Source organism: Hyperoodon ampullatus (genome assembly GCF_949752795.1).
Source record: "Hyperoodon ampullatus genome assembly, chromosome: 17".
NCBI lineage: Eukaryota > Metazoa > Chordata > Mammalia > Artiodactyla > Ziphiidae > Hyperoodon > Hyperoodon ampullatus.
Window position 1 is genome coordinate 43,253,699 of NC_136930.1, and position 72,089 is coordinate 43,325,787.

The 72,089-nt window shown below is 37.9% G+C and overlaps 1 protein-coding gene across 2 annotated transcripts; it reads right to left on the minus strand.

The window, feature by feature from the left end:
* Positions 1-330: 330 nt before the first annotated feature.
* Positions 331-28,356, minus strand: RNF19A (ring finger protein 19A, RBR E3 ubiquitin protein ligase; the record flags this gene model as incomplete). 2 transcript variants are annotated; one of them, XM_079722848.1, is made up of 9 exons in its annotated part: positions 331-1,021; positions 1,681-1,824; positions 3,326-3,539; positions 5,395-5,556; positions 6,066-6,180; positions 9,212-9,374; positions 10,211-10,355; positions 15,224-15,432; positions 27,683-28,356. In XM_079722848.1, the coding sequence occupies 9 exons, from the start codon at positions 28,354-28,356 to the stop codon at positions 331-333; spliced, it is 2,517 nt and encodes an 838-aa protein (XP_079578974.1). The 2 variants fall into 2 exon arrangements, with proteins under 2 accessions (XP_079578974.1, XP_079578975.1); XM_079722849.1 differs by lacking the exons at positions 1,681-1,824; positions 3,326-3,539 and having other exon boundaries at positions 813-986; positions 5,357-5,556.
* Between the last annotated feature and the right edge of the window lie 43,733 nt (positions 28,357-72,089).

Below are 72,089 nucleotides of genomic sequence, written 5' to 3' on the forward strand. Positions count from 1 at the left end.
GTATTTTATATTGATTATAAATTAAGCCAAATTTCTATCTAAATACACAAGTATGTGCTTCAAGCAATGTTTTGTGGCAAACACACAAAACGTAATTCTCTTAAGAATTATTGTCCTTACAATAATGCACTTTTAAAGCCTTCCTTTCATAGTTTGGTAATTAAGATCCACATGAAACACAATGCTTTGCTGAACACAGAAAATGTATCTGCATTATGATGATGCAACCCAGCGTTTGCTGGCAACTTGAAACTTAAAATAGTCACGTGCAGTTCAACCAGCTCCAAACAAGGTTTTTCAAGTGGTAATTATTTTGCAGCATTTATAGGTCTATATATCAGTCTGAATTGCAACTTTTAATTCCATGGTCTGATGTGAGTGGTTGTTATTTGCTTCCTTTAGTGCACTGCCAAAATATAAATCAATATTGGTTTTTATTCCACTGTTGCCATGTTCTTCAGCAATATGATTCAACTGTGGAACTTCTGAACATGAAGCAGTTTTAGTAAGCACAGAAATGCTACACTGATGGGGGGAATTTTCCAGACGGTCGTTTTCTACCTCAGGAAGAATGTTAACAGTAGCAAAGCGGGTGTGATAATCAGTGGAACCATGACTACAAGAAGTTTTCATGCTTTCTAGGTCAGAACAACTAAATTCAGAAAAATGACTAGAGTGGGAATCTGCTACAGAAGGCATACTGTCACTGAGGGATGGCGCCTCGAATTCACTTGAGTTCGTACTCTGTTGTTCTAACAACTGTGCATCCATGTCCTCTCTGGTCTCATTTATCTTCATGTTGCTCTTTTTCCTCAATTTACCACTTTTTGATTTCTTTCCTGCTGCTGCTTCTTTGGACCACTTGGTGGCACTGGATTTACCTTCAGGCAAGCCACTGGACGAACCCCCAGGATGACTTCGGGTGGCACTGCCATCCTCCACACTGCTGCTTCCACTGTTGTGCCTGAATTTGGATGGCTTTGACTCTATATCTACCTGAACCTCCATACTGTTGCCTTCTCTGGAACATAAGAGTAACACATATAAATTTTTGACTTCCTCTTTTTAAAAAGAAAAATGCAAATGACAGCAAAGGGGGAGAGGCTTCTGTGTGAAAACTTCAAAGACTATATAAAAGCTATTAGAACAAATTAATGCAGGATACATTCTACTAATAGAAAAAAGTTGCTTGAAATAAGAGGACTATCTTTAAAATAATACTTCAATTTAAAATATATAAAACAGAAGCAACTACACTCATTGCTTATGCTATTCCAGGTACTACGCTACCTTCTCCATTTTTTTTCCAGAACAGTTGTATTGAGATATAATTTGCATATCATAAAATTCACCTGTTTCAAGTGCACAATTCAGTGGTTTATAGTATATACACAGAGTTTGCAACCATCACCACTATTGAACTCCAGAACATTTTCATCATCCCCAAAAGAAACCCATTAGCAGCCAGTTCCCACTCTTCCCTCCCCCAACCCCTAGCAACCACTAACCTACTTTCTGTCTCTACGGATCTGCCTATTCTGGACATCTCACCACTTTCTTTTTGCAGAGAACCTAATAGTAGATAACCATTATTCACAATAATTTTGCCTAATGACAGGGATAATTCTTTACAAATTAATTTAAAAAATACTTCTGACTTTACAACAATTTTTTCCTTACTTGTCCAATGGGATGTAGGAATTCAGAATGGATCCTGCCATTGCCTTGGTGCTGGCATTATCACTAACTGTTCCCAAACTGACTGTGCCAGATTCTCCACTTAGGCTGTACCGTTCTTTCTGTACATCTGCTTGTACTTCCAACCTTAAAGAGAGGGGTATTAGAAAAAAAAAACTACATATAATATCAACACTACTATAATATGAGAATGTATTTTTAAATAAGTTAGTAACAAGAAGCTATTTTAGAAACAACTATAAACATTATTTTTTTAAGTTTCCTTTTATTTGATTATTCAAATTCTACTGCAGTGCAGCACATTGAACAGTACCAGCCATCCAGATAAAATGGTAAAATTAGCTGTCTGCCAAGTAAGGTAATAACAGAGTAATACAAAAAGAACATAAAGGATTTTAACTTAAACATGCTCCAATATTCTTACTTATCACGTGGTGCTTTGCTTGCCACATTTCAATGCAAAACACCAAATCGGAATACATTAAAAACCATTCTACATGACAAATCAGTGACTCAAAAAATCCTGGGCATCTATATATTAAAAATGATTCCAAATTTAACACCTGACTCTTTAAAAAAGACATAATAGGGATGTCCCTGGTGGCACAGTGGTTAAGAATCTGCCTGCCAACGCAGGGGATACGGGTTCGAGCCCTGGTCCGGGAAGATCCCACATGCTGCAGAACAACTAAGCTCGTGTGCCGCAACTACTGAGCCTGCTGCGCTCTAGAGCCTGCGAGCCACAACTATTGAAGCCCGTGCACCTAGAGCCTGTGCTCTGCAATAAGAGAAGCCACCGCGGTGAGAAGACCGTGCACTACAACAGAGTAGCTCCCGCTCGCCGCCAACTAGAGAAAGCCCTTGTGCAGCAACGAAGACCCAATGCAGCCAAAAATAAATAAATAAATTTATCCAAAAAAAGAGACATAATATACACCACTATAACTTAAGAGTTTGTGTTTAAAAGCACACTACCTAAAAATAAGATAAATATAACTGATTTATCTTTTAATTCATGTGCTCTCCCCTACGTTTAAAAAAAACCCCAAAGGTAATAAACAGAAGTAAAGAAGAGTGAATTAAAGAGGAAACAGAAGAAGATAAAAATGCTTTAACTTATCCTACTTATCTACATGGCTTTGGGTAAAAGACTTCGTGAGAATTAAATAACCATTAATACATAAAAGGACCCAGGCAGACTCTCTCGGCCTCAGTTCGTGCATTTCCGGATATCCTGACTCCACCTGCTCCCTCCAGGCTTCAGCCAGCGTCTCATTTCCTAACAGCTGTGGCCACCTCCAGAGGTAAGATCCAAGCTTAATCACTGCCTTTACAGTATTCACCGAAGCAGCTCCAGCACTGACTCATAACATAAAATCTGACAAGTGCAGTAAAAAAAATGGCATAATGTTATCCCTTAGACTTGGTTTTTACCTCATCAAATCTCCTTACTCACTGTTTACCACTAAATTTCAGTTTTTGAAACCTTACTGTTTTCAACCCTGACACAGTAAGATTATATGTCATCATCATGCTTTGTGTTCAAAACCCTCCGCATCTATAATAATGAATAATTTGTAGTTCAGACAAAAACAAAACAAAACAAAACAAAGCATAGTTTTCTTACCTGTGAAAACAGTTTACCATGGCACTTCCTGACAGACTCCCTGTGATACTGGCTCCAGCAAGCGCCATGGTGCTGGCCGTTTCACTCAGGTTGTCCCGGATGGCTCCTATTCGATCCATGTGGCTTCCACTTGCACTCAAACTGCCGGTCAAACCACCAACACTTCCTTCCCCTATGCTAGGGTTGTGTCTTGCTTCTGCTACTGAAGTTGTGTCTAAATGCAAATATTTCAAAGAAATTAAATAAGTGTGATTATTGATTTCCCTCTCCATAAAGTCTGTCATGATTTCAGATAGGACATATTTTCATATAAAGTATAAAACATACACAGGAATAGAAAAGGTGTCTGGAGTCAGGGACACATAACATAACTGTGGGATAAGAGTAAAGGGTAATATCTCACAGGGTAAAGTTGGATTAAGGATGCCTTCAGTTTTAAATGGTCACTACAGGCATACCTTGGAGATATGTATTGTGGGTTTGGTTCCAGACCATGGCAATAAAGCAAATATCACAATAAAGTGAGTCATGAATTTTTGGGTTTCCCAGTGCATATAAAAGTTATGTTTACACTATACTAAAGTGTGCAAGAGCATTATGTCTAAAAAAATGTATATACAGTGATTAAAAAATACTTTATTACTAAAAAAAAATACTAACCATCATCTGACAACTCAGGGTTGCCACAAGCCTTCAATCTGCAAAAAATGCAATTAGCTGCAAAGTGCAATAAAATGAAGTATGCCTGTACTTTATAAGAAAATCGAGAAGATTTAGGAATTCTATAAAGAACCTGATGGTTGAAGAATTTAGCTGACTTTGAGAAAAATTATGTGACAGTTTTCAATAAAGGTGCCATTTAAAGAGCTTAGTATTCTCTAGGTCAATAAGAATGGGCCAAAAGTTGACTTCTTGATATATTCCACAGTTCTGACTGTCTACAAGCTATTTCAAGATCTGATACCACTATATTCCAATCTTACAGTACTTTTCACAGGCTTTATATTGGAGGATTTATTTATTTGCTCCAATATTTGAGTTCCTATTATATAACCCAACTCTGTTTCTAAGTACTAGGGACACAGTGGATCAAAGAGACGACCAACCTGCCCTCAGAAAGCTTACATTCTAGTTGGGGAGAGCAATAAATAAAATTATATGGTGATAAATGCTATGAGAAAAAATAAAGCAGAGTAAAGGGGAGTGAGTAAAAGGCAGTGAGAGTGATGAGGAGCGCATGTGCGCACTCTTTTAAGAAATTCCCACAGCCACCCCAGCCTTCAGTAACCACCACCATGATCAGTCAGCAGCCACCAACATCCAGGCAAGACCCTCCACTGGCAGAAAGATTATGACTTGCTGAAGGCTCACATGATGATTAAAATTTTTTAGCAATAAAGTATTTTTAAATTAAGGTAGATACTTAATATACAGTACAGTGTAAACATAAATTTTATATGCAGTGGGAAACCCCAAAATTCATGTCTTGCTTTATTGTGATATTTGCTTTATTGTGGTGGTCTGGAACCAAACCTACAACATCTCCAAGGTATGCCTGTACTTCCCTAAGACAATTTCTTTAACGAGAACTGTGGGAATTTCTTTAAAAAGAACATGCACATTTTAAAAAGCTTATTAACTTGTACTCCTAATGGTAGTCTATGAGGGCCTTTATATGTTCCAGTTTTTGTTATAATTCCTATTTCTTTGAATAACATTAGGTTAAAGATATTTTCTACTCATTGGGCATCTGCATTTCTTCTTTTATGAACTGCAGTTCTCTTCTGTCCTTTTATTACTGATTTGTAACATTTTACACAAAATTAAAGATTAAAAGTCTAGAATTTCTAAGACATTACATTTCCATCGGAGGTTATAGGTACCCAGAACCATTCCACCCTCTTTCATCCATTCACCTTTCCTCAGCAGCTCATTTCTCCGATGTACTTCTGGGTGAATACTATTAGGGCTAGTAAGAGAGCAATGGGAATTCTGACTTGCACGTTACCTACAGCCTTACGCTATTACTACTAGTAAGTACATTTTCTTCCTTTGCTGAAAGGACTTACCTACAGCTGTGTTTGTCCCACCAACATTTATATCATTTTCATCATCAAATTCAATCCTGACTCCTTTTCCATTGCCTGCTGAGACCCCACAACCTCCGCTTCGACAGAGAGAAATCGGAACAACACCATAGACATAAGCTAACATAATAGGAACACCAATACCTAAAGAGGAATTAAATTGGTCATTACAAACCAAAAAATAAATTACAGAAACACACATTTCAGAAAGTCTTTTCAAGAGAAGGTGTACAGGAGAAAAGTGTTAGGGTTCTGCAACTCTTGCCAAAAGCGGATTTACCCAACTATTAAAGGATGCAAGCAGATTCAAAGCTTCTAGCCTCAGGTGACACATATGAGGTTAAAAAAAAGATGTAAATCTTTTTTCTTTTTCAGTGCCAGGGCTCTAAACGGTATTTTGGTGGGGAGGAAGGGATATTAACCACTAATAATTTACCAACTCTCCCTAAGGCTAGGCTCTTGAGTTTATATTACTTTTAACCAATATAGTTACAGAATGAGAGGCTTTCTGTAGGCTCAAACTGCCCCTAAATAAATAAATAAATAAAGTAACTCTCTTATCTTCAACAATATAATGCTGTTTTTCAAAATTCTTCCACAAAACTTTAATTCTATAAAATTTGAGGTAATTAGAATTTTTAAGCATTTCTTACCTACAGTCACTGCAGCTACAACTGGAGATACGATTACAGACAATGTTACACCACCTGCTATGGCCAAATTCCGTTTGTGCTTTGAAACATCCTTGCCTTCATATCGATTGTGAATCTTGAATTAGAAAGAAAAATGGGGGTGATGGGTTAAAGAAAAAACACATTACATACTTAATTTAAATGAAATAGACCTACATCTGTTAGAAGTTTAAAGTGATTTACCTTATAAATTTCATAGTTAAGATGCCAAATTCAAGGTAAACATATTATTGTTCTTAAACCATATTCTTATACATAATTTGCTCCTTAATAATAATTTGGTTACATAAGACAGTGATTTAATAGATTTTACTCTGTGTTTAAACAATCTTGAGTAAAAGTAGTCCTTATAATCTTATTCAAGAACAGTATAAATCATGTTTTGAGCAAAGAAGAAGGAATTAAGAACATTATTTTCAACATAGTTATGAGTTGGATGTCTGATCAACAGGATTACTTCTAAGAAATGTATCATTCCACAGAATTCTAAATAAGGATCCCTAATTAGTAAATATTGGCTCCTAGGAGAGGTTTACACAGTCTTTAAAAAAAAAAAAAAAAAAACCTGACCTTAAAAAGCAGTACTAATAAGCAAACATCACTAAGTAGAATCAATTTTTTTCTCAGATCCAGTTTTATGAAGAAAAATGTTATCAAATGACTCAGGATCCTGGGCTCTCATTTATAGCTCAAAGTAAGGGGTACAGAGAGAAAAAAAGAACAAATAATGTTGCCAGAGGACAGGAGTTAGATCTACTTGGCATCTTTGTAGAGTACAGATGTTGTTAATAAACAGAACTTAATATCACCTTGAAAGTTACTTGTGAGATATTATATGAACTTCAGGAAATAGCTCAGTACCTTTGTTCTTGTGATTTTCAAGGGCTAAAGCTAATAAAGTACATTTCCCCCTGTTTCAAGACAGATTCAAAACAGCCTCAAAAGTGTACAGGTAGTCTCTAAAGTAAAATACTTGACTTAAAAACAATATTACAGATGAGGCATAATAAAGTAACCTATCATTATTATGTGGTTATTTTGAAGGCTGTAAAGTACAATGAATCTTATGGGATGTATTAAACAGTGAAAAAGCTGGGATGGGGAGGTGGGCAAAACATGCATGGGACAAGGAACATTTCTATTTCCTAGTCAGAATTCTGTTTGCCAGAACTGACTGTATGTTCCAGGGAATGGGTCTCTACACTTCCTAAATAGTCCATACAGGCAGAGATGGCACACCTTCCCAAAGTACCTTTCATTATCCTTCAGTACTCTAGCTAATACCTGTTCCTCGCCACCCCCATTCCTACAAAACTCAGCACTGAAGCAGAAAAAAAGACAAAGCTACAAACTGATGGAGCAGACTTGCAAAGGCAGGCTGCCAGGAGAAAGAGTCTTCCAGGTAATTCTGCATCCTCAAGCACCAATGTTCAATTACAGTGATCATATCGTCCCACTACTTCTGGTTCAACTTAATTTTTTCTGTTTTACTATTTTGTGCCACATTTTCTATTTGTTATTGTAAAGAAAGGCTCAGCTTTTAGGTACTTTATCAATTTAATAGGTTTTCCTGGGCTGGTTTATAACCCTACACACCCCAGAGAACACTGTTTCAATGGAAAACTAATTCATCAACCTGCAACCATTTGAGTACAGGTTTGAGAAAAGGAGACTTGTTACTGCACCTAAGACTGAACAATGAGGTAAATAATCTCTCCTCTATAAATTATTTGTAGGTGTATGCAGTACAACAGTCTTTTTTTCCCTTCTACTTCTAAGTATCTGAATAGTTTTGTTTTCGGCAAAACCTTGCTTTGGACAACTTATGAAAAATTATTATAATCAGTATTATGTTTGGGACTTTAAACAATTACCTTCTGAAATAAACATTTGGCCCATAAATATCTGTTTGTCCTCAGTCTCAAGCTAATTTAAAAAATAGTATGTACTGTTATTTCTGATTATAAAAGTAATATGTGTTGAACATAAAATAACCTGGCTGTTGTATGAAAGAGGATCAGCCTTGTCTTGAGTCCTGAAAGTCAGAACTAGAATTAAATGAAACAATTAAAAGGGAAATGGATTCTGACTCAACATAAGAATTTTCTAACACTTACAGCTCCCTGGCAACAGAATGGGCTGCCTCATGAGTTGGTGGTTTCCCCATCACTGAAGTGCCCAAATGGATAGCTTGAAATTTATCAGGGATCTTATATAAAGAATTTGTGCATCTGGGTTTAAATCCCAGCTCTGCTTCTTCCTGTGTAACTAAAGATAAATTACATAAATTTTCCTAAACTTCAATATTCTAACATATAAATTGCTGTGAGGTTAAAATGAGTCAAAGTATATAAAACATCTACCACACAGTTAGAACTCAACAAATGTTAGTTCCCCTTTTTAAAATTCCTATACTTTGTTCTGCTTGGGTACACGGTTGGGATTAGATAATTTCTGAGGTTACTTCTCAATTCTGATATTCTACTAATTTAGGCAGCAGCAGACTTTTTAGCCACTTTGTAAATTATCCCTTTAATCTTTCAAAAAAGAATTATTTGCTTAGCCAATGAAGTATCACTCAGGCCAGTGGCAAGTATCGGGTGTTCGGACTTTCACAAAATTGTTGTAATCTACAAAGTAGTGTATTTACTAATAGCAGTAATCTGAAGGAAAAAAGCTTTGAATTGAAGTTGGAAATAATTCAGGAATTGGCTAATTATTCTTTGCCTGAGGGCATATGTTATTTCTCTATTAACCTTATAGATCTGACTTTACAAGGACATAACCATGAGAAAAAATGTCAGGTGTGGATTCTTTAATATTTTATATGTAAAGTTTATAATGCAAATGTACTGAAGTTTTCAGATTCAGATAATTTTAAAGCAAGTCTACTTTTTATGCATACATATAAGCTTGCCAAACACTGAAAATTTATTACCTTATGAAAAAATTGTAACTGTTTTACACTTAAGATACTAAAAATGACCTTTGTCTTTCAAAACAAATAAACAAATTAAAAAACAAAACAAACACAAAGCAAAACCATCAATCCTAAATCTAAAGATTTAAAATAAGATAATAAATTAACAAGGAATCAAGCATTTTACCTTACGGCCCACATATACAGGAATGCCAATAATCATGGCAGGAATAGCAATGCCAGCTATTAAAGCAATTCCTACAGGAGCACCAACAAGTGTTCCCAGCTGCCATAATATTTTCTTCTTTCGGCTCCAGGGTTTCTTCCCCCAAAAAGTACATCCTGATGGACTAAAGGAAAAAATTACAATGTAAAGTAACTGTTGCAAAACTTCACAGTAACAATTTACTACAATACATTCAGCGATAACTATAAAAGAATCCTCAAATTTAGGAATGACGGTTTTTTTCCCCTTTCTTTGAATTCTGAGTTTACTAAAAGCTAAAAAATCAAGGCAAGAACCACCATAAATTACATTAAAAGGATACTGATAACTGGGATTCAGGTTAAACATTTATCCCTAGTCCTCCATTAGCCTCAAAACCTTAGGTTAGTTTTTGAAGAGTAAATTAATGCAAAATATGCTTATTTTATCCCTGTTTTAGGCACATAATTATCTGATTATATCATAAACTCACTTTGTGGCCTAAATGAGGAAATTTATGAGAAAATTAAATGGAAATACTTATGACCTACCATAATTACATGGGGTATTAAATGCTAACTTTCTAGTTTAACAAAAAACAAAGCCGGAAATTCCCTGTCAGTCCAGTGGTTAGGACTTGGCCCTTTCACTGTCAGGCCCACGTTCAATTCCTGGTCGGGGAACTAAGACTCCACAAGCTGCGTGGTGCAGCCAAAAAACAAACAAACAAAACAAAGCCAAACAAAAAAAAAAAAGAAGAAATTTCCGTTTCCTATTTTTGACTAGTTATTAATCTCAAATGACTGGCACAATAATTGGGTTCCTGTTAAATTTATGTAGCTAGAATAAAATAGATCTCTTCAAGTATCATATAAATTCCAAGCTTAAAAATACTAAGGATAATGCTGTTTCCAAAAAAAGTCCTTTTGTCTTACAATATAAAATTATATTTAGATATAAATAGCCCTTCTATAAGCTTACCTTAGATAATGTAAATCCGAGATTTCTTTCATACACAACCAACAAAACTCACAACCACAGACAGCACATGTCATGTGATTACAGCTCCCATCATTCATCTTTATTATATAAGCAGCACACCGTGGACATGGTTTTATATCATCAGCTATTAGGAAAATAGACATGTTTAGTATACAAGACTGGTCTAAAAATAACAATTTCTAGTAGATAATCAATTATAGCACTGCCAAAATATCTTAGCATGTATAGTTTGTTAACCGATAGCTTTAGCCTGCTAATTTTAGTATATAAAGCACTTTTTTTTCCCTTCCAAGGAAAGGAACATATTTTACATTAAATTTTCAAACTGTAAACATTTTTCCAACAGTAGCAGAAAAATGAGAAGAAAGAATAACAAAATAATAAAAAGAGAAATGAGAACCAAGGGCAGCTCTAGGCAAACCAGGAACTATATAAAGTTTGTCTTTGTCCCTACCCCATAGCTGTCTTCAATGAGCAGCACTTCAAGTTCTAGGACTTTTCTAACCATCTCCACTTAAATTAAATGTAGATATTCTGTATACTATTCCTTTAGTGAATGAATACTAACAGGAAGTGACAATTCGATAGTAACCTGAAGCACTACATTAAAAAAGCACTATGAGTTTACTTCTCTCTTCTAGGTAACATCAACTATAGGCACTGTAAAAATAATACAGGTATCTGTAGAAAAGCAGCCTTTTTCTCATATTTTAATTCATACAACAGATAGATGGGCCTTGCAAAGAATCAGAACTCAGATAAAAGGGAGGCGGTAAGAGGTTAAGTAAGGGTTGTATGGTTATAAACACTTAATGGAAAATAGTTTCAGAATTAAAGCAACCATTTGTTGGTTATGCTCATGACCATTTTTAATTAGTTAACTTCGTCCATTTTATTCATTTATTCAAATGCTGTGGTATGCTTCATGTATAGTAATATGGTTACAATGCACAAAGATGCCAAGTTACAATCAAGTGGTACATAACTTTAGGAATGAGAATAAGAGCTATCTCAAATTATGCAACTATTTTGAACTTTGGCATCTATTTAAATAGCAACCAGTAATTATTTACTGTTACTAGTAATCACCTGTATTTTCGAACTACACATAAGACAGTTAAGAAAAGATATGTATAGTGCAAGCCACTGAATTCAAGTATTTCTTTCAATTTCTTACACGATAAGCATTAAGCTATATTCTATTTTCCTTTCTACAAGTTTTATGGTCAAATTTTACCTGTGCTTTATCAGTGAATTCAGGTTTCCTTAGTGCTTCATTTAGGGCCAAAGCTGTTTTTTAACTTAAGAACTGGTCGATGCTCACAATTACTGTTTTAACGATTCAAACAATTTTGAGCAAACTGACAACTCTATGCAGCCAGACCAAAACACATAATTACTAGAATATAAAAATTTAAAAATCCATAAGTCATGATTTAAATGATCCAAAGAACACAAAGTCTGCATGAAAATGTTTTTAACACTAGGCATGAATGAAAAAAAGGTGGCTTTTATAGCTAATATAATAGCTAGTACATTAAAGTAAAGAAATGCTAATACTCTGCTTAAGTGGCATATTAATTGATAAACTTCCTCATTTCAGAGTATTCTCAAATAGTAAATATCCTAATTAGAGGTGAGAGTAAAAAGACTCAGGCTTTGGCTCTGACATATGCAATCTTCAGAACAAACTGACAGGTGATATTCCCATTCATTTTCATGGTTCTAAAAACATAAAAAAGCCTTTTAATATGCTAATATTACATGTTAGAGAATTAACACCATAAGCAATCTAATGATATGTGTCTCTTTATATATTTGTACTTGCATGCTTTCACTCTCTGTATACCTGTTTGTCTACAAAAAGCTGTTTTGTCTGCTTTGTCTCGTTTCTGGAACAACAAACCAGAAAAAAATTTTTTACTATGCACGTTATATAATGTATTTCTCTCAAAATAGTCTCTAAATGCAAAAATCCTAAATAAAATTGTTTTAATGATTAGATGGTCAAATGATGCCCCACTCCCCAAGCATCAATTAATCCACAGCTCCTTTATACAAAAAAAAAAAAAAAGTTTTCCATTTCTATTTAAAGTGTTTGGCAAAGCTTTTGTCTTTTTAAATTACTATATTTCTATTTGTTGTTAAAATATGTGCCATTGTCATATTAAGAAAAAAACACTGGGTTATCAAATATTATGTTCTCAAAACTTGTTTTAAAACTCCCCTGCCCCTGCCACATTGCCTATAAAGACTTACAACAAAATGTTAACGGTGATTATCTTCAGGGGTGGTAGTAAAGGGGATAGGGGTAGGTGGGGAGCTGAGCCAATTAAATATATTTTTATAAAGGGGGAGAAGCATGGTAACAAAAATGAAAAATATGTGTTTCGTTTAAAATGCAGTAACTCAAAGTGTGTTAACTCCCTGGTAGCTATAAGAGTCTCATGTAGATGCAATACTGTCAGAGTTTAAAGACAAATATAATCATAATAGAAATTATTTAATGTACCATATAATTAAGCATACTTATTTAACTTCAGGTAACTGATTAGAAAGAAATAACCAACCAATTATTATTATTATACCAAGCAATTATTATTAAAAGTGCAGACTATCTTTTAATGTATCATGATAATGAGAGACCAAAAACTACCACAATACCTAGGAACAACAGGAATTAATAAAACTATTTCAGATGGTAGTTTCCTTTCCTCTTGGTCTTTCACAAGTCAGTGAAAAGCCAAGTTCAAGGTTTTAATTTTTTTAATAGATTACATCAAGGAAACTACCACTAAACTTTTGTTCTGAGAGCTTTTATTTTTGGAACACTGTAGGTGGAAATGCATGTACCTTATATTTTCAGAAAAATGAGATAAGGTTTTTAAATCAACATGGAAAAATTCCAAATGAAGTTTATTTTTTAAAATAATCACCTTGGGAGGGAGGCTATTCCAGCAATGCTACTATTTAACTCAAATCATTTGGAAGTTTTTCTTTCATAATTACTTTCAAAGCTACTTTATATATATAAAAAGTCACACTCATGATCATATCAGCACATCTTACTTTGGATCCATACCAAACCAGTGATTCAACTTGGTATGTTACACTAGGTGTTAAACTTTGCTGCAAAGGAATTTTTGGTTATCCCCAGAAATCAAACTCACATTAAAGGGATAATTTTAAGTGAATGTATAAGGGTTATGACCAGTAAGGCATTCCAGGACAGCACTGCTAAATAAACATAAAATCCCCCACGAGGACTATAAGGAAGACCAACATTCATTGGGATGTGACTAAATCATGATGTTTACTTTAAAATTAATAACAAAAGTCATCTCTTAGTCATTTCTTTTCTTTTTTTTTTTTCTTTAATGATGGTTCAGATATATGCAAATCTCTAGCAGGGGACTGTGGTTTCTCTAAGTTTCCCTATCTCATATAGCCAGAGCACTTACTATGAGCCAGGAAATGTTTCAACCTATGGACTTAAGTATTATTAGTATCTTTATCTTATAGATGAGGCAAATAACTTGCTCAGAGTCACACAGAGAATAAGTGAAGAAGCTGGAATTCGAATCTAGACGATGATTCCAGAGTCCACTCTCCTACTCTATATGTCTGTGTGTCCTGTAAGCGATAAATATCCATCCCCACTTAGAGAAGAGGGATATCATTTCCAAGGGGACCACTTAATAGCTATAGCTGACTCTACAGAGGACAGTTTAGGTATACGCAGGTCCTCTCTGAATTGCTTCTGAACCAATACCTACAGATTATTATTAATACCTTTGGAGTTCTACCCCAAATCTTTAGGAAAGGAAATAAAACAAGTCAATCAGTGAACAAGCAAGAAAATCCATGTCCATTGTATAAAATATTAAGTGTTGAATTTAAAGTTTATTTAATTTTAAATTCAACTTTAAATATTAAGACTTTTTTTTCTAGTAGCATAAAGTACATGACTATTTTAATACACTGCTGGTAGGAATGTAAATTATTTTCTTGATAAATTTCTGTATTTTCCAAGTTTTTTCCTCTTATAATCAATGAAAAAAGTTAATATTTTTCTAAAAATGACTGAAGTTCCAATAAACAGTGAAAATTCTATGAATGTGAAATATTAGTTTTTTTGAATTTCTATTCAAAGAACATTAAGATGGTCAGACTTTTTAAAAATTTTTTAAGATTTATGAGATGTATATGTTTGCTCATGTATAGATCTCCAAGTAATTTTTTTTTTTTTGCGGTACATGGGCCTCTCACTGTTGTGGCCTCTCCCGTTGCGGAGCACAGGCTCCGGACGCGCAGGCTCAGCGGCCATGGCTCACGGGCCCAGCTGCTCCGTGGCACGTGGGATCCTCCCGGACCGGGGCACGAACCCGTGTCCCCTGCATCGGCAGGCGGACTCTCTACCACTGCGCCACCAGGGAAGCCCCTCCAAGTAATTTTTAAATTCCTAGCCAAAGACACAAAGTTCTTAGTGTACTCCTCACTAAGGTATGATTCTGAATCCCTGATCCTGGAATTGGTAATATCTGTAAATAAAAATTGTATTTCACAAAACATGTAAATGAAAAGGATTCCAAAAATAAATACTGTTTTAAATCTGTAACTGGGTGATATTTATACAATGAGAAATAATCTCTAAGGGTAATATATTCAAAATTAATATATTTTTTTAAAATAGTTGCTAAGCTTTGCATAAAACACCTTTATAAACATCAGTTTCAGACCATCTTCAGCTATCAGTTATATAAATCATCACTGCCACTTCCTTTCTTCCTTTTTTTTGGACAATAAAATCTTTCCAACTCAATACCACTTTCTTCTACAGAAAGAATGAGTGCTTCTGGGACAGAAATGTTAACACGTAAAACACTTTTGAAAATTGAAAGGATACAGGGACTGAATATTGCATTTTTAAATTAAAATAACTGGTGTTCTATATGTGTGAAATATTTACTAAAAGAAGTTAGATGTAAATACCTGCTGCTCCAGACTCTTGACTATAACTAATGGACGAAGAACGTATAGTTCTCAGACGTAAACTCTGGGCTCTCTCCTGTCGAGCAGCATCACAGGTCTGATTGGGGTGCCAAATCTGTTTACAGTGGTAGCAAAACTCTGTTCCACAGCCTTCTCGCCCACAAGTTAATTTTGGACAGCTAGCACATCCAAATGCTATCACAGCATACCTTTAAAGAACAAGAAAAAAGATTTAAAATGTGATGTAAAATAAGAGATACTCATTAAGTAAAAATACTATCCAATTTATATGCTATTCCTGAAAAAGTTTTCTATTTATGCATGAGCTAACAGTCATAAACCCTAAAACTATCTATCTCATCAATATAAAAATGGGGAAAAAATAAATAGTTCACAAATGAAGACATATAAATGCCTAAAAAAATTATTAAAGTTTAATTTTCAACTTAACTTTCAACTTTTAACTAGGACACCAAACTGTATATATAGCCTAGTCCTAATTTTATAAAAATCCTATTAAGTTATATGCACATAGAAAAGACTAAAAAGAAATATACCAAAAGTCTTAACAGTAGTTTCCCTGGTATTAGGTTTTTTTCTTCTTTATATACTTACATATTTCTAATTTTTACAACTGCTTGTTAACGCTAAAATCAGAAAGATAAAAAAATTACCTATTTAAAATTATAATGACTATGGATCAGCTCTACCTATCAGTTAATGGCAAATGAGGCCAATTCATACAGTTTGTGAATATCTTGTGTTTATGCATAAATTCTCATATTTTTGTTTTTAAGATGCATGGCAGAAGTTGTCTTTGATGCCAATCTCCTAATAAAAGGTATACAAACTTTAGTTTTCCATCAGGAAATTTGTTATTTTGCCTCAGAAAAAAAAACTGAGAACAGCAGATTTGTGACTAATATCTGTTTTCTGAGTTAATATTTTTGGCACTTTAAGAATTTCTGACTTAAAATAAATTCTGGGCACTCATTTATCCCAGAGAAATGAAAACTTATGTTTACACAAAAGCCTGTATACAAATGTTTACAGCAGCTTTATTTGTAATAGCCCCAAAACTGGAAACAGCCCAGATGTTCTTCTTCAACAGGTGAATGGTTAAACAAATTATGATGCATATATACCATGCGTACTACTCAACAACAAAAAGAAACTACTGACAAACTTAACAACTTGGATGAATCTCTGGGGTATTATGCTGAGTGAAAAAAGTCAGTCTCATACTTTATGATTCTTTTTTTTTTTTTTTGCGGTACGTGGGCCTCTCACTGTTGTGGCCTCTCCCGTTGCGGAGCACAGGCTCCGGACACACAGGCTCAGCGGCCATGGCTCACGGGCTCAGCCGCTCCACGGCATGTGGGATCCTCCCGGACCGTGGCACGAACCCGTGTCCCCTGAATTGGCAGGCGGACTCTCAACCACTGCACCACCAGGGAAGCCCTATAATTCTATTTATATAACATTTTTGAAATGACAAAATTTTAGAAATGGAAAACAGATCAGTGGTGGCCAGCAGTTAGGAATGGGGTGGGGTCAAGGTGCAGGCAGGAGCGAGGGATGTATTTAAAAAGAGCAATATGAGGGATATTTGTTGTGATGGAATTGCTCAGTACCTTGACTATGGTGGTGGATATGGATACACAAACCTACAGGTGATAAAATGGTATATAAATACACACACAAAAATAAATACAGGTAAAACTGGGGAAGTCTGAATAAGATAGGTAGATTGTATCAATATCGATATCCTAGTTGTGATATTGCTTTATAGCCTTGCAAAATGGTACCACGGAGGAAAACTGTTTGAAGGATATATACAGAATATCTCTGTATTATTTCTTACAACTACACATAAATCTACAATCATCTCAATAAAACTTTCAATTAAAAAAGCCTAGTGTTTGAAAGAGACACAAACAAGTCATCTATGCATAAGAGGCTTTTGTAAATATCAAACATTTTGCCTAGAAATTTAGGGGAGTTTTTCAGGGCTCCTCTTCTTACTGGAATAAAATTTAAATAATAGTTGTAAGAGATTTTTATTGAATTTCAAGATAATCCATTAAATTGTGCAAAATGTTAAGAGTAAGGAAGTTTCTCCAATTTTTGGACCTCTTGCTTCCTTAGTATCTCACCCTTTAAACTTAAATTTTACATATGAAATTCCAATTTATTTTTGATAGGCCATTTTCCAATTACCATTGTCTATCATAAATGTGTTCAAACATGACTGAATTAAAGGCAATTTAAACCAACACAGGGTAATCTAGAAAAGTTCCATTTCCCTGACAGCTTATTCATTGCAGTCTCAATAAAAAGAAAACAATTCTTGAAAGACTCTTTATTTTCTCCCAAGTTATAATCTAAAGCAGTCTTTATAACAGTAGTAATTTCAGTGAAAAGGAAATGGCATTCTCTTCTAAACCTCTTCTCTATCCTACTTTTTCTTGAAAAAAGGAGGGAAGGCGAGAGACAGAATGGGGAAACCCGTGTGTGTGTAGGGGACTATATTAAGACCAACTATTTTTTTAAGTCAGTCACAATTTATAAAAGCAGAAGAAAAGTTCAGACTACCAAACTCCACTTCTACCACTTATTACCTGTATAATTTTATGTAAGTTACACAATCTCCCTACAACTAAGTTTTCCCAAACATAAAATAGGGATTCACTAAAGTTTGGCTTAGCCTCAGTATTCAGCCAAAAAGAGCTTCAGCTTTGGCTTTGACCTTTAGAAGGCCAAATAAGCAAATGACTGCTTCAATGACATTTCTAGTACCTCTGCATTTATGCTTGATTAATGACCATTACCATTTCTACATCTATATAAATAATGTATGTCATTTAGACTGAATATTAATATCTGAATATTCATTTTAAAATAAACACCGAGAGACGGCGGCCTGTGGCCCGGGCAGGAGCCTCTCCGCGTGTGTCCCAGGGACCCATCTGCCTGCGAACTTCGGTCACCTGGCAGGAAGCTACGATGCCCAGACCTATGGTTGCCTGTGCAGCGAGGTGTACTACGTGGACACGTTCCACACACACTTCAAGTAGGAGGGCGGCTTGAGTGGAAAGGTGAGAGGTTGGGCAGCTGTGCGGACGAAGAGGGTGCCCTTTGGACTGGGCCTGGATGCTTGTGACACCCCCCTGGGCCTGCTGGGCTCTGAGGGCCCTGCCCTGGGTCCCCTGCTCCCCTGCCCTTTGTTCAGTCACAGCAGAGATGGCCGCGCCCACACCCTCAGTGAGGGTAGTGTTCCGGCCTCCTGCAGCCCCGCCCCCTCTCCGCTGGTTGCCATGGACTGCAGATGCTGCGTTCTGGGGCCAGGGTGTTCCGAGAGTGCCAAGGGCAGACATGATGACCTCGGATGATTTCCTCTTGTGTCGGTTTTGGTGAACTTTGGGAGCTGGGAAATTGTCCACTTTGCAGAAATGTTCGGATTTGCTGGCATTTCGTGTATTCTCTGCTGTAGCATTGTCCTGGTTCTTTCTGTGTATTCTTTGCTTATGTTTTTGTTTTCCTTGATCGGGGTGTGTCTTTTGAATCTTTTCAAGGGGTATTCTTTGGACTTGCTGGATCACCTCAGTTTTGTGCGTTTTCTGTTGTGTTGAGTTCTGCTCATATCTTTGTTTATATTTTTTCTGTGTTCTCAGGGTTTGTTGTTTTGATCTTCTGATGTCGGTTGAAACACTTGGTTATTAATTTTAATAAATCTTTTTAATTATAAAAAAATAAAATAAAATAAACACCGATAGCCTTTCTAGACATAAAGTAAAAATCTTACTGCTTTATATGGTGAAATCTTACTTGACAACTGAAGTATAAATGTACACCGTGCTGCAAGAATAAAATGCAGTAATTCTTAGTGATGATTGTGAAAGCCAAATTTAGACACAAGCTTAAGAACTTTCAAATAATTAAATAGGGAAACAGATTTACAGTAAATATGAACATCGAGATTGCTTTAACTAGATAAATCTAGGAAGAAACTATCCTTTCTGAGAAAACATATTTATAAAAATATATGAGGTAGATTAGCAGAAATTTGGCTATATTGTAATTCTAACTTTTGTAGAGGCTGTTCAGTGTACTAGTATATCACTAAGCAAAACTTTTAAGAACTGACTTAATTTCTAGTTAGTGATTTAGGTTATCTAGAGATAGCCTTTCAAGAAAAAGCCCTTTTAGGGAATTCTTCACATCTTGACAAGAAGAATTAAAAGCAGAATGTCAATTTTGCCATTTCAAAATTTCACAAGTTCCAAAATTTGGCAAAATATTCATAAAAACATGAAGGGTTATGGTGAAAAAACTGAGGACTCATATTTTCTTCTCAATAATCAGATTTCCAAAGAGCTTTATAAACTGCTTTAAGATGAAAATTACTTAAAGTTTTGAGTCTAGAGACTTAAGCTTGTTGAAAATGACTGCTTATAGATATCTATTTAGAATTTTTAAAATATGCAGTGTAATTACCGGGAGCAAACTAACAGCTGACATGTTAGCTAATTAGTTAATTACCATTCCCGCATCATGATGTCAAACATTTAATATGATGGCTAATTTTAAAAAATTAATTCTTAAAATAAAATTTTATATTTATTCCTGTATCTCAAAAGTTCATCACTGGTGATATTTGACTTTGACCTTGAATACTGATTAAACATCTGGCCACTTGGCTTTTGTGAAAATGTAGGTTTTGATGTATCTCAAAAGTTAGGACGTAATAGGGCTTCCCTGGTGGCACAGTGGTTAAGAATCCGCCTGCCAATGTAGGGGACACAGGTTCGAGCCCTGGTCCAGGAAGATCCCACATGACGCGGAGCAACTAAGCCCGTGCGCCACAACTACTGAGCCTGCGCTCTAGAGCCCGCGAGCCACAACTACTGAAGCCCACGCGCCTAGAGACCGTGCTCCTCAACAAGAAAAGCCACCACAATGAGAAGCCCGCACACCACAACGAAGAGTAGCCCCTGCTCACCGCAACTAGAGGAAGCCCGCGTGCAGCAACGAAGACCCAACGCAGCCAAAAATAATAAATTAAATTTTTAAAAAATTAGTAATAACAAAAAGTTATGTTGTTTAAATAAAACAATGTGTGTGTGTGTGTGTGTGTGTGTGTGTGTAGGGAGGGAGGGAGAGAAAGAGAGGAGAGAGAGAGAGGAGAGAGAAAGAGAGAGGAGAGAGGGAAGGAAAAGAGAGAATTAGTTTACAGCACATCATATGTACTCAAATGTTAGAGATAAAGTACATCAAACTTGTTTTATGCTACTCTGCAGTATTTTTTTAAATAGAAAAGCTAAGATGTCCTACTCCAGAGCTAAACATTTAAGTCCCATTCAATCTAAGCAAATTCCAAAGAAAAACAGGATTATCTTTAACAATACTAACCAAATATTTTCATGACTGTGAATTTTGATAACTATAGAAGTTAAGGTATTTTGTCTAGAACTTTTTTCTTATGCTAACAATTATTGAGAGTTTACTATGTAAGTGTTCCGTTTTCATACACATTCAATCTTAGTAACTGTGTTAAGCACATTCTATTATATAATATATTGAGCAATTAAATGTACCTAGCATTCACATATTTTGAAAAACAGAATGCCAGGACTCTTGAAGATGATTTTCATTGTGCGAGAGCCAAACTTATTTTCCACTGGAAATTATAAATCTCAAATTATAATGGAAGCAAATGGTAAAACTAAATTAAATACAAAATATTTGCTTTAAAGAAAAATTTCAATGCTCTAATGCATTAGGTATTATTTGAGAAAATAACAGGCTCAGCAGAAGGTCACAGAAATAACTGAATAATACTAGTTGGCTAACTAAACATCTCTGGCTTAAACAGTACACAAATCTTGGTTCAGAAGATAGTTCCATTTCCTTCTATGATCCCTTATTTAACTCAGGTCTTACTTTCTGTCTCTATTTTTCAGCTGAAGATCTCTAGTTACTTAAAATGTTTAAACCTTTCTACTTAGCAGCAGTGGAGGGAAAGGAAGAAAGTGGGAAAGACAGAAAGAGACTGAAACAGGGCAGTTTTTCCAGAAATATTTTCTATTTGTTGGATTGTTAATAGGTGAAACATACTAAGAAAGAACTCAATGGTCAAGTTAGGGACATGCTAAGCAAAATTAAAGTACTTTTTTGTTTGTTTTTTTACTATAGGATTTGCTAAAATAATTTTTAACATACCAGTAATGTACATATATAGTAAACATTATTTTCCAAATTTATTTGACCATGACATGTATTTCCTGGGAGTGTTTCACAGTACTAGAGTTCCACAAATTAGCACTGAGGAGGTAGGAATACCAACTAGGGTCGTATACTCTGCCTAGAGCAAATTCCTCCTGAAGGAACAAGTAAAAAGAACAAACTACACCAAACATGAAATGGAATCCTAAGAAAGATATAATAGTCTCAATAAAAAATTTTTTTTTTTTGCGGTACGCGGGCCTCTCACTGCTATGGCCTCTCCCGTTGCGGAGCACAGGGTCCGGACGCGCAGGCCCAGCATCCATGGCCCACGGGCCCAGCCGCTCCGCGGCATGTGGGATCCTCGCAGACCAGGGCACGAACCTGTGTCCTCTGCATCGGCAGGCGGACTCCCAACCACTGCACCACCAGGGAAGCCCAATAAAAATTTTAATTAAAAAATGAGAAAGAAGAAAAGAAAGATTATCCAGGAGTCCAAGATAACTTTTCCCCCAAAAGCACAAAGCTTTAACACAACCTTTAAAGAACAAAGAAAATATAATCAGAAATACCAAAATTACTTGATCCAGTTAAGGGGAAAAGTCAAGTTTTATATTCAAATCAATAGGCTCATGATTCCATTAGCAAGAAGTTACTATTATTCCGTGGAAAAGGAGTGACTTAATATATTTGAGAGACGGTCTAGACAAAGTGAGGCTCATCTCCTGGTTCCCCCTTTCAGGATCTCCTTTCCTAGAGAGGATGCTTTCTGTTCTGCTTTCCAGTACATGCTGTAGGGGAGGGGAGGTCGACGGTTGTAGAGAACCGCCCAGATTATTTGCAGAAGTCTGTCTAATTTCAGGGTGGAGTGTTAGGCCATTTGGGATGCATATCTAAAGCTAACTTCTTTAGCTAATTAGTAAAAGAAAGCTGATATGTCTCCTGGGTCTTATGTATCAACTCAGTTCTTGTTTTCTCAGACACATGTACTTGTTTCCTCGGGAGAAAATCAAAGTTGGACCTGCTCTCTGCTCTAAAAGGGTAGCCTACAAAAGCATTTCCAGCATGTCAAAAGACGGGCAAGTTATGGCTAAAACCCTTCTTTGGAGGATGGGAATGAGAGTCATATAGATAGAATAAAATTCTAAAAATACATGTTCCTTAGTTCCTAAGCCTATGGTGCCACTCCATTATGAACAGTATCCATTATGAACAGTATCTTCCACCAGAGTAAGTTATTATTTAGAGCCATTTAAATGTCAGTAAATCAGCTCAAAGCTTAACAAACCTGATTATAGTTGAGCACACTACTTAAAAATGGTTTATTAACTGTTCCTAAGACATATGATTTACATTAATGACATATATTCAGATTTGTTCATTCAATAACTCTTTATTGAGCATGTGGTTAACCTGTGGTTATAAAGAAAAAAATACTTTTTATTTTTACTCTTGAGGGGCTCACAGACATTAAATCATTACCTATATTCTAGTATAATAAATGTTCCTGCATATTCAAAGCTCCCCAGTAAAGTCAGAAGTACTCACATGAGATGACATGGATAATGTATGCTAGTAGAAGGGTAGTCTTAGCCAACTGAAACAAGTGATGACAGAAACCAAGATGCCAGGTTTTTGCTATCTGCCTAGACAATGTACAAACTAAGCCTCCTAGGCAGAGGTAATAGATATTTTTATCCAAGACAGGTCTTATGCTTCCCCTCCTACATGTCCCTCACTGTAATTCTTTTCCTCAGCCATGGCCAGATTTTTCTCTGAACCTGTATAGACTGGCATGTTCTAGAAGCAGTCCAGATAACTTCACCCTGGTTAAATCACAGCACACACGTTTGGCCTCCTAGACCCCTTCACAAGAGGGGTTCAGAAACACATACTGTCCTTTAAACAAGCTTAATCTGCCCTGGCCCTCAGAAGAGTGGAAAGACTATTAGGTCAGAAACCCTCAGAGGTCTCAAATAGAAACCAGCTCAGGTTTTCTTTCTACTCTGAGTTAAGGGCAATATTTCTCAGTGTGTTAAACTACATGTTTAAGTAAAATTGGTGTCAGATACAGAAAATGGTCATTTTGGTAAGTATCAAAAGCAAGAGGAAAACATAATTTCACATTTAGCATTTCTGGAAAAAAGTCTTTCAAGTGTGTTGTACAATGAAAGGGATTAAAATACTACACGCATGCCTGTGGCCCTAGTACGTACTACTGGCTATGCATTGCTATGAATAACTGTCAAACAGTCAGATATTTACCAGTATCCCCTGTGCCAGATTTCAGTAATAAATAGAGTTTAAATAAGAAATTTCTCTCTGTGAATCCAAAGATTTTAATAAGTTCCAAGAGGGCAGAGATTTTCATCTTTTGTTAGTTATTAAAAATCCCCAGTACCTCACACACGGGTGCAGTAAATATCTGAAGAACTGTCTGATTTAAAAAAACAAAACTTCAGAAATGGAGATGAGGAATGATAAATAAGAACTATAAAAAGCTTACTGTGTGCTAGGAATTCTGCTAGCAATAACATTAAAAACCTTCTCAATCCTTAAAACATGATAGGATAAGAGATTCAAAATCAGGTCTGTCCACACTCATGCTAAGTACAATTGTAATTTGTAATGAGGTCTTATGCAGTATTCTATGTTTTCAAAGCATATGTATAAATTTTGTCAGAGGGTGATCTTTTCCACATAACACAACCATAAAACCTATAACGTAATCAAGTATATAAAATATGCTCTTACTAATCTAGTGAGCCAGCATAAATTGAATACAAATGAAAATACATAAAGTAATTAATCTCTGTGACATGTTTTCTTTGTCCTTTGTGCGTAAGACTAACAACCACCAAAACCAAAAATTAATTTATAGCCAAATTAATCAAGACGAATTCTCTGTTAAACTTATGTAACAATCAAGTGGTTTTCATAATAAAGGAATATATTAAAGTAGGTGTTTCTATTATTTTAAGATTATTTTATACTTGAGTTCACATTCATGTCTTCCTCTCCAAAATACTTAAGCCATATTATTTTTTAACAATGATGTCTCAATAAGAAAATGTGCAAAATACCTGAGTATGAGATTATGAAAAAAAATTAAATTTACTGAGAAATGTCATATATACCAAAGGATTTATAAAGAATAATAAAATGAATACCCCCTGAATCTACCACACAAGTTAAGAATAGTATCAGTAGGGTGATCATATAATTCACAACCTGACTGGAACTACTGAAAAAGAAAGGTAATGCTATTAAAATTTACACCAGTACAATAAGCATCAATTGGAACTATCTTGGGCAAACCAGAACCTATGGTTACCTTGTTTATCTGTGGCTTTAGAAGTTCCTTGATTGCCCCTTTGAAGTTCACATCCCTTCTTCTTCCTCACAAGAGGTAACCATGAAACTAAATGTATTTATCCATTTTACTGTTAATGAACTTTTTTGTTTGTTTCTTTGCTATTATGAACATTCTTTTTTTTTTTTGCGGTGTGCGGGCCTCTCACTGTTGTGGCCTCTCCCGTTGCGGAGCACAGGCTCCAGACATGCAGGCTCAGCAACCATGGCTCACGGGCCCAGCCGCTGCGCAGCATGTGGGATCTTCCCGGACCGGGGCACGAACCCGCGTCCCCTGCATCGGCAGGCGGGCTCTCAAGCACTGCACCACCTGGGAAGCCCTATGAACATTCTTAAACATGTCTCTTAACTAGATGTCTCCTGGCACACAAGTGAAGAGTTTCTCTGAGGCATTTAACTAGGAGTGGATCTTCTAAGTTATAGGGTAAATGTGTGTTCAATTTTACTAAATAATATAGCAGTAAGTGAGCTAATCAATCTATATTTTCTTTTAGTTTAATTTTGTCCTTTTATTTATATAACTTACCTCTGTAATCTGTTTTGATTTTGTTTTAATTTATTATATGTGGTGACAATCTAACTTTTTCCCCTCAAATAGCTAATTTTCACAATTCTATATGGTGAATAATCAATCCTTTCCCAGTTGGTTTGGCATTCTTCCCTCCAAATCAAGTTCTTTTTTTTTTTTTTAATAAATTGTATTTATTTTATTTATTTATTTTTGGCTGCATTGGGTCTTCGTTGCTGCACACGGGCTTTCTCTAGTTGTGGCGAGCGGGGGCTACTCTTCATTGCAGTGTGCGGGCTTCTCATCGCGGTGGCTTCTCTTTGTTGCAGAGCACAGGCTCTAGGTGCACAGGCTTCAGCAGCTGTGGCACGCGGGCTCTAGAGCGCAGGCTCAGTAGTTGTGGCACACGGGCTTAGTTGCTCCGCGGCCTGTGGGATCTCCCTGGGCCAGGGATTGAACCCGTGTTGCCTGTGTTGGCAGGCAGATTCTTAACCACTGCACCACCAGGGAAGTCCTCAAATCAAGTTCTTATACAAGTGAGAATCTATGTCAGCCCTATCTATTGTGTTCTATTAGCTTGATAGTGTTGATATTATCCACTATGATGACATGATCCATCAACCCAGCACGAGAGAACATACCTATTTAGTGACCAGAAAGCTTGTGCCCCTGGATTTACTCTCTCAATCTCTCCTGTTCACAGGTTCTGACACGAAAGCCTCCTTTTAATTTGTTCCATCATTTTCACACATTTTCTTTTAAAGCTATTAAATGCTTAAAGGAACTTGTGAAACACCTCTTATCCTGGGGTTCCATGAAAGACAGTTAGAAAATCACACTTTGTCCAGATGAAATGCAAAATACTTCTGTTTGAACTCTTGCTATAGGGATATTTGCTATAATGACTTGCAAAAGGCTTTTTTTTCAAAACCTAAAATTTGTAATCAACTTGAAATCTACTCTAATGAATGTGCACACCTGCACTAGTAAAAATATTCTGCAGGGGTCCACAGGATCAAGAGTGATACAATCGTACCTAAGCTCTTCTTCTCTAGCTCAAATTATTTAAAGGCACTGTTAATTATCCCTTTTTCTTCCCATCTTTTTCTTGAGAATTTAACCCTTCACAGGTCCAGAGTCTGCTTCTACCATACACCTGGAAGCACAGCCAACCTTGGCCCAGTTTAGATAGTATCTTTAATATATTATTTTGTTATTTATGTTACAGTACAAGCATCCTGCAATATAGGAGATCATAATACAAATGTGATACTGAACAGTACCTCCAAGTCCTTCACACAACTAATGAATTCATAAAATGTTAAATAATTAGATAATCTAATATTTTTAATGCTTTATGTTTCACAGAAATCCCTGGTGGACAGTCAAGTGCTAGTGATACCTGGGAAAACTGGTGGAATCTGCACAGGCTAGAAACATACTATTACCTTTCTCACTTAAAATTATGGAATTCATAGACTAAATACAATCTGAAAATATGCTGCTCAATAAGTTTTTAATAATGGATTTGATCAGAGTCCTGAAATTGTCATTTGATAAATCAAACTCACATTTCAGCCTTGTCTCTGATTATACCCAGATAATCTTGGAAGTTCTGGGTTTTCCCAAACTCTTATTTATAATCTCTGGCTTACTAATGGTATGCTAAACTCATCCAGGGTTTATGGCTTTCCTTATTCGTGAAAAGCATATGACTATTTTTTTCTAGTTCTGACAACCATACATGGTAAATACTCTATTAACAGGAGCTGCTGTTAACATAATAACCAAATATACAAGCAAAATTATTTTACTTTAAATATTGGGAAAATGGTATTTGTAATTCAAAAACTTGAGGCAAATGAAGTATTACATAACCTCTAGATCTTGTGTCTCAAGAACACATCAACACATGAACACATCATACTGTGGCACCCATTAAGGTGCCTTTCAAAAGGGTCTTTAAGTTTATACGAGTGACTCCCCCACCAAAAGCAAACAAACAAAATGTCTGATCATTTCATCTATTATAACAAAATAAAAATTCTCCAAATGGATGGGGAAAATCAATAGGACTAGATCCTGCACTGTACCACCTTATCCTTTTCTTCTGAAAACAGTCTTAAGTGAATATATGATGCAAAGACAATATAAAAAAGAGTAAGACAAGATTCCTGCCTTTAATATCTAACATTGTCCCTGACCCATGGTACATACTCAACATATTTTTGTCTACTGAATGAATGAATTACCTGGCATGTTAAGATTTTTCTTTTGAGTAACAGTCAGCAAATTCTTATTTTATCCACAGAGAAAAAAATTAACTCAAGAAAAATCAAACAAAATCTTCTTACCCACAGTCTGGAGCTGGACACCACCTACAATCAGGATCTGCAACGAGCCACCGTCTAAGCATAAATTCTTCATATTTTTCCATCAAGACATCATCACTCAATATCAAGCGAATATCATGGGGATTAAACCGTTCAGTACATTCTGGGCAACTGATATTAACCCTACTTTCAGAAATTTCTATCCTTAGGTATTGTCGTAAGCAATCCACACAAGATCTATGATGACAAGTTATTATCTCAGGAAACCTGTCTTTAGAATGCCGTAAAAGGCACAAGGGGCACTCTATAAAGTCTCCAACTTGTTTGCTGATAGAAGTTAATCCATTGTCAGAGGAGGTATTTGTAGAGAAAATGGAGTTCTTATCAGTACACATTTCAGAATGTATACTTTCAATACTCGCAATTCCATCCACCCCGCCATTTAGCTCCCTTGATTTACGTTTGTTATCCTTTTTCCTCCGAAACAGAGAGCCTATTGAAATTCTTCTTTTTTTGGGTGCCTTTTTGACCGAAGGCAAGCTCACAGATGAAGCAGAAGACTGAAGATCTCGATCTGAACCCATTTGCCGATGTAAACTCATGTCTAAAATGCTCATTAGAATTGAGTCAGGGTCTGTGTTTACACACAGCCCTTCATTATATTTAGAGATAAAACCTGTTTCTTGTTCTTGCATTCAGATTAAGTCATGATGTAAGAAAATCCTATTTGGTTCCTTCAGAGAATTCTTGAAAGAGTTCAATTTATGGTAGACTTATCACAGATGTTCTGAAAAACAAAAGAAAACAAAAACACCAAGATTATTTAATTGCATGTTTCTTAATAAACTTACAAACCCTCTATGAAACTTCAAATAACTATGTTCTTTAACCATTAGTTTTTGGTTTTGATTTTTTTAAATAAGGCCAGTTTATTGAGTAGTCTACAAGAGAATATAAAACCAATGCTGATATAACAAGGATATTACTTAATCTTAAGAGTCTAGATTTGAGCTGACCTTATTCTTAAAATCTTGTACAAAACTTTTGATTTTTATCACACTCAAACCTCAATGATTCCCACTGCCTTTAGGAGTTTTAAAAAAATTGACAATAAAATGGACATGCAAATACAAATGGCTAAGTAGAGCTTACACGATCGTGAAGAACAAAGTGTGTGTGGGGTGGGCCGGGGTATGCTCTTACATTGCAAGATATAATGACTCATTATAAAGTTACAGTAATTAGGAAGACAGTGTGGTACATCACCAAGATGGATACAAAGACCAGTGGAACAGAACACAGTCCAGGAAAAAAGTCCCACATATACACATGGATACCTGACTTATTGCCAAAAGTGGCACTGCTGAGCATTAAGAATGGCCTTGTCAAAAACAAAACAAAAACAACATAGTACTGTTTTACTGGTTACCCATCTGAGAAGAGAAAAGGAACTTAACCTATAGCTAACCCCCTGCATAAAAATCAATTGATGGTTCATAGATCTAAATGTGAAAAGTAAAATCATAACGCTTCTAGGAGGTGATAGAAGAGAATATTTCAACGAAAAGATTTCTTAAACAAAACATACTAAAGTACTTACCATAAAATGAAAGATTGTTAAATTGGACTACAATAAAATGAAGAGACAGTATTAAGGGAGTGGGAGAAGACATTTGCCACATAAAACTAATAAAGGACCAGTATCCAGAATATGGAAAGAATACTTAAGATGTCAACAAGACAAAGCAGACAATATAATAGAAAAATGGGTGAGGGACATAACAGGCACTTCACAAAAGAATATGAAAAAGTGCTCAACATCATTTATTGTACACATTAAAGCCACACTGAGAGACCACTACACACCCAGCAAAATGGCTAAAATTCCAACTGACATTTCCAAGTGTTAGCAAAGATGTTGACTGCTGGTAGGAGTTTAGAAAACTACTTTGAAAAACTGTTTAACAGTATCTACCAAATTTGGACACATGGATACTCAATTACCCAATTTATACTCCTATACATGAATGCATGAGAAATGAATGCATACATGCACCAAAACATCTACATAACAACATTCACAGCAACACTAGTTATAATAAGCCCATACACTGGACACAACCCATATTTCCATCAACGGTAGAATGGAGAAACAAGTTGTGGTATATTCATTCCACATTCTGGTATATTCTAGTATACCAGAAAGCAATGAAAATGAACAAAATACTGCTACTCATAAAACAAGAATGAATCTCTCATAAAAGGATCTGTACTGTACAATTCCATTTAAATAAAGTTCAAAAACAGAGCTAATCTATGATGTTATAAGTCAGTACTGTAGCTACCTTTTGAGGAGAGGCACAAAAGAAGAGGCACAGGTATAGTGGTTACAAAGCTATGTTCAGTTTGTGATAAATCACTGACCCACAGACTCATGATGAATACATTTTTCTCGGTGATTGTTATACCACAATTAAAGGTCAAAAAAAAAAAAAAAAAAAAAAAACCAAGCTCCCTGAGGTGATATCCACACATATTTCACTCAGGCAAATTTTACTCATGTCTATCAGTTTATATTTTCCCATCATCTGCAGCATATTCCCTTAATTCTGAGGGAAATATAGAGCGTGATGGTAAATGAACTAAAAATTTCTGCATATTTTCTTCTTTATAGTTATTATTTTCTCTTGCATCTCAAAATGCTTTCTGTACTCCAGGGTTCAATATATGTATCAATGAACAGAACTGTAGAGGGAATCTATCTTGGGGATTCTGTCCTAAGAATTTATCATTTAAAACATTAAACCAGTGGTATTTAATGAATACCAGCTGGAGAATTTTTCAAAACACACTTCTAGAAATTTGATACCATATAATTCATTATCTAAAAAAGAACCTAGTAAGAGTGAATGGAGGTGCTATTAATATTTAAACTAGGGGGCCTCCCTGGTGGCGCAGTGGTTGAGAGTCCGCCTGCCGATGCAGGGGATACGGGTTCGTGCCCCGGTCTGGGGGGATCCCATATGCCGCGGAGCGGCTGGGCCCGTGAGCCATGGCTGCTGAGCCTGCGCGTCCGGAGCCTGTGCTCCGCAACGGGAGAGGCCACAACAGTGAGAGGCCCGCATACCACAAAAAAAAAAAAAAAAAAAAAAAAAAAAAAAAAAAAAATATTTAAACTAGGATAACAGGGGCAAACTAGAACATATGGTCATCCCACTTAGGAAGACTTTCTAAAACATTCTGCAAATAAACAAATAGGCATCAAAGGAAAAGAAACAAATTTGAATACTAAAAAATTTAATATTTTTATATGGTAAAAAATACTATAAAGTAGGATGACGTGATAAATTAGTAAAACATGTATAACAATGAACAAATTTCCTTAGTATACAAACAGCTTTTACACATTAGTAAGAAAAAGATGTACAAACTAGTAGTAAAATGAGCGAGGATATAAGGAGGAAGTTTGGAGAAAAAGAATTACAAAAATTAGGAAGATAGGAAACAGTGTTCAACAACACTAAAGAAATGAAAATTCAAACACTAGATACACCATCTTTGTACACATTAGACTGACAAAGGTTGAAAGAGTTGGTGAACGTGTATTGAAAGAAGCACCTCACATATTGTTGGGAGGACTGCAAATCAGCACAACCCTGGGGAACCAATTTGGCACTATCTATTAAACTTCAAAATGGAACTGTTCTTTGACCAGCAATCCTACATGTAAAATTTATCCTTCAGAAAATATGACACAAGTGTGCAAAGAAATATTGTGCAAGGAAACTCACTGCAGCCTAGCTGATAGAAGCAAACAAAACAAAACAAGGCAAACAAGCCCCACACAAAACCTGGAAATAACTTCTGTCCCACAGGGAACTGGTAAAAATAAAGGAACCAACCACAATTTACATGGAATGATAAGGAAAAGATCTCGCTACATAATACTGAGTGAACAATAATAACTGCAAAATAGTATGTATAGTATGAATCCATATGTGGAAACAAACACACCCACAGAGGTTTACATGTACCTACACAATTTCTGGAAAAATGTTAAACCATTAACAATGGCTACCTTGGGGAGAATAATCTTTAGTATTCACTTTCTGCTTTCTGCATAGTTTACAATTGTATCATGAGCATCTATTGCGTATAGTTTTAAAAAAACCCAGTTAACTGAATCCCACAAACGAAAACAAAAAACATATTCCACTCTAGAGCTACCCAATCAAATTGAGGATGTGGTCCAGAACTTGTATATTTTGAAAATGTTCCTCAGTAATTTAGTTGCACACGCTGGTCAAGAACCGCTAATTCTAAAGAGAGTCTGCTAAACACTTTCACTTAAAAACAGAATTCTATAGGCTTGGCCTCCAAAACAAGGCTCCTTGTTTTTCATTAGTTTAGGTACTAAAAATAAAAGTGCCATTAAAAAAAAAAACCCTCAGTTTATAGTCATTTTCAGCCTATGGGGCTATAGTGAGGTAGTACTTAAAAACCTATGTATAGAGATAAGAGAGACATTTTAAAAAAACCCACATAAATTAATGACTATCCTGTAGAAAAAATCCACGAAAGGTGTCTAAAAGCATGTGACTCAACAGTATTGGGAATGCCTCAATCAAGGGGACTTTGGCTTAATTTCAAAGTTAAAGTCTAAGCCTAGCATGTGCTAAACCCTGAGGTTACCACCATAAACAAGATAGACATGGGTCTCTGTACTCAATGCGATATGTCTGGAGAAGAAATATATATCACAAAACCAATAGTTATAAACTTATATATATTAAATTTGTCTCTGTTACTACAACTCTTGAAAACAGCTGAGTCCATTTTCACCAGATTTAGAGGGAGTCTTTCAGACATTATGACAAACTATAGGCTATTACAGAATTCATCTTAAAAAGAAAGGAAGCCATCTTGCAAGCCACCTACAAGATTAATAAGAGGCCCTGCATAACAGCAGATTCAAAAGATATAGTCAATATTTCACCCCACCACCCCGAAGTGTGGACATATTCGTACCTCCTTCCCCTCCTCTCAGTGATTTACAATATACAAGTTTTAGCCATATACATAAAGTTTAGTCTAACTTTGCAGATGGGAAATCAGAGACTCAAGAGTATTAAGTAAAGAACTAAACCTAATTATTCTAGTGGTATATGAAATTAAGATTATATGGTTCACCCACAACGAAGAGTTTTTAATCAAACTGTTTATTTGCATAAACATTTAGAAACTAGTAAACTAACTTGGATTTCTGAGACTATACCCTTAACCACCAAAAAAACAAAAAAAGCACTACAGAAATTCTGCCAATTTGAACAGATGACAAAAATGTGTGAAATTATAAAAAAAAACTTTCAGTGATTTAGAAACTTATTTTTAGAAAAAGCTGATTTTATTCGCCAATGAAAAATAAAAATCTATTATTTGCATCATTTAATATAGTACTATTCTTTTTGAACTCAACTTTTTAAACTATCAACTGTATCAATCTGTAAGTACTACTGTTATGTTCGGCCTCATAAATGCACACACCATTAAGACAAAAATATTATTTGAGTTCTAAAACAAAAAGCTGGGTTCCTGGTTGGAAAAAGAAGGGAAAATACGTTGTATATAATACTACCACTACACAGTAGAGTTTTAAAGTGCTTTTAAAGCACTTTTGATTTAAACTTCATTGCCCTATGGAATGGGTATTATTATCCTGATTTGATAGATGAGAAAACTGAAGTGCAGAGAGGGTAAATATTGCACAGTTAGGAAATAACAGGGTTCAGGGTCAAATTCAGGTCTTCTGATATCTCAGCCTCAGTACCATCATCTGTCTGCAGCTGCCTTCATGAAACAACTCCAGTCACTATCAGTATATCAAAAATTGTCTCAGAAAACAAAAGACAATTATATTTTACATATCATCTAGGGCTGGTCTTAACTATCCCTCAATTCCATGCCTTATTCAAGCCATTCCCCCGTCTGAAATGCCACTCCCTTTTCTCTCCTCCTAACTAAACTGTACTCACATTTTATAACTCAGATAAGAAATTTTTACAGTGTTCACTTGTTTTTCTGCCCTGATTGCCTTCAATGTTTTAATAAGGTTTTAAATGTAGAACTTGAATATTTGTGATTTCTTTAATACCACACACAGCCAAGATGGAGTCAGGAACATAGACACTATGAATAAATACCAAATGAGTATTTCTTAAAATGACACAACGTCACTGAAGTGATGATACCATTTCATAAGCACAAGAAAAAATCTTGTTATTTCACTGTCATGCCTCCTAGGCATATACATGTTCTACTTTTTAAAACGTCCAATTAGTTCACACCAAGTTTACAAAGACAAATATGAGGCCTACTGGATCAAATGCAAAATAAATTATGTATTAAAAACCTAGAGTAGTTTACATCATTCCAGAGCAGGAACAGGAGAGGCAGTAAATGTACTTCATGATATAATTTGAAATATATACAACTCCTAATAACCCCCAACTTTGGATATTCTTTAAACTGATTTACTATCACAAGGATTTGTCGAAGTACAACACATCGATAACATGAAGAAAAGTAGTGGGGGAAAAAGATAACTGAGGTTGGCCTCCATGATGTTACGGCTGTTGGCTTAGTGGGGATACCTTTCCCCTCTAAATAAAAGTATAGCTCTGTAATTGCAGATGCTAGAAGAGCTTAGTGAAACAGAAAGGAGAGTAAAATACAAGTAGACCCCATATTATGTATTTTCAACCAAGTATCTAAAATCATATAGGAGGCAATTCTCTTAACACCAATGTCACAAGAAATTCCAATCACCTGCTAATTAAAATATGAGAAACGGCTCTCTTTTCCCCTCTTTCCCAGTCTAGCACAACTCCAACAAGTAACGAAGACTCTCTGCCAATTGCTGCTACACACTTTCATCCCCCTGAAGAAACTGGTTGAAAAATTAGTTTTTATCGCTGGCAAAGGAGCCCCACCTCCTGACCTTTTTATGTACTTAAATTGAAGACCAGCACCTGAGACTGGTATGAAGGACAAAGACGTGAACCTGCTTACCTAACCTTCTCTAGCCCACAGTGTTTATACCTCTTTAAAGTCAAGATCTCTTTGATTCGAACTTTTTTGTACCTCTTGAGGAATATGGAATTAAGAAATAGGAATAGCCCACAACAAAGGTATTTCTACCACGTGTCAAAGCTTTATGGACCAAAGATGTAGTAGAAGTGCTGATAACTTCGTACTGACGCACCATAAAATACATCTAATTTGGCAGCATGCTATTTTTTATTCTTCGCAAAAATTATGGAAGTTGACCATTCCAGGTGAAGCACCTAATAAACAATTACAATATTGTTTGACATGAAAATGTGCTGCAGATTTTAAATGCTCAACTTATAAACACAGGATAGATAAAAACAGTTAGAAAGCTCAAATCCATACAAAATAGTAGCCCATGTTTGAAAAGCTGTATGTATCAGTCAGGGTCCTGGCAAAAAAACAAAGCAGTTTCAAAGAGATAACTGAAGGGCTCATTTACAAAGGTGTGGGTAGGGTTAAAGGAACCAACAGGGATGGCAAGTCTTCAGGAAGCCACTGCCAGCCTTCTGAAAGAAGGAGCAGGGAGAGAGATGTCCAATGGCAACTGGAAGAATAAATACCCAGCTTCTCTCTTCTCTGGATCTCCAATATCCACCAATGCCTCACACTGGCTAAATCCAACGAGAAACCAACAAAGGAGCCCAAGTGAGGCAGTCCTTAGACTAGGTCAACCTCCTCTGGGGCACAGAGAAAGTCAAGGAAGGATGAGGAGTGGATCTGGAGGGGCAAATAAAAAACACCCAGTCTGGATGTATAAAGAAGAGAATTTGGGAGTCAAGACCTGGTCAGCCACTGTTAGTTATAAAATCTCAGATAATGTCCATTCCTGAGTCTGTGATCTCCACTACAAAATATGGATGATACCACTTACTTCAAATAGATGTTATGAAAAGAAAGTGAAATTGGCACGTGCTAAAACCTGGCACTATGCTAAATGTTAGCTGAAGTGAAATGTAAGACAAGCTTTGTATCTCTAGTACCTAATACAACTTGTAACTCATTGTAGGTGCCTAATAAACACTGGAGAAATAATGATGCAGAACACACATAAGTGGAAGTGAGGAACTGAGGATTCTGTTCATATCTTTGCTTTTGGCTTGTTATTGCTATAAGATTCTCTTTAAGTGATACAACCTTACTACATCCAGCTTTTAAACTGTGAAAAGAATCTTTACCCCACAAGTGCTACAGCAGCCGTCCCCAAGCTTTTTGGCACCAGGGATTGGTTTCGTGGAAGACAATTTTTCCATGGATGGGGGTGGGGACACGGTTTCGGGATGATTCAAGTGCATTACATTTATTGTACTTTATTTCTATTATTATTACACTGTAATATATAGTGAAATAATTATACAACTCACCATAGTGCATAGTGGGAACCCTGAGCTCATTTTCACTTGCCACTCGCTGATAGGGTTTTGATATGAGTCTGCAAGCAATTGATTTATTATGGTCTCTGTGCAGTCAGACCTCTCTGCTAACGATAATCTGTATTTGCAGCCGCTCCCCAGCGCGAGCATCACTGCCTCAGCTCCACCTCAGATCATCAGGCACTAGATCCTCATAAGGAGCGCATAACCTAGATCCCTCGAATGCGCAGTTCAAAGTAAGGTGTGTGCTCCTATGAGAATCTAATGCTGCCACTGACCTGACAGGAGGTGGAGCTCAGGCGGTAATGCGAGCGATGGGGAGTGGCTGTAAATACAGATGAAGGTTCGCTTGCTCACCTCCTGCTGTGCTGCCCGGTTCCTGCTGTGCTGCCACTGGCAGTGGTCCGTGGATTGGGGGTGTTGGGGACCCTTGTGCTACAGGATAAATAAGACATGTTGAATATCTTGACATTATACAACTTCAAGAATTACAGATTTAAAATATTCAACCAATAAACATCTCCTAACTACAAATGTTTTAGTAGCATCTATTAACCACCCACATGCCTATGTGATTTAAGACTCACGAAAGGGTATTCTGGAGATAGAAGGCTAGGCAAAATAAAGTTTATAGACAATAAAGAAATTAATTTACCAAGAGAAAATCCCATTATACTCTTGAATATCTGTTTCTGCCTCTGTTATTCAGCTAAAATTAGGTTTCTTCTGTTAATTCTCACAAAGGTAAAAAGACGGAGAAAATCCAATAATTTTGTGTTGATAAATGCTAAGTATAAGAGCAAAGAGTACCTACGGTTTCTGATTTCAATTTCTTTTACTGATGTCTGACACCCAGATGCTCAGCACCTCTAAAACATGAATGTAATAAAAGTAGAATGCAAAAACACTTAATAGCACCGTTGAAGAGAACGGAAAGAGGATTAAGTATAAAGTTGTTTTTGTTTGTTTGAAATGAGGAGGGAATAGGTACAGAGATTCCCAGCACTGTTTCTACTGATCATTAATTCTGGTCACTAGTGAAGCCTGAGCTATCTCATACTCAAGTGAGAATCAAGAACATAAAGAAACGAGACTTTCTATTTTAGATGCTACTAAAATACTATTTTATATTACAAAAGCATAACAGGCCATTAAACTTTTTCAGCCATATATACTTATGTTGAGAGGTTGAGAGAAGATGAGGAATAAAGAAAAAATTTTAATGACTATATATTTGGTATTATATGTGGTTCTCAAATGTTTCCAAGTCACATTTCATTTTCTGTGAACTAACCACATGTTCATATCCTGCTGTTGGTATAAGGCCTTTTGTGTAAAGGAACTTTGTTATTATGTGTCAAATAAATTTTTTTTTAACTGTATGGTAATTTTCCAACGTAGGAATTTAAAATTTTGTGTGTGTGTGTGTGTGTGTTCAAATTCACATATCTTTCTCTTTATGACTTTTGGATTCTATATCTGTCTTGGAACATCTTGCTCACTCCAAGATTATATTTTTAAAATTCCCTCATGTTTCTTTCTGGTACTCCTATGCTTTGTTTATTGCTTACATCTTTCACCCATTTCAATTTATTTTCATGTTAGGACTAAGTAGAGATCAAAATTTGAGTTTTTCTAAATGGCTAGCTAGTTATCTCAACACCAATTATTGAATAATGATCTCCTTTCTACCTACCTCTGACCTAATTTGGTAGGCTACTTCTTGGTGTATGAATTTCTTGCTACCGAGGTGGTATGGACTTCCAAAATATGTTCTTGAAATAAACTACCGAACTGTTTCATTCCAATTTATGCTCCCACCAACTGGAAAGGTGCTTACTTCTCTGAATTCTCATCAACACCCTATATCATTTCAATAGCTTTTTCTAAGTGGCAAAAAAAAGTAAGTACTTTCATTTCCATTTCTTTGATTACTAAACAAATTGAACGTTTGTTCACGCTTACAGCCCTCTTTATTTTTTCAATGATTTATCTGTTCATATTTTTTACCCATTTTAACACTAGAACATTAGTGGTCCTCTTTGATTTTAAACCTTTCATATTTACTTCCTCTTAATATTTGCCCTTTAATTTTGTGATTTTTGAAGAAGTTTAAGATGTTTATTTAGTCACATCTACCAAGTTCTTCTTTCATTGCTTTATTGCTTACAAAGTATTTTCTGAGGATAAAATCTATTTATAGACATATTTACCATTTCTGGTACTGTTCATTCCTTCTTGTGGATCCAAGTTTCATCTGATGTCTGATGTCATTTCCCTCCAGCCTGAACAACTTCCTTAAGCATTTCTTGGTGTTGCAGGTTTCCTAGCAATGAATTCTCTCAAGTTTTGTTTATTTGAAAAATGTCCTTATTTCACCTTCATTTTCATGGATATTTTGTTCTGAATATAGAATACCAGGTGGATAGCTTTATCTTTTCAGAACTTTAAATAGGTCATTCAATTGTCTTCTGGTCTCCAATCATTTCTGATTAAGTCATCTTTCACTGATATTTTAATTCCTCTGTAGTAACGTGGGTTTTTTTCCCCCTTTGGCTGCATTAACATTTTCTTTCCATCTCTGCCGTGCAGCAGTTTGATTAAGATATGCCTAGATGTGGTTTTCCTTTTATTTATCCTAGTTGGGGTTCAATGAACATATTTTTTACCCTACTGTCTGTCTATGTCTGTCTCTTATCTCTCTGCTATTCACATGTTAGTTTTTTTGTTTGTTTGTTTTTTGCGGTACGCGGGCCTCTCACTGCTGTGGCCTCTCCCGTTGCGGAGCACAGGCTCTGGACGCACAGGCTCAGCGGCCATGGCTCACGGGCCCAGCCGCTCCGCGGCATGTGGGATCCTCCCGGACCGGGGCACAAACCCATGGTCCCCTGCATCAGGCGGACTCCCAACCACTGCACCACCAGGGAAGCCCCACATGTTAGTTTTAATACTGTCCCACTGGCCATCAAGGCTCTGTTCATTTTTTGTAATCTTTTTATCCATTCTTTGGATTGGCAAATTTTGTTGATCTAGCTTCAAGTTCATCAACTTTTTCCTCTTCCTTCTCCAATCTGCTGTTAAATCCATTCAGTAAAATCTTTATTTCAGATATTGTACTTTTCAGTTCTAGACTGTCTATTCTTCTTTATAGTTTCTATTTCTCTGTTGAAATTGCCCACCTATTCAGTCATGATGATCATGCATCTCCCTTTAGGTCACTGAATATATTACAATTGCTTTAAAGTCTGCTAATTCTGCTAATTTTAGGGTCAGCTACCATTTTGGGGTGGAGAGTCTTGACATTAAATCACGTTATCCTGATTCTTCACATGTCTAGTAGTTGTCTATTATAAACTGGATTTTGTGGATGTTATGCAGTAGAGACTTTTACAGCTTCTTATCTGCTCCTAAAAGTGAGGATTTTTATTATACCTGGCAGTTAAATCACTGGCTAATAAAGTCAAACTTGTGGAGGCTGGTTTTATGTTCTAGAATGGGTCTCTGGGCACAAATGTTTAAAACCCCTTAATTTGGTGGGAATCAAACACCAAATTGTCTCCCCTGCAGAGAGTAGCAGGTGAAATCTCTAGTCAGTTTTTTCAGCCTAACTGCTATTATTTTCCATTGAGCTCCTTGGAATCTTTCTGCAGAGTTCAGGGGTCACCTGGGTATTTCAGGGGAGTTTTTTCATAGATTTTAGGGCTATCCTACTACAACTCCCTCCTTTCTGGGATTTATCCACTCAATTTCCAGCCATTCTGGCAGTCCCAAACTCCATCCCTTGACACCTTAGGCCAGTAAGACTTTAGTTTTCTGCTTGATTTTCAGCTGCCCTGTGCTGCATGAACTTTTCCTCAAGAGGAAAGCTGTATACACTTTGGGGGGAAAACATTTGGCGGTTTTCCAAAGGAGACCTTTACCAAAGGATCTGAGATACAGTATTCTTGAATCTGTATACGATGCTGTCGTAGGAAATTTTAGCTTAAGCATGCATTAATTCATTATTCTTTATAATCATTAATTCATTTACTCTTTCAACAAATATGTTCAGTGCCTATCATGTGCCAAATACTCTTCTAGGTGGTAGACATATAATAGTGAACAAGACAGACAAGGCCCTTGTTCTGTGGAACTTTCATTCTAGTGCATCCTAACCAAGCACTGAATAAAGACATTTCAGACTATGTCTTCCCCAAACAGTAATATTAGTGAGTTGGCAAGGATATAAATTATAATAGGGGCTTCCCCGGTGGCGCAGTGGTTGAGAGTTCGCCTGCCGATGCAGGGGACACGGGTTCGTGCCCCGGTCCGGGAAGATCCCACATGCCGCAGAGCGGCTGGGCCCGTGAGCCATGGCCGCTGAGCCTGCGTGTCCGGAGCCTGTGCTCTGCAACGGGAGAGGCCACAACAGTGAGAGGCCCGCGTACCGCAAAAAAAAAAAAAAAAATTATAATGAAGTGATTCCCTTTTTTCATAAGCATAATTTTGAAAGAAAAAAGACTTGATTTTATATTTGAGCACATATGATAGTCCCATAATCTGAACAAATATTTATCAATATCCCATTTAAAGCTTTTTTTCTAAAAGACCATACATATGTGCTTCTGACAGCACTCTATTTTTCACAGTGACAATGGTTTTCTAGCATAATAAATAGCAGACAATTTAAGTTGTACAAAGAAGAATCACTAGTTATCTGACCAAATGATCTAGTACAGAGAAAATTAATTTAGCTCACTGTGCATAACTTCAGAAACAAATATGGTAAATAAACAGTGGGGGATATCCTTGAAACTTAATTCACTTTTTTGGCCTTGCTCTTCCTCTAGTGTTAAATAAAGGTTCCAAAGGCACTGAAAAAAGGAACTATTTATCTTCCATAGCACAGAGTTGCAAACAACCTAACAAATTTAAATATGCCTATGTACAATTTGGTAGTAGTTGATTACCAAAAAACAGAATTAATTATCATAAGCCATCCTTTGATCAGACCACAACTAGAAGTGATGTACTAGAAATGATGTATCTGCACACAAGCTAATTTTGGCCCCAAATAAACAGACCTTTGTACATCTGAACAAGAAGTTCATTAAGAGAAATTTGAGGCATTAAATTACTTGGATTTTCATATACAGCTTTCTCTGAACAGTGATAAATCACTAAAGTTCATTATAATGAAGTTTGATGTTGCTCAAAAAGGTTATTTAAATGTTTAAAGTTATTTTAAGTTATGTCATTCATCTTGTCAATGTCAAATGTGGAAATGCCATATTTTCCTCTAATAAATCTATTCCCCAATATAGCTGGAAATTCAGCTACAGCAGCAGTGCAGGCTCTGGGCATAATTCTTGCTGTCCAAATAATATTAAGGAGACAGACTCACCTTATAAGTCTTATAAAAACTCTGACTTATTAAACATCTCTTTATACAGTCTGTTAAAGTAAAAATATAATAGGCACGACAATAAATTTCTGGAGAAGGATAAAAATGCTTAAAAATAGCAGCTAATGCATGGGTAGGCTTCAGAGAAATCCATGAAATTTCTAAAACTGTATACTAAATTGTGAATATAGGTATATTCTAGAGATAGAATCCATAGCTTTCAAGAGATTCTCCGAGGAGTCTAAAGTATAACAAACGGTTAACTGCTACTGCTGAGATGGCAGAATTTAATTTGCCAGTAAAAGTTACCATCAGTTTCTGTAAATTGTGTCTGTTCTCACTAATTTACATTGTTAGTACAATATTCATAATTATTAGCTCAGTTAGAACATACTTCTATTCCTTTAAGATCTGAAGTTGCAGTTCCTTCCAAAAAAGTTTGGGGGAACATTAAAAAACAACATTCATCCCTAAACAAATGTCTCAGATTCAGAATGCAAGAATAAATATAAGGTATGTAGATAGCCTAGAATAACCCATCACATGTTTAAAAAACAAAATCTAACAAGTAAAGGCTAACTTGTATATTCAAAGGACAATTGAGTATAAATATAAAGATGTTATTAAAGCAATAATGTCATCTTCACTTAAAATGGCAATTACCACTGAAAAACTTTTTTTTAAGTTTATCATTCCTTATAAGGTAAGCCAATAACAATATTCCTATTTAAAATGTAACAGGCACAAAAAAGTAAAATGTTTGATGCCCAATGAGAAAGAGTCAGCAACGGTGCTACAAATACAACCGAAAAGCCTTTTAATTACTGGAATGTCTCCTCAGAAACATGAGCCTATTATATGAAGATCTAAGAAATCTGGGTTCTATAGATAGCTACCAAGTGGTTTTGTGGCTTTAGTTCAGCAATAACCTCTCTGTACCATCTGTGGCAGAGATGATGTTTTATACCCACCTGTTTCATTTTCCTTCCATTTGCAGCTAGATGCAGCCATGTATCCAGTCCTGGCCAGTGCAATGTGAGTACAATGATGTATGCCCTTTCCAGGACTAGCCCCTAAACCATCCTTTCAATCATCCTTTGAGCTCTCTCTCTTCCCTCACTAGCTGGCTGAATATAGTAATTTTAGTGATTGACTCCAAGTAGGCCTCTGGGGACAGATGAGTCACAAGATGGAAGGAATTGGGATATCTGAGTCATCCACACGGTTCTCTGTGTGAGTGAGAAATTAACTTTTATAGTGTTCTGCCTGAGATTTTGGGGTTGTCTGTTTCAGACACAACTATCTTACCCAAGATAAGATAAAATGAGGGAATAACTTACGAGTAGCTTGGACGGGAAATTTTTAAAATACTTTACAAATATGGGGTAATGATAGCATCTTTTTATTCAGACAGTAAAGCACAGACTTTGGAGTCACAAAGTTTGGGTTCAAGTTCAGATTCTGTCACTTATTAGCTAGCTGTGTGACATTGCGTTAAATTACTAAGACAGTTTACTCAACTGTAAAGTAGGAATAATAAATAATCTACAGTCCACAAGATTATTACTAGGATTAAATAAAATATATAAAGAATTCAGCATCAGCATGACATATTAATCACTTAACAAATATTAGCTATAACTATTACAAATATCTGAGGAGATGGCACAAATGTAACTGAACCATTTACTGGATAAAACTGTTTAAAAAGAGATTATCATGCTTAAGGTTAGAAATAAAATGAAACAAACTGTTGGCTCTGAAATGGCTTGTCTAATGTCATCAGAATAGTTAGCCATTTGCAAGTTTGGAATGCATCATTATAGTACACGAATTTCTCCAACATAAATATAGTTTTCAGCCTTGCTATGTTTATACAACTACAAACCTATGACAAGTCATCTAATATTAAAAATGGAGTAAATAATTTCAACTTAACTACTTTTATATATGGGGGAGGTGGAGGTAACTCAACAGAGCATTAACATAGGCACATATCAGTTTCCAGCAAGTTTTTTGGAACGTGAATGCTTATCAAGACTCAAATATACTACCTTGAGCTCTATCCTTAACATAATTTCTATGATCGCCTAGAAACATAAACTAAAAGTTCAGAATAAACTATTCCCATATGCCACAAAGCCTCCCCAAAGAGATAGTTCTTAAACAGCTTCACAAACATACACCTGCTACATTTATCTATTTAAGCCTATTCTTGTTTGGGAGGTAGAATAGAATGGTACTATGTGGTTTTAATAATACTCATTACAAATAATACTCATTACTCAATCCATTACAAAAACAAGCTGCTGCAGAAAGAAAAAGCATTATTCATTCCATTTTCCAATTAAAGAAAAACGATTTAAAACATTTTGACTAGTCCATTCCAGGCACTCTTTGTTCAGAAGGGCAAACAATACACCAATAGGGAAAAGGTAGGAAAAGCATGGTGCAAAACGATGGGTATGCTAAGAGGGCCCAGAGACATGAAAAAGTTTTTAAATAGGTTTAAAAAAGATATCCAACTGTCAAAAAAATTTTTTTGAACTGGTTAAAATACTCATTGCTATACATCAACAGAAGGGAAATATTAACCTAGTCTGATAGTAGTCAAGTCTGTCTACTTCTTGAATTTCAACTTCCTTATTTGAAAGCTAAAGTGACTGGATGAGGTAATGTCTAAGGCCCCTTAGTTCTAAAAGACTATGATTCTAATATACAAATATATAGACAGCTGTAATACATACCATACTCTAGGGTTAAAAGTGGACAATTAATATTTCTTTCTGTTCTTTTAAAAATACCTCCAAATTCTGTACAGTGTTGGTGTACTCTTTGGTCTTAGTAAATCCAGTGGAATGAGTATTATCTTTGCAAACTGAATTTTACCAGTTTCATCACTAATCTGAATAATTCTACTATTTGTACAATTACAAATATTAAGTGTTTGGGCTAATTTTCTCCTTACCATTTTTTCTGGAAGCTGTTTTTTGTTTGTTTTTTAATAAAAAGTATTAAAAAGAATGTTTCCATCACTGCAGAAAGTTCTATTGGATAGTGCTGGTCTGGAGATTATTTGATTTATCCATACAGCTAATGTGGCAGAGCCAAAGTCTCAGTCCTCTTTCTACTACTTTACTTCCTCCACAAGACCTTCATTAATCACCTGGTTTCTGAATTATCACGTTGGCCTTGTGTTAAGTTCTGCTTACAAACATCCATTTGCTTCCAACAGGTAAACAAACTTTAAGCTTTGCATGGCATTCCGCAATCTTACCTTAGTCTCTCACCATTCTCCTACATAAAAACACACTCTAGCCAACTGGTCTACTTGTTAAATATATTAACAAAACATAGTTTCACCTCCATGATGTTCCCTATGTCTTTGTCTCTGCCTGAATACTCTTTTCCACCTTCTCTGTTCTGCTTATTTAAAGTCCTACTCTTCTTTCAAGGCCCAACACCTACCTTATTTCCACAAATCATTCTAGGTCAGTAATTATAGATAAACTACTAAAAATTGTTTCATACTTTTATATAGAAGTTTACAATTTTCTTAATACTTCACCTAAATATTTTACTGTGATTCTTTGCTAGAATGTGGGGAAAAAGTTAAGCAGAGTATAGGTAATCAAGAGTGTGTGTACGTGTGGCACTGATTACAATTTTTTAAAGGGTGATCAGAGCTTACTGAAAAGATGACATTTAAACTAAGACTTGAAGGGAGTTAGCCATGAGGAAATCTGGGGAAAGAGCATCCAAGGCAAAGGCAACAGCTACTGCAAAGCCTTAAGGTAGGAATGTGCCTGGTATGTTCAAGGAATAGCCTAGAGGCCAGAATGTGGCCAGAGGGAAATGAGCAAAACAAAGAATATACGAGATAGGTCAGAATGTTATGGGACCAGGTTGTGTATGGCTTTATAGACCACTGTAAGAACTATGGCTTTTATCCTAAGCAAGATGGGAAAACTTAGGGGGCTTCTAAACAGAGACAGTTTAGAATCTGAATAATTTAAAAGGATAATTCTAGTGTTAAGAATAGAATGAGAAGGAAGAAGTAAGGACAGTAACATGGAGAAGAGTTTAAAGGCTACTGCAATACTCTAGGAGAGAGATGATGACGGGCATAAGGATATCTTTTGAAACTAGAACTGACAGAATTTCCTGATGGATTCCAAGAGGATTTTGCCCTGATTAACCAGAAGGCTGAAACTGCTGTCCACTGCAACGGAGAAGGCTGTGAAAAGAACAAGTTTAGGGAGGAGCTAAGAGCAGGGGCTCATTTTCAGACATTTAAGTTTGAGACGCCTTTAAATCTTAGGTGAGAATGTACAGCCAAATACCCACATGACAGGCATGGAGTTCAGGAAAAAGTCTGGCTTAGAGATAAAATTTTGGGAAGAGTTGTTATACGAATGGTGGGTAAAATCACAAGCATGGATGAAGTCCCCAGAGGAATAAATAAAGAAGGGTAAGGACTGAGCCCTGTGGCATTCCAACTTTAAGATACAGGGTAGAAGAGGAGGCTCCAGTAAAGGAGATAGGCAAGGTGGAAGGAATCACACCCTCATGAGACAAAACCTCTTGGTCTATCCCATCAGTATTACACTTGCCCTCTCCCCTAAATATAAACTATATCTTAAGAACGACCTGAGAGACAATAACAATGTATCTTACATGATATAAGCTACTTCTTAGGCCTGTTCAGACTTGAGGGTATTGAGACACTTCCTCTGATACTTCTCAGAATTCTAAAGGAAGGGCTGCCTGGTCTCTGAGAGTCACAATGCATGATACAAAACAAAGGTAAGCACAGATCTTTTTACTTTTGACTGTATATTAGTTTCCTGTTAACAAATTACTACAAAGTGGGTGACTTAAGACAACAGAAATTTATTTTCTCACAGTTCTGGAGGGTGAAAGCCTCAAATCCAGCAGTGTTATGATCCCTTTGGAGGTTCAGGAGAATCTGTTCTTTGCTTCTTCCAGCTTCTGGTGATTACAGGCATTCCTTGGCTCGTGGCCACATCACTCCAGTCTCTGCCTCCATGCCTCACATTGCCTCCAGCTCTTCTGTGCATCTTCCCCTCTTCTGTCTATCTGTAATTTCCCTCTGCTTTTCCCTTATAAGGACAACTTGCCATTGAATTTTGGACCCCTCAGATAACTTGGGATGATCTCCTCATCTCAAGATCCTTAACTACATGTGCAAAGACTCTTTTTTCAAATAAGGTATCATTCACAGGTTCCAGAGATTAGTATGTGAACATCTTTTTGAGGGCCACCACACAATCTACTACATGACTCCAGAAATTTTTGCTAAGGTCATCAGTAAAGTGTGTTATGTTTATGCAAAAAGCCAAAGGATGTTCATCTATAATTTTTTTAAAGTTACTATTTTTTTTTTGCGGTACACGGGCCTCTCACTGTTGTGGCCTCTCCCGTTGCGGAGCACAGGCTCCGGACGCACAGGCTCAGCGGCCATGGCTCACGGGCCCAGCCGCTCCACGGCATGTGGGATCTTCCCGGACCGGGGCACGAACCCGCGTCCCCTGCATCGGCAGGCGGACTCTCAACCACTGTGCCACCAGGGAAGCCCTATTATTATTTTTAATGAAAGGATATGGCTATAAGGAGATACCTATTTGATTTGGCTATGTATTTGATTTAGCTGTATTTGGCTATGTGTAACTGCTTACCAGGTAACCACTGCAACCCCTGGTTTGGATAAAAGAATCAGTTATTGTGCTATATAGTACATATCCTGTACTATAGGATGTGATGATAGACTTTTCTAAATGTTTGCTTTATTTTCCCCACTTAAATGCACTTAATCAGTCCCCACTCTCTCTTTCCAAAGGACCTTATTTCATGATTTTGATTTAAGGATGCCTATGTAAGAAGTGTTGGTTATTCATGCAAACAAAAACTGAAGGATAAATTAGTTAAGGCTATAGTTAAATAGATCAGAGGTTTAAAATCTGGTTCTGGAGCAGACCTAGTCACCTCTCCTGACTCAATATGTTACAAGAGCATCTTGTATTGATTCATTCATTGTAACTTATTCCAGTGTGGGAGGTAACAGAACCTCCGCACCAGTAGTCTCATTGGTACTTTTTCCTTCTGTTTTTATACTGAGATTTGCTATGACAAGTTACTAATAATTTAAAAATCTATTTTGTAATAGTCTTGTCTGAGTAGTTAAGAGTGTTTCAAAGACATAATTTATACTAATCAAATGAAACAGATGATAGCACATTCTCCCTCATTTTACAAACAGGGAAAGAGAGTGAGGCAGAGCCATTTGGGGAAAGTTGTACAAACGAAAGAAGTCAGGTATCCTGACTTTCAGTCCAACTCAGTAACTGCAATTCAATGACATATGTGCTTCTGTATTTGGACTCAAAAGACATTTAGAAAGAGACTATCAAAAAAGACAAAAGAATTTCTGTGGAAAGGAAAAAACATTTCATACAAAATACTCCTAGAGCTGTGCTGTCCAGTGTAACCACATGGTGGATCGAAGACTTGATATGAATAAAAGAATGTAAAGTCATTCACTAATACATGCTGAGACAATAATGTTTTGTATATGTTGCGTTAAATAAAATATATTATGAAAATTAATTTCACCTGTTTCTTTTTACTTTTTAATGTGGCTAACAGGAAATCTTAAATTAATTTATGACTTACAATATATTTCTATTAGATAGCCCTGCTATAGAGTTATGAAATAGTTACATTACAATACATAACTTTATTCAATTAGCAAATACTTATCCAACACCTATCATTGTCAAGCCTTATGCTAAGTGCTGAGACCTTAAGAGTGAACAAAGATAATGGTCCCTGGCATCATACAGTTTACATTATCTCTTACACTTCTACTGTACATTTCATACGTATTATCTCATATGCATAAGAATAACCTAGAGTACTTCACCACTTGGGGAGCAAATGCCAATACCTGACTTAGAAATCACAAAATATAAATCATCAGTAGATTTATAGTAATGGCCATCTATTTTTGTGATATATTAGTTATGTTATTATGCTATATACAATTTATCTGGAAGCCTAACACTATCTCACTCCCTATAGCTTCTCCTGGTTTCTTGTTCCTTCCCTCTAACTAGTTTGCTCCCTCCTACAGCTCATCTCTACCAGAAGTCTCTACAACTGGCAACCTTGCTTGCTATTCACATTACAGCAGGGCTGTTTATACTTTCAGGGGTCTCCAGAGGAGGACAGAGGTCGAAAATGTTAAGTGTACCTAATTTTAAGGGGCTAAGTTCAGTTTTTTGAACCCAAGGCTGAGTTTTGAAGTTTCTTTTCGGCTTAAACAAACTAGGGTGATTTCTGAGGATTTTGCTTCAAAATTCAACGCACAAATTTATTTGAGGGCTAAAATAACTCCTTATTAGTTTTATCCTACTGAGGATTTCACAGAAGAAAACTCTACCCGGGGAGGGGGAAGGGGAAGCTGGGACGAAGTGAGAGAGTGGCATGGACATATATACACTACCAGATGTAAAACAGATGGCTAGTGGGAAGCAGCCGCATAGCACAAGGAGATCAGCTCGGTGCTTTGTGACCACCTAGAGGGGTGGGATAGAGAGGGTGGGAGGGAGACGAAAGAGGGAGGGGATATGGGGATATATGTATACATATAGCTGATTCACTTTGTTGTACAGCAGAAACTAACACACCATTGTAAAGCAATTTATTCCAATAAAGATGTTAAAAAAAAATGCTGGTATACTCACACACAAAAAAGGAAACTCTACCAAGCAGGACTTCAAAAACAAATTAACAAGTAGCATTTCTCAAGTAAATGACTTTTAAAAGAAAATAGTAGGTAACATCAATAGAACAAGAATGTATAATGTTTTTTAGGCTAATATCCTAGCTTTCGAGAAATTGTCACTAATAAACAAATTAATTGTTCAGGTTTTATTGACAGCTACAAAGAGAGCAATACAAGCAAAAACTACTTTATCAAAAGATGCTAATTTTTCTCAGTTTAATACAGAAAGTATTACTGACATATGACAGCTATTGAGAAACGAACGAAGTATCCAAATTTTAAACACCCAAAATGATTTCACTGCCTTTTTCCTACCGTCATCTGAAATACAGATGTGTTTAGCAAAGGAACAGTATCCCACAGTCTTTAGCTGTGCAGGTGTGGTTATATATATAGTCGTTTCAGGGTTATACAAAGCTAACAAAAGCTGGTACCTCATGACTTAAAAATTAAAAAGCCAAAGAAAAATAATTACTCCTGACTGGAGAAAAAAAATCACTTAAGGAAAATTTAGGTGATCTCCATAAGAAACCAGATTAACATTTTGCTTAAAAAAAAGATCAAACCAAAACCTTTAAGCTAAAGTACTTCATGTACGACCATGAGTCCTTTCAGACCATCATTAAACTACTAGTGCTAGTTTGCCGAACACAATGTCAATACAATCAAATATAAATTTAGAAATTCAACCTTTTTTTGGCCTTCAGCCCAAAATGGCCTAATTTTTACACGGGCCTTAAATGATAAAAGATCATAAAGCTTAACACGAAACCAGCCTGCATTTGACAATCAACTGTCACTTGTTAGAAGCATCAGAAAAACAAATAACAATTCTCTAAGATTTCCTTTATAACCCGAGTAGGGAAGAAACAGAAAGAGGCAATTCAGATATAAATGCAACAAAATGTATCCCTAGCTTACTCTCTGCCCAGCACCTGACCAGGGATTTTGACGTGTTATCACAAATATTTGTCTTCCTTCTCCTCCTTGAAAAATTCAGAAAACTACGTTTTTCAATCCTCAGCGCCCTCCAGATTGGGGGGGGGGGGGGGGGGGGTGGGCAGGGATGATTAGAAACCAAAGAATTTCTGTGATAAATCTAAGGAAGTATTAAGGATAAAATCAGAACCTGCCATAATATACAAGAGAGTCTTTCAAATGATAAAAGAGTTTGTTTTAAATTACCTATATTTAATTCCATCTAACAATCCCGTGAGAATAATCTTTCAATCTGATCCCATTGAAGAGAGGCGACCCCAAGTGTCTTAATTCACAACTGCAAAAATATGACCTTACGACTTCCTCTATTTCAAATGTGTGAAGTGCATTTATTTTCCACTAAAATGCTGAAGTAGCTTTAAAAACAGACAATAATCTTAGTATCTTTCATGTTAGGTAGAAAAAAAGTTTCATTTAATCAAGTAAAAAGGCACCCAAAATTCTACTAATCACCACCAAAATTTTTTAAATTCCAATACTGGTCTGAAGACAGTAAAATGGACCATCCTTTATATAAACTCTAATGATCAACTGAGGCGTCATTCAAACGAAACAACAATATTTCAAGTAGCTACTATCTGGAGACTAAAAATTGAGTTGTGTTTCAATTTCTAAAATAATGTTACAGTTTTAAAAGTTAATCTTACTGCAATCCTCCTGGAAGTCACAGATATTGAAAAACTACACTAACATTAGTTGCCAAATGTAATTTTTTCCTCAGAAAGACACCTTGTGGTGACATTAAAATAGTTTCTGAGGACACGTGAAATTTAAATTTCAGTTACACTGTATACAATAATAGAAAGGGGAATAAAACTAACAAATAAAAAGGGTTTTTGTTGTTGTTGTTGCTGCATAATGTGGTTTAGGTCCCAAGACTTAATTCTAGATCTTTACCATGGAATTGCACATAGCAAGCAAAGAACATTTGAAAATAAGCGTCAACAATAGATCATCGCCATTTTCTAAATAGAAGTATTTACATTTTGATTCAGTTCTGACAGTTGGGTGTTAAGGAAGCATAAACAAGCCAATATGGTAATAACAGCTTGACTTATAAAGATGCTCATTAAGATGGTTAATGGCAAAACCGAAAATGAAACCTGGGCATACCTTCAGACTTCACATAACAAAAAGGGTCAAGGAATTAGGTTAAAATAAAAAATACATATGTATAAATAAAAAGACAGCCATGTTCCTACCAAAAAAAAAAAAAAAAGAAAGAAAGAAAGAAAAGAAAAGAAAAATGGAATGCTAAGGAAAAATCACAAACATTCTAAGGCAACCGATCAGAGGAAAGGATTGCTTTATTCCTCCACCGTTTACTAACATTTAATACTAGCGTTTGCAGCCAACACCTGGGTTTGAAAACTGCAGAGGCATTTAAATGCTGTTCTTTCCAATGTCCACCCAACAGGACGTTCCGCAACATTTTGAATAGTAAATATTAACCAGAATAAAACATCGTTCATATATTTCTACCTTCAAGAGCTAATGGGAAAAAAATAAGACCTTTCTTTCTCCCATATGTAGCCTTAACCACTCTCTCCCCTCTTTTATTTACTGCCCTTTGTCGCGAGGTTAATGAACCCTGAACTTATTTTCCTTCTTCCCATTAATGAAAAGGGTGGGGGGGGAGGACAACAGCAGAGGGGAAGCCAAATGATAGGAAAAACTGGAAATTAAAAATAGTGGCATTACTGGCTGGATGAAGACTGAGAACTCCCTGAAGGTTTAGCGTGAGGGAGACAACCCTGGAGGACCCCTCTTGAGACATACTTCACCCTAAGACCCCACCATTTTTAGTCTGTTTAATTTCTGCTTTTGCAGGGGGTGGCAGTCCCCCGGATGAACGTTCCCCAGGGCCTGCCTCTCTTTTCCCCGAGGCCTCCAGCCGCAGGGGGTGGGGGGCGCTGGCCCCGGCTCCGAATTTGCAGCGAGGCCCGGAAATCGGTCCCGTTAGAGCCGATTTCACCCATCAGGAATGCGCTCCGCCCCCGCCACCTCCCCGCCGCGGCCGCCCTCCGCGTCGCCTGCTCCAGGGGCCGGGGAAGTGCAGGAGGGGCCGTCACAACACCGCCGGGTCGGCCGCCCTCGCCCCAGACTGCTCGGGCCAGGAGGACAGGGCTTGGGGCGTATCCCACGCCTCCCCTCCGCGCGCGCGGCCGAGGGGACGCCAGCGCCGGGGCCAAGCCGGGGACGCGGAACCAGCCCGAGGCCTGACCCCCGGGCCGCCCCGGCCCCGCGCCGAGCACGAGCAGGGGCGCCTTTCCCGTGGGATTTCCGAATCCATTTCCGTCCCGGGGAGGGGCGCAAGGGTAGCAGCCGGAGCGTCCCGTGTCAGAAACTGGAGCCGCCCCTGCCCTCTGGCTCCCGGGCGCAGCTTCCCCCCGTACCCGCCCGTACCTTCAACTCCTCAGGGAGACGCAGGGCGCAGGGCTGCGGGCGAGCAGGCCCATCTCCTGGCGGCGGTAGCAGCCAAAGGAAGTACGGAGGAGGGTTCCTCAGACCCGCCAAGGCGCCTCTCAGCTGGGGCGGGGGGAACGGAGAGGAGGGGTCCAGACTGCCGCTTTCCCGGACTCCTCCTCCGCAGTTCTGTCTTGACTGCTGTTCCCGGGAACCAGCGCCGCAACTGCCATTCTCCCCCTCCCTCAGCCCCCGCTGTCTCCACCCCCTCCTCCCACTCCTTCCTCCCGCCCCCGCACCGCCCCTGCGCACCGCCCGCGTGCCTTGCGTCATGGCGTCACGCCCACCCGGCCCGTCGCGGGCGGCTCTGGGACGCGGCTGTTTGCTCGCTCGTGTTCGCTCCGCGCACGCCCGGGAGCTCCCCGCCAGCGACTCGGGCGGCCGGGAGTGTGGCACCTCCCGCCTGTCTCCCCGCCCGGGGCTGTCAGCGGCCCTTTCTGCCCATCATCCCGCAGGACTTCCCCGAAGCGGGCCGGGCTGTGGGGCAGGTGTCTCCTCCAAGGACGGGTGGGAGTGGCTGGAGGTGTAGGGAGATGCTGGACTTGGGGAGCCTGGCTTTCGGCGTTTCGCACGCCATTATTCATTCCTTTGTGTTCTCACGGTTCACCTGCTAGATTGGCAGCCCCAGGGAGAGCAGGGCCGTGGTGCTGCAGCGAGTTTCAAACCTCTCCGGGAGGAAATGTCCTTCCCTCAGGGTGGCGGCGCCCCACCGCCCCCTTCTTTTAACAGACCTTAGTTTTCCGCAGGGGCTGCTAGGAGCAGCCCTTAGCCACAGTTGAACACCTTGTGTGAGGGTTCGGAGAATATATTCCACTCACCTCTTTTTTCCCACTTGATATCACACAGAGTCCCTTAAGAATTCAGAATTCATATTTCAGTTATGTTTGATACCTTCTGAATTTCTTTAATCCGCTTTATCCGTTCCACCCCCCATATCCTTGAAGCCAGCCATACCCCGTTTGAATTTTTTAACCTACGCATGACTGGGCATCACTTCATCTTCGTTGAATAAACACATTCAGTCCATTCCTTCCTAGTTGATTTCAAGATTTAGTCACTCTTTGGAATACTGAGAAACAGGAATGTGGTAGATGCTGGACAGAATGTCCTTTCGCCATCTGTTACTTAACTAAATATATCCCCCCATCAATCCTTGTTTTAGTGTATCTAATTTAAATTAGAAACAAACCAAGGAGCCATGGTCTTTCAGAGGGTACTTGGTATCTTTGGTAACCCAGTAAATATTTACCAATTAGAAAAGTAAACAAGGTTTCTAAGCAGTTTAGGTCTAAGTATATTTGACCACAACTCTTAAAGGAAGTAATGATGGGTATGTTCATTTTCATTTATCAGAAGTTTTAAAGCTGTTATATATTCCTTTAAATGCTATTTGGAGGCTGCCAGCAATTTAATCAGTGAGATACTTTAAGCCTACAGGTAGTACAAGAATAGTAAGTTAAATGGATTTATAGAATGGTACCCATCCATAATATCCTTCCTGTAAATATATCAACATGTTGAACATTTCAGAACAGATGGGGCATTGTCTTGGAAGGGAGTTTTGAGTAAAGAGTCTGTGCAGAGTGGGAATGGTCTTGTACTCTGTCATAATTTCCGGAGATGCCTTTTCCTGTCATCTTAAAAACGAGAGGGATTTCCTGTTCTTCACTAGGGCAATGTAAATCTATTAAAGAAATATCTGTTGAACATCTCCACTCAAATCCCCACAGGCACTTCAAACTTAGCCTGTCCAAGACATAACTTGTTATCTTTTTCTCAAAACTTGCCCCTCTTTTTCACCCAGGCCCAAGCCAGAAATCTAGGATTCTTCCTAGGCACCCTCCTTTTGATCAGTTCCAGTTTGTAGTTAACCACCAAGTCCTGCTTATTGCATGTCCTAAACATCCCTGCACTCACTCTCTTCTATATCCCCCTTCTCCCTTTGGGGCAGTGGTTTCAGCTTGGGCTGCATGATAGAATCTCCTCTGGAGCTTTAAGAAATATCCTGACGCCCAGGCTGCATCCACCAATTAAATCAGGAGCGCTGAGGATGATGCTCAGGCGTCAGTATTTTTTAAAACTCCCCAGGTGATTCCAATGCAGAGCCAAGGTTGAAAACCACTGGAGGGCCTCATCCTTTCTCACTGGATTACTGCAAAAGCATAATTGGCCCCAGGTGCCTTCATTTTTGGCGGCATTCTCCCTTCTTTCCCTACTCTCTTGTAATTCATTCAATATCAATTCAATAAATATTTATTGGGTGCCTAGTTCAAGCAGAGAGTTTTGCTGCTATTGAAACTGGGAATACAGCAATGAAAAAGACAGGCCTTGATTCTGCTCTCATAGAACATATATTCTGGGGCGCAGAGTTGGGGAAGGCAGAGTAAATAACAACAGAGACATAAACAAAAGGAAATAAATTTACCAGAGTAACATATAGAAACCAGGGAGCCTGTTACTTCAGTTTGGTGTCTCAAACTAAAGTCCACTTCTCTGACATTTGAGCTGGGTTCTATTAGGTTGGCCAAAAAGTGCCTTCGGTTTTTAAGTTTAAAAAAAAAAAGACCATTTTCACCAAGAACTTTATTGAACAACGTATTCACCCTTTTGTTCCACTACCTTCTGCCATTTTTCAGGCAACTTCATAATTCCATCTTCCCAAAACTTATTATCTTTTTGAGCAAAGAACTGTTCCAGGTGCCTTTTACAGTCTTCCAGGGAATTGAAATTTTTTCCATTAAGAGAATTTTGTAAAGACCTAAATAAATGGAAATCCAAAGGTGCAATGTCTGGTGAATACAGCAGATGAATCAGAACTTCCCAGCCAAGCTGTAACAGTTTTTGCCTGTTCATCAAAGAAACATGTGGCCTTGCCTTATCCTGATGGAAGATTATGTGTTTTCTGTTGACTAATTCTGGATGCTTTTCATCGAGTGCTGCTTTCAGTTGGTCTAATTGGGAGCAGTAATTGTTGGAATTAATCATTTGGTTTTCTAGAAGGAGCTCATAATAGAGGACTCCCTTCCAATCCCACCATATACACAACATCACCTTCTTTGGATGAAGACCAGCCTTTGGCATGGTTGGTGGTGGTTCATTTCGCTTGCCCCACAATCTCTTTCATTCCACTTTATTGTACAGTATCCACTTTTCATCGCCCGTCACAATTTGTTTTAAAAAGGGAATGTTTTCATTACTTTTAAGTAGAGGATTGCATGTGGAAATATGGTCAAGAAGGTTTTTTTTGCTTAACTTATGTGGAACCCAGACATCAAAGCGATGAACATAACCAAGCTGGTGCAAATGATTTTCAGTGCTTGATTTGGTTATTTTGAGTATGTCAGCTATCTCCCACATGGATAACATTGATTGTTCTCAACCAGTGTCTCGATTTCATCGCTGTGACCTTCAACTGGTCTACCCGACCGTGGAGCATCATCCAGCAAATCTCCAACACGAAACTTCGCAAACCACTTTTGACACGTTCGACCAGTCACAGCACCTTCTTCATACACTGCACAAATCTTTTTGTGCATTTCAGTTGCGTTTTTACCTTTCTTGAAATACTAGAGCATAATATGCCGAAAATGTTGCTTTTTTCTTCCATCTTCAATATTAAAATTGCTACACAAAAATTCACCCATTTTGATGTCTTTTTTTAAAAATGCACGCTGATATGACAGCTGTCACATACAATCTAACAAAATTGTTTCGAATGAAGTTAAAGACAACTAAGTGCTACTAGAGCCATCTCATGGAAAAAACCAAATGAACCTTTTGGCCAACCCACTACAAGACAAGAAGGAGGCAAACAAGTTACGGGGTGGGGAAGGCAGAGGGAACAGCAGATGCAAAGGTTCTAGCAAGACAAACTTGCCAAGTTCAAGACAACTAGAGGCTGAAGCATGGTGAGTAAGAGGGAATATGATGTAGGTTTAGAGAGGTAAGAGGCAGCTAGATTATTTAAGACCTTTTTTTTTTTTTTTCTTTTGGTACGCGGGCCTCTCACTGTTCTGGTCTCTCCTGTTGCAGAGCACAGGCTCTGGACACGCAGGCTCAGCGGCCATGGCTCACGGGCCTAGCCGCTCCGCGGCATGTGGGATCTTCTTGGACCAGGGCACGAACCCGTGTCCCCTGCATCGGCAGGCGGACTCTCAACCACTGCTCCACCAGGGAAGCCCTATTTAAGACCTTTTTAAGGTCATGATAAGAATTCTAAATGGTTGGGATGATGTGTGATGAGAAACAATAGTTTTTTAAGTGGAGTGACACCCAATTTACCTTTGAAAAGGATCACTCTAATTGTTTTGTGGATCAGATTGTAACAGAGCAAGAATAGAAACAGGCAGAGCAGTTAGGGAGGCTACTACAAGAATCCAGGAAAGAAATCATAGTTCTTGGTATTTGTTTTAGAGGAAGAATTGATAAGATGTGCCTGGAATGGAGTAAAAGTAGGGAATGAGAGAAGGAGAGCAATGGGGTTACAATAATAACTACTCTTTAATGAATACATATTATGTGACAGGCACTGTTTTAAGTGTTTTATAAGTATTAGGCCATTTAATTATGAGTCCCAAAAGGTAGGTGCTATTATTATCCCAATAACAAATGAGGATCTGAGGCTTGAGAGGTTGTCATTTGCACAAAGTTACATAGCTGGTAAGTGGCAGAGCTGGGATTTGGACCACGCAGGCTGTCTGGCTCCAGAGCTCCTACCCTTCTCCCATCCCTACCCCAGCCCCCTCCATTGGTGACACAAAGTGAAAATTTCTTCAACCACACAAAGCTGCTTTCAGTACCACAAATCCTCTCTCCCTTCTCCCTTCCTCCCCTTCTTCTCTCTCTCTCTCACACATGAACATCTCCTTTTCTTTGCACATGGCATCTACTCTGCCTAGAGCGCCTCCTCCCCTCTCTCTGTCTAGCTCAATTTATCAATCTTCGCCTGGCCCTCACAGGCTAAGCTGAGCCCATCTTCTCTGGCTCCACAGCAATCCTGGGCCTATCTATAATTTTCTGTGTAAAGCACTTCATTATTTTTGTAGGTCTTTTCCACTACACTTTGAAGTCAAGTAGCTTAATCCTGACACATAAGGAAGAGAGGAAGGAATCAATCAAAGATGCCTAGCCATGCACATGGGGCATGCCTTCCCTGGGCAACGAGAGATACAAATATGGTAAAGTATTGTCCCTGCTTTCAAGAAGCTTGTAAACTTGGCAAGGAAACAGACACATAGAAAATCACTCTAATACAAGGGCCAAAAGTGTGATAAAAACATGTTGTAGGAACACCGGACAGGATATTGGAAGCAAGAAGCTCAGCCTTAGGGTCGTTTCATTGGAAAATATGCAACCAGGAAGGGGAGCTTGGGGGTTTTTTTTTTCACCATCATCATTTAACATGGTTTGGGGAGGCAGTCTTGGGACCTCACCCAGGAAGACTTGGGAGATTCTCAGTTGCCACAATTGGTTCACTGGAATGTGCTACTTCCTAACTGCTCACTCTTACCTGTCCTCTTGTGATTACATATATTGATTCCCAAATTGGTCCAGATCCCTTCCTGGCAGGTCATAGAAATGTCTTCTTAGCCAGTTCCCTCCTTTTTCTCATCTATGAGGTTTCAGAGCCTGGGTTCTAGCTGCGGGAATTTGGGAAACTTACCAAACTTCTATGACCCACAACGTTGGGCCCAGTGTGTAAGACTGTGAAGGTTGTGGCCTGCATTACCACAAGGGTGTCTCAGACAGAGACCACACTGTGTACAGTGCCTCTTGGGTGTGCTCAACACGCACCACCATCAAATGGGGGTGAAAATAGTACCTCCCCCATTGGGTTGTTCTCAGGACTAAAGGAGTAAATGCAGATACGACACTTAGGCTTGGCATGTAGCAAATCATCAGTAAATGTTAGCTACTATTTCTAGGTAAAGGGAAGCTCACTAGAGTGGGAGATATTCCAGCTAGGATTTTAAAAAATGGGGTCGTCTGTGTCCCGGCTTGGGTGGTTCTCTTAATTGTTAGGACCATATAGAGAATCTGGAGAGGAGAGACCTTTTCTCTTCCAAATTGAGAACCTACGCCTCTCAATGGAAAAGTCATTCAGGTAGCTGAAGGCTGAGCGGCTCTGATCCACCTATCCCACTGCTCTGACCTTGCACAGGGGAACTGGCACTGTATCCTCCCCAAAGCCCACCCAAGGTACTCTTCCTTGTAGGAAGGTTAGACTCCCTGAAGGGCTATTTAATAAGCCTTTAGGGTGGTATTTCTCAAAGCATAGGCTAGAAGCATCATTGCTAGAATCACCTGGGGTGCTTACTAAGATAGATTCCTGGGTAATTCATATCACATGTTTGAGAACTATAGCTTAAGTGCTTCAGCCATTATGACAAAATCCCAACTTCAAGTAGTTTTCTTCTATTAGATCTCTTGTTGGGCCCTTCAGAAAGAAGTGTATCTTTTTCCTCTTCATGGTATCCATTCAATTACCTAAAACTTGATTTGTTCTCCCTCCTACCCATATCCAGAAGTGATATCTCCTTTAACCTTTGCTTGTTGGAGACTTGATCCTCAGGGCACCATTGCCCATGGCTTACTCCAGTCTTTCCTGATTACCTTCCCTCTTTGGCTGACTCATGAGCAAGCCAACCCCATGCTGGTGACCTGGGCCAGAAACCCCCAGAGTCCCCTATAATTAGAGCTGGTTAGACTCACTCCAGGTTGGACAGAATGAGTTTGGCTGACAAGGTCCACAGTGGTGGGCTGCAATGGGAGCAGGATCTCACTGGGTGAGGAACAAGGACTTAGTGTAATCATATGTCCCAGGTGGCTCAGGACACTCCAGGCTTATACCTGTGTGTGGGCTTAATTAATAGTACCACCTTTCTTTTTTTTTTTTTTTTTTGGCCATGCTGTGGGACATGCAGGATCTTAGTTCCCCAGCCAGGGATTGAACTCGTGCCCCCTGCTGTGGAAGCATGGAGTCTTAACCACTGGACCACCAGGGAAGTCCCAATAGTACCACCTTTCACTCTCAAAGGGGCCTGGGTTAGACAATAAATTATATGGTCATTCTGGTAATGAGCCTCATGTCAAGACCAACAGCTGCAATGCCATAGCCCCTGGATTGTGCCTATACTACCCCCTTCCTACCTTCCCAGCCTCCAATACCATGCCGTGGTTCCTTTCTTCCCTCTGATTTCTTAATGAACTTACTTTGGTATCATACTTTGGGCCTGTATTAAAGGATTTATAAGAAAGCACCATGGGGCTTCCCTGGTGGCGCAGTGGTTGAGGGTCCGCCTGCCGATGCAGGGGACACGGGTTCGTGCCCCGGTCTGGGAGGATCCCACATGCCGCAGAGCAGCTGGGCCCGTGAGCCATGGCCGCTGGGCCTGCGCGTCCGGAGCCTGTGCTCCGCAGCGGGAGAGGCCACAGCAGTGAGAGACCCACATACCACAAAAAAAATAAATAAATAAGAAAGCACCATGAAATTTATTGCTATATTTACTCTAACAATATCTGGAAAATGTTTTTCTTTAGTTTTAGCACCTGGTATAGTTGTGTTTCCCTTGTGTATTATCCCCATTTGTTTTGTTTTCTGGATACCCAGTTGTGGGACTGACAGTATTTTCCTTGGCTGCGAGGAAGCTTAGAGCCATGTATGAGGCATCCTTCCGGCCTGTGTATAATATTGAACAGGATGCACTTTACATATTTAACTCACTCCTGACTTAAATCCTCTGTTTCCACGTCTTCACTGAATTCAGATTTAATTTTTCTGGTGTTATTTATATCTATCTATCTATCTATCTATCTACCTATCTATCATCTATCTATCTATGTCTGTAACGCAGCTTTTATGCTATTTGAAACAAGGCAGGTATAAAAAATGTATATGAACACATGCCCACAAACAAACTGGTACTGATTGCTAGTTATATAACTGAAGGGGATTATTTTTAAATGTACACAAGGAATACTTTTCTCACTTACAAAATATAATGTTAACAAATAAATGGCACTTTAAGTAATGCTGGGTATAGCATTCTTCAACTACATTTTTGTCTAAAAAGTGAAAATATTCCAAACAAAAGAAAACAAACAAGAGATTCGATTAATTTTCAAGCTGAAATATTTTTAGCTATGACCCAGAACCTTATACCAAATCATGTAATGAAGAACGCTCACTACTGAAACCACACGGCCTAGTTAGATAGCAATCAGGAGTGTTTACCGTCACAGTGAAATCCTGTGCTGTTGGAGATGAAGAAAGGGAAAGGAAGAGGGGTGGCCAGGGAGTCAGATTTGGGGATGTGCAGTCCAGGTAATAATGAAGACCCACGAAGAGGAGTCTTTGGCCAGAAGCGTGTGGCCCCTAACAGTCCCCAGACAACTGTTCTTTCTGTTGGCCTTGATAATATTGCAGGGGTCTTGGGGGCTGGCTCCTTGAGGTTTGCAGCTAATATAAAACCACAAAATTCACCTTAATGAAATTACTGAAGAATATATTTTATAACTAGTTTAGTTTGGAGGTTGCACTGAATTTATAAGACTCAAAGCTAGCTGTTCTATGGATGGTATACTGAGTTATTTTATGAATAAATTGGGCACCTAGTTAAATCTACTTCAGGAAAATTTTACCCCCAAATTATGGAGATAATGCTCTGTATAGTGATCCCTGCCCTTTTCCAGTGTGAATATACCTATTTGTGTTTCTTAAGATGGAATTATTTTTAAAATATAAAAAATTTTCAGAAAATAAGGTAGCAGACCCATGTAGTTCTTGACAGAACAAATGTTAACATATTCTCATATTTGTATTATTTTCTAAAGCAAAAGAAATGAGACATAGAGTTGAAGCCTACTTTGTTCCTTCCCCCCATCCTATTCCTTTCCTCCCAAGGTAACTGTTATCCTGAAAGTTCTACCTTTCTGGCTCACATTTTTATCCTTTTACTACAAAAATGCATATTTCCAAATAACATATTCTGTTGTTTTATGTTCCAAACATCGGTTTTACTAAATGATATTATCTTTTTTACATAAATGATATTATAAATTCATATCATTCTATAGTCTTTTTTTCCCTACACAACATTGTTTTCAAGATCTATCCATGTTGATACATGAAAATCTAGTTCATTCACTTTAACTGCTATATAAATGAGCATTCTTTTTTTTTTTTTTTTTTTTTTTTTTTTTTGCGGTACACGGGCCTCTCACTGTTGTGGCCTCTCCCGTTGCGGAGCACAGGCTCCGGACGCGCAGGCTCAGCGGCCATGGCTCACGGGCCCAGCCGCTCCGCGGCGTGTGGGATCTTCCAGGACCGGGGCACGAACCCATGTCCCCTGCATCGGCAGGCGGACTCTCAACCACTGCACCACCAGGGAAGCCCTAAATGAGCATTCTTATACATATCTCTTTTTGTATAATGGGAGAGTTTCTCTGGGGTATATACGTAGAAGCAGAATTACTAAAGATACTCTTTTACAAGTTTAAAAATACTATAACCCATCTTGTAGCCCCCTTCCATTTTGATTATACTTGTAGGTATTAATATTCAGTGGGTGAAAAAATACATGTGTGCACTTGGATTCTCAGAGCCCTTCCAATAAAAGGTCTAAAATTACTAGTACAGGCAGATAAATGCTCATAGATCAAGGTTCCATTATATCTGTTTCATCTTTATAATGAGGGTAATAAAAATATCTCTCAGAGTTTCTGGGAGCATTAGATGAAATAATAAAGTATTTAGCACTGTACCTGGCACTTAGTAATAGCTCAGTAAATATTAGCTGTTATCAATAGTATTATTTTAAGATGAGTGGATATTGGATTCAGTGGCTTTTATTTGAAGATAGTCTGGCATAGGAAAATAGAATTGTAAGGAAGAAAGAAAATGTTATTCCTCCCTGTAATACCATTTTGGGAAGTTTTATCTCTGTGTTTTTCTTTTCCTTTCAAATCGTGTTTAGTATTTTTGGCAGAATCTCAGCACTGAAACAGTAAGAAGATACAAAACATTTAAGCAGGGAGAAAACACTGGGGAGAGACAACTAAGTCCGAACGAAGCCCTACTGGGAGTGGACAACTGTTCTGCAGGTGCCATCTTTCACCCTTTTCTGCCATCCATGCTGTTCAATGGAATTGTCACTTTAGCTCCATGTATGCTAGCCAGGAAACTCATCAGCAATTACCAAAAACAATTCTGTTTCTAGTATGGTTCCAATTTTAAAAATCCCATCTACCTTTGCCAGGGGAATCCCATCAGAAATGTGTTAGGAGAGGACGTATTTAAACAGTTATTTCCTAGCAAATGTGGCTGGAATCCAAAATGGCTAATTGAAAAGTCTATGCGATATAAAAAGATGGACAAGAGATGACATGTCATACCTTGAATGCATCAACTGACATTTAGGGCTAGAGAGGAGAATTTAACTTTGTTAACTTGTTGAAATTCATACTTGGGAGTTTGCAACAACAAAAAAAAATCACAAGTTTGGAGCTAAAATGACTGTGCCAAGCCAACATTCCTGTCCATGATCAAAGAGAATAAGATTTGAAACCAGTTGGATAACTGAGCGAGGGAGAAAAATATCTGAAGTCTCAGGGCCAGAGATCTGTATTCAATCTCAAATTGTTTCTAGGGGTTTTATATCCTGTGATAAAAGCAAAATTTTTAAACAATATATCTCAAGGACATGATGGGGAAACTAAACAATTGCTACAGTGCTGTGATTTTGAGATGGCTTTGTTCAAATAAAAATTCCCACACACTAAAGTTGTATGATAATTCATTTTTTACAAGAACAGGAGGGTGCCCAATCCAGATTTTGTACAATGTTGGCTCCATACATCACATGAACTCTTTTAAATTATCTTCTCTGTGATTCAGCATTGAATAGAGGAAAAATAATTTAGTAGCAAGCACCTTGGGATTTAGAAAGAATACTTGAGACATACTATTTTTAGAAGCATAAATCTGCAACACAATCAAATACAAGGACTTGTATGACTAAAGTAGGTGATCAATTGCAAAGAGGTATTTCTTTTGTTTCCACCTTAATATTTTACCGATTTATAGATCCAATAGGAAAACAAGTGTAGAGTTTTTGTTTTCCTTTTAAATGAACAATGGATTCCCTTGAAACATTGAAACATTCAAAACTTTCCTAAGTTTTGAAGACTTAGGATATCTGGAGGAGAGTTGAAGTTCCTTTCATTCTCTTCTCCCATCTCACTCCCATCTGACAATGAGTCACTCTTTCTCTTAATTAGGCTTCTAATGTACCTTTGCACTGATATTTCACAAGTGAAGAATTTCCAACCTGAGAATCCTAAGTATATGAGTACATGTATTTGCAAAAGAAACGACATGAACAAAATTAAAAGAATTTATAATAACATTTCAAGAAGAGATGATAAGGAAATTAATTCCGAAGATTCACCTTTTAAATAGAAAATCCTAGAGGGGAAAATATTGATATGTTTGATACTGAAGGCAGAGAACTTAAACAGCTGACGGGTTTTAGCAAAGGGTTTGACGTTGGGGCCTTCCAAAGAGGCTAATACACAGGAGTTCTGGATTTTGACTTTCTATATGGTATCTTCCAATTTGTCCCTCTGTTTGACCTGGCTGGTGCCACAGTTTTTGATCCTGGTGAAACTGTCATTTCTAGGCTCTTTCCTTTCAGTAACTGGGCTCTGGACAAGGAATTGGGTTCTGGTTTTCTGTCCTCAGCAATTCCAAATCTCCAGCCTGTCCCCTGGGTCTTCAAGCCCAGTATTTACCAGATCTTGGCTCCATCCTACCACACAGAAGATAGAGCAGAACTCAACTAATTGACAGATTTTCCAATCATTGCTATCAACCCCAATACTGCAGAAAATATCTGGGGATGTTTATGATGGAATGTGTATTTGTGAATAGTATTATACATACACCCCCAAATACTTATATACATTTATAGACACAAAAAATCTGAGTAGCTCATAATTTTAATAGACATAACACATGTCAATCATGTCTTCTTTCTTTTTCTCCTTCCTTTTTTATTCATTTAATTAACACACCGGGTTACAAGAATTTGGGCTATAAGACACAATTCATGTCTGAATATTCACAGAATTTAGAGTAAAAATTTGAGCTGGATGCTCAGCCTGTTACAAAGCTATATGCTACACTGGTGTTTTAAAGGGGCTCTTTGCCTAAAGCACTCAGAAGTATTTGTAATCTTGTGACCTTGGCAATCTATTGTTGCTTTCAGTCTGTCCCCACCTTTGATCCCATTTCCAGCCTGACCTTCAGCACTCTCGCAGGCATACTAGACCCTCTTATCCTTTTTCCATTCCGCTCTCTTGGTTAGCCAGTTCCCGTCTGTCTGCTTTTCTGTTCTTGCTTCTGAATTTCAGAGAAATGCTGATTCAATTTAAATGCATACCACCTAACCTCAGATTAGCAACCGCATTATTCATTTCTGGTTGATTCCTAACATAGCCATTCCCAGCATGTCCCACCCTTCTAAGTCCCTAGTGCTCACACTCTTTCATTCATTGTATTCAACGAATACTAATTGAGAATCAACAATGTGCTGTGCACTGTGCTAAGTGGCGGGGTAATACGGTAGGGGACAAAACAGATCCTGTCCCTGCCCTAACAGATCTTACAGTCTAGCGAGGGAAAAAGGTAGCTTCCTGCCCTTATTACTTTACTGGAAACATCCAGGCCTTTAGGGAATCATCAACCCTCTCATCTTCCCTTTCTCTATGTCATTTCTCTCTGTCTCTTACTCAAGTGTTTCTTATTTTTCCTCCTGTCTCAGAAGACGAGCCAATCTTACATCCTTTCCCATGAGTCCTTGAATTCATTCCCTTCTTCCTTCTAAGACCTACTCCCTATCATTCTCATTATTTTTTATTCTGAAACAAATGATATTTCTCTTAAATCCTTTAAACAGTCTGTATTAAATACAAAGCTGTACTTTGATGAAAAAACACTGAGTACATTTGCTAATATCTTCAAATTCAGGATTGGCAGAGTTTCTTTGAATGCTATCTTGTGTTTTTTTCCTTTTGAAATTTGTGTTCTGTCCCAAAACAATCAGCATAGGAGCCAGGGGATTGAAATTCTTGGATCTGGTCTAAACATTCTGGTGAACAGTTCCTCGGCAGATATGTCAGCATTACTTCTTTTTAAATGATTTTATTTGGATTGCCTTCCAGGTACTTTCTATTTTGCTCTGAAAAAGTTGCACACATCTAAGCTTGGTTTTTCAGTTTTAATCTTAGACTGGCTAGTAAATATAAAGAAAAATTATTTTAATTTTCTGATCTACTAATTTTGGATTGGTAAGGAAGATTGTTCCAGTATCTAGCAACTAGAAAATTTCCTTTTAGATTTAGCAATTACTTCTTATACTCTATTTACTTTCATTGATTCATGAAAACCTCTCTCCTATAGGTGATGTCATCCATTACTTTACTGTGGTCATAATCTAGAAAATCCCGAGTGTATGGTCTCACAATTCCAGTGTCTTATTTTTCAGAAAGAAGGTGTTAGAAATTTCCCCTTAGGAAAACATCTGGTTCCTCTTTTTAAAGTAATACAAAAAGGGCATCACACAAAACAAGTTTGGAAAGGTGATGAGAGCATCACTGATGGTTTTGCTTTGCCATTGCTCTTCAAGCCAGCATTTCTTCATCAGGGACACAGAATATGTGAGCCAGAAGCACAAATATATCATCTCTTTATTGCTGTTGATACAGTCTGACAATGAGCTATTATAGAGGTTTGTGGGAAAACTGAGAACTAAATCCTAGCAAACAGGTAGGCCCTTCAAATGTTTGAGGTGTGAATCCTATACTGTAGTGCGAGTCTGAGACCTCAGTCCTTCTGCTTTAAGGGTGACTGCACTGGGTCTTGAATGCATGCATTACAGGGGACAGGATGAAAGGGCAGCTGGTATCTACCCCTGGCACAATGTACCCCCTCCTTCTTTGGGTCAGAGAAGAGGCTCCACTTTTGACCACACCCTCAGTGTCACAGTGGCACATTTTCTTTAGTTATCATAATGGGCACTTTCCCAGAGCCTCAAGTACTTAGCACCTCCTGGTGCAGAAGCAGGCTCAAGCTGATAGGAGGGTGGTATTGAGGCTGAGAGAGCAGTGGAGGTGAATTAAAGCAAACATGGAGATGAATTAAAGCAAACGTGGAGATGAATTAAAGCAAACGTGGAGATGAATGAAACCAAATGTGGAGATGAATTAAACCTCTCCCTGATAGAGGCAAGCTAGCCTCTATCAGGGAGAGGTCAGCAGTCAAAATCATCAAGTCCAAGGAGCAAGGTGAATGCTAGTTCACTTTGGAGGATCTATATGCAAAGGGTCTAGTCCGGGGGGCCTGGGGTGATGTGTAGGAAAAGGCTTCTAGATATTAGCTTCTTAAGAAAATAAGTGGTGAGCAAATCTTAGATCAAGGAGGCCTTTCCAAATTCTGGGGGCAGATGTATCGTTCCTTGAAAAGTGTCTTCTATGAACCAGATGAGGGATTCATAACGGAATCAGGACCTTAGATGACACAGCAAAAGTAAAGAGGGCTTTAGTTCCAGTAAGGACTGGGGCAGGGTGGGGGGACATCTAGGAATCTGGGACTTTGGTCGAACGAAGACTCATCAGACAGTTTGGCTACAGGGTGATGGTTAGTTAGGCCTCTCACAACTCTGCTTTAAAGCACAGGCCAGATGTGACTAATTCTAAATCTTTCTGGAGCTGACCTGGCTGCTACTGTTTCATTGGCCATGGGTGTCGGGGAGGGGACAGCTTATAGGCACCAGTGTCTGCTCATCTAGAACAGCTGGAACAAAGCTGACTGACCTGAAACACAGGTCAAAGCTCATCAACTGTTACACACACACACACACACACACACACACACACACACACACACACACACACAGGCTATGGGCTAGAAAGGCTGCCCACTTATTAGTGGTGCAACATATGACCAAGTCATCAGCAAAGAATAGAAACCAGATCATCAGATTACTTAGGAATCAGGCATGAGAACTGACCCACGCATAAGCCAAAAGACCAGTTGGGTTAATGGAATGCCAGAGGGTTCTTCTTTTGCAGCAAGGTCTATAGGCCTTATACCACCCGGTTATAAAGAGTCACATTTTGGCAGGGAAGTAACAGGGTGGAGTCTGAAAGAAACAACAAGAAGAGGCTGAAAAGAAAAAATTAGGAAGTTCCATTCTTCTGGCTCAAAAAAAATACCACTTGCATAGTTACAAAACCTGACTTGGCAAACATTCATGAGAAAAAAGACCTGGGGATTTTATTTGTAACAAGCTCAAAATGGGAGAGTTTGTGCAGTGTTGCAAAAAAAGCCAATGAAATCTTAAGTTGCATTAGCAAAGTATAGTGTCCAGATAAAGGGAGGCAATAAAGATAAAGATAAAGATATAGAAAGACACATATAAATCAGTGTGAATCCAGAGAAAGACAATTAGGCTGTAGAAAAAGCTGGAAACCACGTTGCCTGATATGTGGTCAAAAGAACTGGTTGTGCTTGGCCGAAAGAGAAAAGACTGGGGAAGGAATGTAAGTGTCTTCCAACTCTTAAAGGATCGTCTGATGAAAAGAGTAGCCTTGAGGTTTGTTAACCCAGAAGGCAAACTGAGAACTAGATTTCAGCTCAATGAAAAGCAGGTATTTTAAAGAATCAAACCTGTATGACAATGAAATTAAATACTTTCTGAAATCATGAGCTATCCATTACGAATATGTTCAAGTAGAGTTCGAATGGTCCTGTAAGGGAGCCTAATTCATGTGTGGAAGCTCGCAGAAGAGAAGTAAGGGAGCTGCATTAGGTGGCCTCCATGATCCTTCCCAGCCCTATGAGTCCATAATTATTTTCTACCACCAGTGTTTCCATCTGAACACCCTCACTTCCCATTTCTTCCAGAGTTTGCTCCCGCAATTTCTCCCACCATCTCTAGCATCTTGACCTTTTCTCCCTCCAAAGATGCTCTCCAATTTTTATTATTAAAGAACGGAACAATATTCATTTGATCTTTTGTTTTTGCTTAGAGTGGAATGCTATTATTGTTTTTACTTGTTCAGCACTTTGTGTTTGGAAACAGCATCCTGATTTCTTTGGAGGACTACCCCTCCCTCACTCTTGGTTCATAAGATTAGAGTGGTGTTAACCCTTTAGCGGTGAACGTATGACACTTGCCTGGTCTTCTAGTAGTTTGAACAGGATTATTTCAGGGATGGGCATGCGATTCAAGTTGTCCAATAAGTATCATTTCTAAGATTTTACTAGAACTGTTAGGAACTACTGGGACCGCCTACCAGTTAATTATAAAACTGGAATTGTCAGAAGCCAGCACGTGTAAAGAGTCCACAAGAGAATAAATCCAGCACAGCAAAGTGGTTGTGCGGGGTGGTGAAAGAAAGAATATCCTAACCGATACTGTCAAATCTCTGGACTTTCCAGTTACACGAGCCAATAAAGTCCCTCTTTGGTTTCTATCTGTTTCTTGAAGCCAAAGGAGTCTGAACAATACATCTGGGCTTTCAGTTTCTTTCTGACTTCTGTCATTCGTTCTTCTCACTCCATTGCATCCTGTCTAGGGCCCGTCACAATTCGGCCCCGTCCACCTCTCCAGCTTCCTCTCCACAGCTTTGACATGGCTGTGGACAACAGCGCTGGTACTGAAGGAGCAGGCTGGCCCTGAGCCACTCCTTCTGAAGTCTGATACCCTTGCAACATTTTTGCCAGGTATCTTCTTTACACTCCTAAATGCCTCTGTCTCTGACTCTTCCTTTCACATTGACTTCTTTCTATGGCAGCTTCATCTTTCTGTCTTTTAGATTAGAATCCTGGAACTCATCTAAGACATGTTTATTAAACACCTCCCATCTGGGCTAGATGCTGGTGATTCAACAGGGAAGTCAACGTTGACAGCCACTGCAAACTTGGGCTTACAGTCCAGGGTAGAATGCTAACAATACAGCTTACTCCAAATCACAACTTGGAGAGAATCCAAGCAGCTGCCTTTTTGAACCTTGGTTTTACACAATGTAGAAAAGCCATACTCCTAACAGTCACAGTTTCCCGTTGTAGATATGTGACACAAAATTCAAAAGGAGCGTAAGGACAGAGCGAAAATTCTCTTTGTAAACCTCTGCCCTTCAGTTGCCACAATGCCCCTCCCCCACGCAACTACTCTTGTCAGTGTCTCATGTATCAATGCAAAACAAGTTTGTGCACATACAAGCAAATGAATATCTATCTTGCCCACCCTCACCCCTTTTACAGAGTGGTAGTCTTTGCACTTTACTTTTTTTTCAACAAAATACCTTGGAGAAATGCTATATCAGTACCCACAAAGGCACGCTGTTCTTTTTAATGGATGCATAATATTCAACTGCACAGATACACCATGTATTACTTAAATAATCTTCTATTGACGTATCTTAGGTTTTTTCCAATATTATGCTCCTATAAACCAATTTGCAATGATTATCTGGGTTATATAGTATTTTGTGCAAATTGTGAATTATCTGTAGGATAAATTCCAAAAGTAGAATTGTTGGGTCAAAGGATATGTCTACTTTCCACATTGATATCTATTGTCTAATTATCCCCCAAAGTGATCACATAAATGAACAGTATATCAACCGTGGATGAGTGCCTGTTTTCCAACAACACCTTGAGAAAGTTATTAAACATTTTGGTCTTTGCAAATCTACGTGAAAATGCTATCTCATTTTCATTTTAACTTGCATATTTTATTGGGAGTGAGGCTGAGTATCAGTTTGTGTTTAAAATCCACTTGTATTTCCTTTTCTAGAACTATTTGTCATGTCCTTTGCCCATTTTTCTATTAGATTGTTAACCTGTTGATTGGTATAAGCTCTTTGTATTTTTTGGAAAGCAGACTTTTTTCTGCCATATGTGTTGCAATTTTTTTCTAGATTGCTATCTGACCTTTCATTTTGTTTATTTTTTTTTTGCTTTCTCTTGTTTATTTTGGCCAAGAACTTTGAATCTTCTCTCTTTTTCATCCTCAGTATATTACTAATTCTAAAATTTGTTTCTTCTTACTATTTCTAGATGGGAAAAGAGAATGGACAAATCATTCATACAAGTGGTTAAGAGACGCATAAAAAGTTCAACCTCGGGCTTCCCTGGTGGCGCAGTGGTTGAAAGTCCGCCTGCCGATGCAGGGGACATGGGTTCGTGCCCCAGTCCAGGAAGATTCCACATGCCGTGGAGCGGTTAGGCCTGTGAGCCATGGCCGCTGAACCTGCGCGTCTGGAGCCTGTGCTCCGCAACGGGAGAGGCCACAACAGTGAGAGGCCCACGTACTTCAAAAAAAAAAAAAAAGTTCAACCTCACAAATTAAAACAATACAAATTAGATTTCATTTTTTTACTCTAGCAAATTAGGAAAGATAATTAGAGTGAAAACAGCATTGCTATATTCTGTTGGCAGGAGTGCAAATTAGTTCAATACTTTGAAATGCAAATTCTCAGTAAGTAGCAACAGCTTTAAATTAAAAAAAAATTTATATTCGGTAATGGCATATCTAGGAATTTATCTTATGGATATAACCACCAAGATGGGCACATTTAATGTATAGACATATACTTCTACTCAGCACTGGTTTTTTTAAATATAAATTTATTTATTTATTTTTGGCTGTGTTGGGTCTTTGTTGCTGTGCATGGGCTTTCTCTAGTTGCGGCCAGCGGGGGGCTACTCTTCACTGTGGTGCGTTGGCTTCTCATTGTGGTGGCTTCTCTTGTTGCGGAGCATGGGCTCTAGGTGCGCAGGCTTCTGTAGTTGTGGCTTGTGGGCTCTTGAGAGCAGGCTCAGTAGTTGTGGCGCACAGGCTTAGGTGCTCCGCAGCATGTGGGAATCTTCCCGGACCAGGGCTTGAACCCGGGTCTCCTGAATTGGCAGGCGGATTCTTAACCACTGCACCACCAGGGAAGTCCTCAGCACTGTTTTAACATGGGAAGAATTGAAAGAAATTTGAAATCTATTGTCCTACAAATAACTCACAGTGCATCCATACCAATAGAGACAACACAGCTAATGTAATAATAAAGTTTAAAGCTATTAAGGATGTAGAAAAATTCTCACACATATTATATTAAAGATGGGATACAGGGCTTCCCTGATCGCGCAGTGGTAGAGAGTCTGCCTGCCGATGCAGGGGATACGGGTTTGTGTCCCGGTCCGGGAATATCCCACATGCCGCGGAGCGGCTAGGCCCG